We start from the raw sequence: 72,089 nt of genomic DNA, 5'->3' as shown, positions 1-72,089 counted from the left end.
TTTAGAATAAAGATGCAGGTCTCTCTTTCCCGTTAACTATGGGGTTTAGACCTCTGATGATCAAAGCAGCGGAGAGAACACACCATTCTGTCTGCTCTTTCCAGTAAGACTTTAAGTCTCACACTTGATGTTCTCCATTTCCTTTGTCGATTTTTTTTTCTAGTTTGTTTCCTCTGCTCGCTTTATTTTCTTCCCAGTGTTTCCTGGGAATTCCTCTTTTCCACACACAGTGACTATTACATTGCCTTCTCTGCTTTATGAGCTGAAACAACAGCCAACAAGTGTGCAGCCTAACATCAAAGGCTGTAATTAACAACAAGCTTCATACAATTACAGAAGGTACTAGAGGTTTTCCTACATCCCCATAGTAAAAATAAAACTAAAAAAACCCAAAAAAACAAAAAAAAACCCCAAAAAACCACCACAACAACAAAAACAAACAAACAAACAAAACCCCAAAAAACCCCAAAAAACCCCAAAAAAACCAAACCAAACCAAACAAAACAAAAAACACCAAAAAAAACCAAAAAAACCCAAAACCAAAATAAAACCAAGGCTGAGAATGGTATAGTGGCTCCAGTGAAGCTAATTGCAACCTTCCACAGTTTTCAAATAGAGGGTAATTTATCCCTCTTGGTTCAGCTGTGCACAAATTTGGGTGGTATCTAACATGCAGTGTGCCTGGAAAGTGTTGAGTTAAGCACTTTAAAATTTGAATGTGTGGCAACACAGGGATTCTGGAGGATTTCTTTTGACCACAGATCTAAATTTGTGAATGCTTTGACACAGGTAGTTTAGAAAGCTATGTGCTTGTGCCTGGCAGAAACAGAGCTGGGAGATCTTAGATCTTTTCTATATAAGTTGTATAAAGTTGTATCTCATTGTTCTATAATGCATAGACTCAAAAGATACACAAAAACACACAGAAGCAAAACCCAGTAACCCAGAAAGTTTGGAGACTTAGAAAAAGTTATAGGTAATAAGATAATTTGTTAGAATGCCTCTGGTCTCCATTTAAGGTTTTATACGTTCTTTTTAGGTCATTTTAATTAAGAGGGGAAAATAGCAATAAATGTTAACAATCTAATTTAATTTTACTAGAGAAAAACTGTATGCAATTAAATTTCTTAAAATAGTTTAAGCTGAGGCTTGTATAAAGGTTCCCATTAAAAATATTCCCATTTGAAATCTGATTTGGTGCAATGAGCTTCTTACAGTGGCCAGGATTTGGGATAAATTTTATACAAGTGGCAACAAAAACAACCTACAGATTTTTTTAAGTTCAAAACTTCTACTGAATTGCTATTATTAACGATCTCAATGGAGTTAAATAGCTCTCCCAGCATGTTTTTGGACTATGATGGAAGTTAAGTAGGAACTTAGCTCAACTTCTCCAGAGCCAAAACTCTGTTCCTTAAACAGCTCCAAAGTCTAAAATAAGTATTGGGACACCTTCATGGCTGGGTAACTCTTGTCACATGAGATCTCAGCCTTTTTTATTGCTGTTAAATATTTAATATCTGATTACCCCACTTAATGCCCTATTGTGAAGGCACTGTATCACTCATTTTACGTCAAGTTCAATGGAATATGTGTGGTGTGGTTGTGTGATGTTTTGAAAACACTTCTGGGTCACCTCTGTAAGTGTCCAATATCTCTGTAAATTACTCTAAAATTTATTTTAAACAACTTACAGGGAGTGTCACTGAATATGTTCTAGTAAAAATTAGGATTTGAAGTTATTCAGACACAAGTAGTGTGATCGTAAATCCTCTTGATGTATGAAATCAACTGATACACAAAGATTGCACCATCACTGTCTTTCCATTGGCAAAAGTCTCCAGAGGTCTTCATTTTCCAACCATTCAGATCACAGATGACCAAATGGGGGAGATCATTCCGTTTTGATTTACTTATATGACTTCATGGTACTTCTCCATGACATTGGTCAGCAGAAAAACATTTTGCATTTGGATAGTTGTTTTTTGATATGAAACATGTACTAACTAGGTATAATCACAGTTGTGTCTTATATCGAACTTAACTTTTTAATCCTGTTTTGAATTATGCTGGGAAAATAAAATATTATCTGTTCTTGCTTCCCTCTAAGCACTGTGTGTTAACAAAATAAAAACTCTTTCACTTTTTCAAGGCACAGGCTTCGTACACTGTTAAACAATTAAAACTTATGCACAGCCAACAAACCTCTGAATCATATATCTCTTTTCTCAGCTTTTTTTCTCCCTGTGCACATTTCAGCTTAGTTTTATGCTATATTCATTGTATGGCATTGGTCAAGGATCTTTATTTATTATAGTGATAATTTTTGTTATAACTCTGTAGGAGAATATCTCTTCACAAATTTTAAATTATGCTTTTTGTCATGCTTCTTATGAAACTAGGAAAATCTGTAAATTATAGTGATTATATATGATTTTGAGAAATGGGGATGTCTCTTCTTCAACAAAATCAACAGAGCAAAAAACTTCTCTTTGTTGTATGCACACAATTATGCTAAATTCTACTGAGGTGTAATTAATTTGTGTGCACTATTCCAGGGCACTGAATACTGAAAGGTTATTGCTTAAAAAAATACATAGATGTCTTGAATTTACTTGATCAGTTCTTATCCACTTGTTCTGATTTTTTCACCTTTTTTTCCTTTCCCAATGACTATGACTGTTCAATGACTATGTTCTTTTCTGCTGATGAGTCTTTGAAGTGATAAGAGGAGGAAGAAGAAACAGGAAAAGATTCCTTCAGCAAATAAGTTCGCTGTTACTTCTTCTTTGATGAATTGTAGTTATCATCAAAGGTAAACCACCTCAATATGTAGCAATCTCTACCCACTGCCACTGTGTTCTGGTTTTGATGCAAGTCTTCCTATAATTTCTCTGCATCAGAAACCTCCTGTATTTAGTTTGAAGTATGAAATATTAAAAAGTATTATGTGCTGGGAATTATTCTGCAGGTCTTTATTCATTCCATCCACGATCCATCCACACTGAGGAAATTATTTGGGGCTGTCTTGTGGCCCTGTGCTGTACAAGTTATATTCACAACATTTCACTCCAGTTACCTGTTCATGTCTCCCAACCTACCCCAAATCTTAATGACTCTCTTAAAAAAAAAAATTAAAAATCCATTCTCTTTCTAAAATGGAAGCCCTAAGATGTAGGCAAGAAATATATTAAGGTATCCAGACAAAGGATGGAAAAACCTTATGACAGTAGGTTGAGTTCATTTTCTGAATTTTCATACTAGATTATTACAAAGTTTCTATCCCAGAGGTCAGACCCTAACAAGAAAAACTAAAAAAAAAACAATAAAACCCCCCCAACAAAACAATATGTTCTATTTATTAGTCACCAAAACATGCAGAATAAAAGGGGTGAAATTTCTTCTAAAACAAAGAATTTAAACTCCAATGTTTTACCTTAAAATGAACTTTTCCCCAGACACACAAGCAATCCTGGCACACTGGTGGCCTTTCTTACCACTTAATCCAAACTGCTAAGGCCTATTGTAGTTCTCTATTCCCAGCTAACAATGACCTACTTTAAGCTACAGATTTCTGTTAAGTAAAAACCCATTAAAAGGAAAAAAAAGTTCCCTCTAGGCCATCTGTTGTTTATTTTTCTATTAGCAGCAAACTGTTCTCTTGGAGAACAAGGGTCAGTCAGCTCCACAAGAAATGGGAACATTTTGCCCTTTCATTTGCTGCTTTGTAAATAGTAGCAGGTATTACTTTTCCCTCGAAATGTTTAAACAGGTAGAAGTGGGTAATGTGATAATGCAGCCTTTGCAACTATTCGTATTTGAATTCACTATAAAACGTCAGCTGGATGTGGATTTATGAACTCCTACTCCATGACATTTCTTTTGAAAAAGGGTGTAATTTTCCGATTATTTTTTTTCTTTCGCTGCGTGTTTAAGCTTCAGACAAGATAATGGCATGACACATATTATCCAACCAGAATTTTAATATTTGCATTTTTTCCTTTAGTTTAACTGCATTTTGTTTAGCTAAGAATATATTTTCCCGTAAAAATTAAAAAATACCACAATTAGGGTAAAAATGAGTAGTTCAGGTATTGGGTGTTTTTTTCTGAAAACCCACAGCTATTGGCCAGATGTGGAGAAAAGGCTGAGGAGCCTTACCCAGTACATTTTCTGCAGCATGAAGAAGAAAAAAAAAAAAAATGCTGGATTTGTGATGATAATTATATACACTGCAGGTATTGAAGGATTTATTTTTTAACTAATTGAAATACAAATATGTACATATCCAACTATTATCACAAAATCATCTTTTGCAGCCTCTAAAGTTAAGAGAGGACAAAAAAGTAGGTGGTATTTGAGGATAAGGATAGTGAATCATAGTTGCAGTGAGTAAAATGTTGAGCTTTTAATGAGACATAAATAATTGGTAACACAGCCAATAAGATCTTTCCCCTTCCTTTTAATTTTCTAAAATTGGAATTGTGTAATGAGCAGTAAATTTTTCTTTTCATTTATTGTCATGATTAATTGTAAATTATCTTTATAATGTTCCTCAATCTATTTGGAAGCTAGATGTGAGTCATAAATCTTGAGGCAAGGAAGAAATAAAAACAGAACATTCATTATATCTTTTAGTTGCATTCCTCACAATTATGTTGATCCCCTTTAAATTAACTTTATTAAAAGTAAGCCCAAATTTCTTTAATTCACACAATGTAATCCAAGTTGAACAATACATAGGATGAAAAAGATTCCTCAGAAATAAATTTGGAGACTCTGACAGCAATCAATTGTAACTCTATTCACTTCTATAAGCATTTTGGTGATGAGCATATTTATATAAAAATTTGGGGAGGTTTGGGGATTTTGCTGGTTAATTGATTCCGCCAATCAGTCTGTGCTAGTACTGATTATAGAGAAGATTGTCTCCTCTGAGGAACTGACATTATTTTGAAGGAATTATGAAACGTCTCTTTGTCAAGCTTTAGTGTTTTACTATCTTTTTTAGTGCCAATACTAACTGATATGCTGTGTAAGTGAAGTATTCAAACAATCATTTCCATTCCACTGAATTACTGTCCCAGTAAGTATTTGCATGTTCTGGTTATTTTTATCACATTTTGCTTTTGCAGGATAAGCTGGAACCATTAATGTGACAGTTTCAGATGATTATACTACACCGATGCCAGCACAATTTATTTAAGCTACTTTTTTATATCTGTTCCAGAAGACATGCTTGAAAATATTCATCATGCTGAAATATGGAAAGCAGAAAGGTCACTGCTTTTGTTTTGATTTCCTCAGCTTCCCTGCCAAAATGTAAAGTCAAACCACATGAATTCTAGAGGATCATAAACCTATTTCATAAATTTGGATACAGGACCATAACCAGTGCTATAATTAGCAGATTTGAAATAAAGGAAGCCTGTTTTAGAAAAGGCATGCATATATGTCAGAGAAAAACCATTCTGTTTGAACATATGCTACCACTATTTTTTTTTAATATATAACTTTATTGAATATAAAGATGGGGAAAAGGTAGCCTAATAGTGTAGAAAAATACCAGTCATGTCCCTGTATGCTTTCATTCACCTTGCCCAGGTGTCAGGGTCTGCAAACATATGCGGGGAACCTGATGGTTCATTTTAGGATCGCAGAGAGCAAAAGACACAGCGGGGGACAACTCACTTTATACAAAAAAAAATGCACCTTTATTTAAAAAAATGCAATAGTGGGGAGAGAAAGTAGAGAATAGTAAGAAAGATGGAAAAGAGAGGAAAGGGGATTATAGCTACCGACGTGGAGGGACGAGTCCTCGAGGCCGAGATGCCCATAGACACGATCTTCTCCAGTGGGGTGATCACGGAATTGAGCAGGGGTCTCCAGGGTTTTATAGGTTGGTCAAGACGGGGACCAAAGCGAGTGGCACAAAGCCAAAGCAGGAGCCACCTGTGCTGAGACAAAATGAGGGGCACAGGGCCAAAGCATCGAGGTTGGGTGCTCAGGGACAAGCTGCACACCGTACGTGCCGTGCTCTGGTATGGACAGACCAGTTTGGGCAAGCAGCCTTGGCTCAGTCCACTGTGACCAGTTCCATTGTTCCTGCACTCCGTTCTCATGGAGATGCAGACCAGTCCTCCGAGACTTGGCAAACATTCCACCTCAGCCAGGCCAGGGCTCCTTTCAGAGCCTGGGGTCTCAGTCCTCAGTCATTGGAGATGGTCGTGAGGCACATCACATCCTTGGACAGACTGACACCAGGTCTGATGAGCATTCTAGCCTTACATTGATGCTCCACTCATGAGGCAAGGAGGAAAGGCTCTCTCCTGGGTGAAACTGCTCAGAGACCACCCTGAATGGAATCTTTCCCCTCTTGGAATCAGAAGATATGTTTGCAGTTTTTTTCACTGAGGCCAGGCTCAAAACAGGGCTATGGGTAAAAGTTTACAATCTAGTTGTAAAATATCATGGTAATGTTTTTTTTTTATTATTGTTCTGAAACTGTTCTTTCTTTATTCATACTATAATAATGTCTGTTTTGACCACCACTGTGTTTTCAGCATAGCTTTTCTCTGAGCTCCCTTAATAGGACTCATGTCACATTTTTCCTTCTTCATGTGAGTTAACATGTAAATTAATGGGAATCATCAAAGTAAGGAAAAAAATGTGGTATTATGAAGGGAAGATAGTCCGTGTAAGTAAGAAGACATTTTTTTCTGATTTTTCCCTAGTCATTATATTGTAAACAACAAGAAATAATGGACATTCTGTTTACAAAAATTACAGGTAAATGGACCAGTTCACTCTAGGATGTTATTTAAAGACAAACTGAAAAACATCAACAGTTCATCTCTGACAGCACTTCAAATTATTCTCCATAAAAAGAATAAGGACTTAAAATTCTGTTATAATTACAAGTAGTCACTTTCTTTATTTTTATCAGAGAAAGTGAAAAAAAAAAGAAAATAATATATTTTATAATATATAAATAATAAAATTTAGGATTCTGTATCTCCATACAACAAAGCCTACAATTTTTCAATGGAAAATGTCTTTAAGACCAAAGCTACAAACTTGAATATTCAAGCAAACACTAGAAAACTGAAGACTGATTTATTTATGCTTCTGATTGTTTGCCCCTAGCCCTCCATCCATTCCTGGCTGTCTTAGAGGTATGTTTAGAATGCAATTTTTCATAACTTGAAAATCCACAAAAGATTTTGACTTTTGACTGAAACAGGAGATAATTTCAGAAATATTCTCAGTAAGCCTTTTGGGAAGACAGAATTATTCTCAATTTTTTTGAAAGAGATGGTATAAAAATATAGATTTTCTATACCTTATAGGGTAAATGACAAGAGAGTTGCATGACTAAAAGATCTTATTCACAGGAAGAAAAGTATGTTAATTATGTATTATTTTGGCAATTCATTATTTAAGTGGCAACATACTTTTTTTACTTTAGCTCAATGAAATATCAAACTAAACTGTGTATGGTTTTAGAATTTAGTAAAATTTTAAATCAAAACTATAATTGTTAGACACAAAAGTACAGTGAGAGAAAAATAGAAGTGAGCAGGGTTTAGGAAATCCTGCTATTAATCCTGTCCTTCCAATATCACTAAACAAATTCAAAACCATCCAATGGATGTAGTTGCAGTGCCTCTATGATTGCATTAGTATTCTGTACTCAGACTCGGCATAAAGGTCAAATGCAATTCAATCAGCTGTATTTCACATCTTTCATAGCAGGTAGTACATGAATGAACGTGTATGACCTATTTTTTTTTTACTCAAAACACTGAAAAAACTCTTGCTGAGATGGAAGGCTGGAGAATAATGTACAGCACTGCTCAAATGGGGTAGGCGAGAAATTTTATTTTGAACTTTCCATCCTTGGACTTCATCACATTCATTAAAGGTATCAGATAAACCATCCAGAAGCAAATCAAAATTTTTATTTACTTTTATCTTATTTCTAAAAGCAACTTCAGATATCCTTTTCCATAAGTACTCTCAGACCAGCTAGCTACTGCTTCAAAATTATGTAATTCCCCCTTGGAGAGTATAAGCAGTGTTCCAGTCTTTACACAGGCTGGTGTTTGTAGAGATCTTCAAAGGCATGGAGTTTCCTTCTGAGTGAAATGCTCAATTTCTGATACTGCTAGCTCCTGTTGTCAAAGCTAGCTTTAAGCAAAGCCATGGATGTGGATGACCATATCACAAGGTTTCAGTTCAAGTGGTATTTGCTTTTTGCATGGGAAATGTTAAGTAATACCTATATTAACTGGATGCTTCTCATTTCCAGAGTATCTGGTATTTTGTTTCGGGGCATGTTTTCTTCTCTACTCATTCTTTAGCTTCTTTAGTACTCTACACAATTTTTAGCAGTTGAATTATAATTGTAAATATTTGTCCACTTTCAATGCTCTGTAAATTCAATCTGTGACATTCAATCCCCTTTCTAAACATTTCTTTTCACGGTTTAATGAAAAGTGTCAAAACACTTCTGAAAACAGACATTACAATGATTCTTATGGACTGAGGAAGCTTTGTACTGACTTCAACTCATGAAAGACAATAAAATGATTGTCGTTTTACTGTAAAGGCCATCATGAAAAGAAGAGGGAAGATGGTGATGCTGGATGGACATTAGGGCTATTAAAAAGCAGGATTTTCCCTCTTTGGATGTCTGGTCTTCCCTAGGAAATCTTGTTTCAGCTGAAGTGGCAAGAATTAAGTCATAAAGAGCAACATTCCAGAATTTGGTCCATCAATTCAGAGAAATCTTCAGTGGGATTGTATTACCTTTAGTTCCATACCTGTTTGATCTTGAGGTTTTTTTTAAAGATGATATTATTACAGATTTTCATAGTATAAGGGAAGTGAGATTTATCAGTTCTGATAAACATTAATCTCTGTTTACATGGGAGATAAACTTGTAAGAACAGACCCCCAGTGAGATAGAAGAATAAAAATCTTACATTAAAAAAAAAGCAAAAATTCATTTCCAAGCTCTGACCAGGAGGTGACTGGATCATTGAAAAAGTGTGGAAGTTTTCCAGCCACTAAGTCCTTCTTTCACATTCAGTTTCATTAATGCCTCAACCTTGGATCTCCATAGCCACTGCCCAGGCACAGGAAGAGCAAATCTACCACCCAGGACTGTTTGTGCCAAATCTCAAATCCAGCTGATGGATATTCCGGGGGGTTTGTCTTGACCCAATAAAATGAGAATCCATTAGCAATTGGAGAATATTAATTGGAAAATATGAAGCACACCCTCTTGCTCATTGCCCTGCTAGAAACCTGGGCCATGAGTGAGTTCCACCATGCAAATAACTTGTGGCAAATGTAAATAAACAGAATCTATTTCAAAATAGACTCCTTATCAACAGTAAAATCCTTATGGAGGTACATCCTGTGAACCTCTTTATCTGTAAGTAACTTAACTTTTTTGTGTTATTTTAGAATTAAAAATTTAAAAACTGGACAAATTAATAACTGCAAGTAGGTATATCTTTCAGTCAGTAATTTGCTACTGGAGACTTGAAAAATAGATCTGGAAACAGAAAATAACCCACAAGAAGAAAACTTCTCTTTTATGAAACGTTGTGCTATTAAATCACAGGCAATGATTGTAAAATATGTCATTGACCTAATCCTAAATAAAACATACACCCTGGATTTCCACCTTTTTCATTATATAAAAAAATGTAAAACCCCTTGTACTATATTGATTTATTGACTGAACACTTTATTTCACCAGTTGTCAAAAGCAAAAAGAGCTTAGAAAAACCTTGCTTGTGCAGTATAAAATACAACTGATCCCAATGATCAATGTTACCCAACTTAAGTCACAAGTCTATGATCCTTTTAATATTATTTTATAAAATCTATTCTTTGAATCTTGTAATAATCTCTTCCTATGTAACAAATACTTAGAGAAACTTGAACTTGATATTTGAAATAATAGATATGCACTGAAGGTTCATAACCAGTGATGCAGTTTCCATATTTAGTTCAGGTGCTGTTGTTGCCCCAGTGATGCCATCGATTCCCTTGCAGAGGGACTCATGCTGTTCCTGGGGTTACCACTCGCATTACAGTGATGCATCTAGCTGCTATACCCTGCAGGTGGATATTTTACTCTCCAAGGCGTTTGTTGATTTGTCCCTCAGTAAAGAATCTTCAGTTTGTGAATTCAGACACAACAGAACTGGTGGCCACCTCTGTGTTGATATTACTGATTCTCCTGAACAATTTACTGATGTGGTTCATCTGATGACCAGTGACTCCTCCTGTGAACATGAGCAAAAATCCTAATCCAAGCAATATCACTTTTCACCCGTGATGAGTTTTAATGCTTACGTGAATGCAGGGCAACGCAAAAATACGTTTTTAGAACACTTTTTTCCAAGCATATTTATATTCCAAGTATATGTACCCCAGGTACATATGGTGTTTCCACTGCTTGGCACAACTTTTTGCTAGCAAAACAAAATAAGTCATCTAACACAGAGATGACCAACCTCTGACTTGTGATTAGTTTCAACTTCACTTTGTGCCATAGTGAAGTGATATCCCACAAAATCCTGAGTTCAGTGAAGATAAGTAATCTTTGGATGACTTAATTTACAAACAGAGCAGTGTTAGCATCAGATTTCTGGTAAATTTTTGGAAGTGTTGATAAATGAAACAAAGTGGAAGAACATCCCTACATGCAAATGAATGTCCCATGGGCAGAGTTCTCCTGCTGGTGAGGATGCTGAAATAGAGGGACTCTCAGCTTCAGTCCCTACCTTTTTTGATCATATGAAGGAATCAACAGAGAAGAGGGCAGATGCTTTTTTGTTAAAAGCAATTGTGCTTCAAGAACTGTAAGGCTTGATACTGCAATCACTTTTGTATTAACAGACAATATTAAATGATTGGACAGATATGGACTATGCAGTTAAACAATGGTCTCAGTTTTACACCTATAAGGACATTGCAGCCTGCAGGAAATGCATTTTAGCATATCAAGTTTGACCTTTAAGTGATAAAATAAATGAAACTTGTAAATAATTTCTACATAAATGACTGTAAGAAATATTTAATATTAATATCCTTTTGTCAATATTAATAATTAACTAGCTTAAAAATAGGACTCAAGATCTGATTTATTTGTGATAATTGTTAAATGGAAAATGATTCATAAAATAAAAACATCTTCAAAAATCCCTAACAACTGACTTCCTGATAATGAAGTCTGAAACATCCTGGGTAGCTTCAAAAGCTTCAATCCTTTTTTGAAGTTGCTAGGAAGACATAGAAACCTAATTTTTTAAACCTAAAATTATTAAAATAATATTAATATAGTTCTTAAAATATATTGTTTATGTTCAAATACATGTACACCTATTTATATGAATGTATATGAGTGTGCATGTATAAGAAAGAATACAAGTAAGACTAAAATTCATCTTTGCACATGTTAAAGGATTGTTTGCTGACACTAGAAGGAAGCTAACTAAAATTCCATGTTAAAAAAAGCAAACGGCATTATATTTATGCACTAAAAATATCATTTATACCTTTGCTACTGAATGTCAGACAGAACAATAAAGAATTCCACCTTAATGGTAAGATAATTACTGGGATCAGGATGCCAACAGTTCAGACTTGAGTCTTGTAACAAACTGCAAAAGATCTGATTTAATTCCTTCCAACTCAGAAGTAGGCAGAAATTTTAGATCTGTTTTGGGATTATTTGCATGTGCTATAAAATTACAGATTAATTGCCCAAGGTGTTTCTGGTACGATAAGCTTTAGGTATTGTACAACTCTAATGAATTAATGAACTGGATATTAAAAAATGGAGAATCCATTCCAAGCCTTCCCATAAGCACCCAGGTTATTTTGGGACAAGAAATAATCACAGTTCTTTTGTATATTTACGAGCAATGAGAATCAGACTTTTGAATCTTCTTGTGATCTTTAGCTGCCAAAAGCCAAAGCTTTCAGCAAGTTTCAGTTTCCAAATGTTAATTTAATTCATTAGAAGGTATCTGAAGGAGTAAGTATGCCAGCTTACTTGCTCTTCTACCCCTCTTTCCTGGCATAGCAACACATAAAGAAAGGGCAAAGAAAAAGGGGAAATGTGGTTGAAGAGCACATGGCCACTGCAATCCTATCTTCTAGGGAATACTGTGCATATTTAAACTGATGTTTAGAGTCTTTGAAATTCAGTGACCTCTTAAGAGCCACAAGGTTGGGCCTGACATGGTTTTGCTCCTTTGAATCTTGCCTATAAATGTTTATATATATAAATGAGAAACTGTGATTAATTTCCAAGTATTTAAGGCCAAATGAGGTCAGTTTTTCTAGTCCTCTGAACTGTGAAATCAGAGTACATTAAGTCCTGCTTAAAGCTGTTGTAGGTAGGCAAAACCACTTCAATCTTCAGGATGTTAAACTCTGTGGCTGCAGAAGGAAAAGAACAAAATCTAAGTCCTGCCAGTAGTCTCAGCTCATAAGGGTCTTAGGAAATTAATTTTTGAAACTAACTCAAGTGGTCTTATTTTGTCAATCCCCATCATAAGCTTCAAAGTGAAAAAAAAATTTATGTCGAGTCCTTACTAGTGTAAGGAAGGAAAATATCTTCTGAACGTTTAATGAAATATGTTGGTATTCCTATAAAAAAGTATCTGAGAAAGATTTGAATGGTCCTATAATTTGCATCAAAGCTTGTTCTGCTCAATATGATAATTCCAGTCTACATAAAAAAAAGAGGAAAGAGGAGAGAATAGAAAACAAAAAGAGAACATTCAACCTCCTTTGTTTCATAGCTAAAAACAGCAAAAAAATCTTGCAAACTTTAGGCAAGATTGTGTCCAAAGACACTGCATTCCAGAGAAGCCAGTGCAGTAATTTCTCCATTCTGAGGGCAATGTAGAGCAATTCCCCCTTTTACCTGCCCATCCAAAATGAAATTGTGGATGGGCTTTCTCTGGGTGTATACAGAACATATAATTCTATCCCATTCAGTTGTAACATTATATTGGTCATCTTTTTTTCCCTAATCTGGGAAACAACATACTTGCAAAGTATTCAGTAAAGTATGCCATTATGTATTATGAAGCATCATGGTGGGAAGATCAAGTTCACATCAGTTCAAGTTTTTAACTGCATTTGCTGATAGATTATTTCTAGACTGCATTAGGCTGAGTATAACAACCACACTGCATTTAATGTTTTCTTTGTAAATTTACAAATAGTTGCCTCATTGGGTAGCTTTATAAATATCCATGCTGTAAGTTATAGAGGTTTTCAAAGTTTTAAAACTCTTCCGACTCTGATTTGTTAAACCAAATTGCTTGAAGTGAATAAAGGTTAATTTTTTCTTCCTTTAGTTGCTTTGTGTGGTACCTTTGAGGTCTTTTCAGTGAACAGGTATCTTTTGTGAAATGTGATCTTCAAATCTGGAGTATTTTCATAGCAAGAAATGCTCAGAACACTACCAGTAAAAGCAGGATAGATTTCCTATTTCAAATAGATGTTCCCCATTTTATTTAACCAAGAAATGCATCAAACAGGCCTGTTTTTACTGGAGCATTGCATACAAAGGTCATGTAGAGGTGGTTGTTCAGGATGACCTCCTAACTCTTTCTGAATCACTGCTCCACCATATGTCACATGCTCCAGATATATGTCCTTGTATTTAACTTTAGTAATTTTGAATTGATAATTATTATGACTTGCTGAATATTTTGAGTATTTTTAAATTCTGAAAGAGAAACATTGAACTGAATGTATCCTGGAGATTATTCTACTGGACAATGCATTATTAAATATACCCAATATTCTAAACATTTAAACTGTCAAAATTGTAGACATTTACCTTTTCAGCAAGTTAGTGTATTTTCAGATGGCAACAAGTCAGTGTAGTGGTATTAATAAATTCACTGCTTTCTGAGTAATTTGACTGTGAATATTGGAGATGATTCCATTGATGTTAATACAGTCCAATAGATTAAACAAAATCAAATGAAAATAATATTATGCTACAACTCACTTGTATGATCTTTCACTTATATTTCCAATATTGAGATTTACAGATTTCACTTAATGTTCCCAAGACTTAGAAGTGTCCATCAAAGGAAACTGGAAGTTGGATTTGATATAGGTATGTATTTTCTTTCATATAATCGCTGGACACAAAAGCAGCCCTGGAGGTATTGAAAGGAGTATCCATCACCTACTTTAAACATGCTGACTCTTTTCAGTAAATTGAAGGAAAAGCAGAAGTTAATGTTCTCTTCATCTTTCTTCTCTTGACACTTCACTTCTTTGGAGGAAATGTGTAAATAAAGAATGGTAATGGTGTCTCTGCTGCTGTCCTTGAGTAATCTTTATCCTCCTGCACTTCTTCATCATGTTGGATTACAAAATAAGTCACATGGAGACTCTGGCATTTTTAATTCATGGACAAATGGATAAATGTTAAGAATTGCAAGATTTTAGCTGTGGTAAGCTATATTCTAGGTACTTCTGGATTTCGGGGCCACGTGTTTAAGATTAGTAGTAAATATCTCTGAAATGAAAAACAGAACAGTAAGAAATATACTCCTGAACATATTGAAAATTTACATTTCAGCTAATATTCAGGAAAAGTTAAGTGACAGACCACCTCCACTGTAGCTTGAGATGGATTTTCTTACCAAGAACCAGAAATAAAACATTTTCTATATGATAAGGCAGATCTAAGCCAAAGAGTACTAACCCTTAAGAATAAAAAAGCACGCATGTTAATACACCAAAAACTGAATTACTAAGTAGGACAATAGGGAATAAGTAGTCTTTTGAGTTTAGAGAATACTACTGCTGCTATTATGGAAAACAATTTTGATTAACAAGTAGGAGATTTTCCCCCCTCTTATCAGCTCTTAATATTTGTTCTTTTCTCTTTTTATGTATTATTCTTTATAATCAATCATCTCTGATGGAAAAATGTTTTCTGAAACCTAGTCCTTAGAATTTTTCAGGTCAGTAGACTCATACACTTCCACAAAACAAATGTGAAACAAATAATCAAAAATTCTGATTTCCATCTCATCAGGCTCTGTTGTCTAACATTGACCTATGTATTTGACATTTATTTATAAAGTGAATATATAATCATCATGATGATTGAGGTTGTCTGTCGTGACTGCCTGCCACTCAGTAAAAAAACACCCAAATGCACTTTATATGAGCATGAATTTTAAGTAATACAGAATGAAGAAATAAACACAGAAATATGAAAATTCACAACAGTGGTTACTTTAACTTACATAGGCTGTAGTTAATTTGTGCATGTTATGCAAATTATATGTAGAGAGAGGAAGTAATGTCTCCCCTAATTTTATAAACAATTTCAAATATTGGCTTCAGACTTTTCCAAAGCTCCCCAAAAGCTTCCTTCTCTCTGCTTAAACTGTTTCTTTGATATTTTCTAGCACATCAGACATTTCAGTGGAAAACTTTATCACATACTATTTTCCCATTTCGTTTTCTGTTGTCACACAGTAAAGAAATACAGCAAGTGGTGCAATGAAGTGAATTCTGTTTTCCCTTTTTTCCTTTCCCTTTGTACAGAGGTATGAGCAAAGTACCATCCATACTTTTTTTTCCTGTTATTTAACCTTGGTATATAACTGCTATAAATTCATTGTATAAAACTGGGGAGTTTTTGTTAATCTAGGCAACTGAAATTACTTGTCACACTTCAGTACACATCCTTTGATCCCAAAGATTTGCTGTTATAAAGTATCACAGAGATAGAGGCAAATATGTTTTGTAACAAAAACCCTGTCCTTTTTGTTATGACAAATAAACTATTTTGGATTATCCTCTATGATTTTATATCAGGGACAAAATTCAATGCATATTAAACTTTCCTTTGTTTGTTTCTCTTGCCTTTCTTTTTTCCCTTCTTACTTGCAGTACAATGTATTCATTAAAATAGCAAACATATGTTCACAGAGCTGTGACAGAAACTTTGCTAAACCATTCAGTGAATTTTAACTAAGTAACTCCTCCAGCACCTTGTGAAACCTTGTTAAACCTTGCTAAAAATCTTGCAAAAGCTTTTGCATGTTAGTAGCATGATGAAGTGGCAAGGAGAGTAATATAATTGGAATTACATACATGCTTTCAGACTTTGCTCAAAGGTACATTTTAATTGTTATATATTTATTTCTCCAGCCTCGTCTGTTTTTGCATTTTAAGTAGTCATTCCTCTGGATCCACCTTCTAAATTAAATAATGTGTCTTCAGTCATATTAGTTGGTTGGTTATCTATCTGCTGGTTATTATTTTAAGCATTTTGACAGCTAAAAGTAATTGTGTGCATTTCATAATTTTTTTACTGCTTTTCAGTAGCATAAGGGCATTTGAATTTGCTTTCTTACGTGATGTCTTAAGTTTTAGCTTTCATGTTTATCAGATTCTGTGCTGCCTAGGGGTGTAGTTCTGAGCCTCATATTAAGTGCTGGTAAGCTCTCTTCACAGAGCAGGGAGGAAAAACCAAATCCCTTTCCTGTTGAAGACCAAGGACAACTTTCAGGTCCAAAAGCATAAAAAAAGATGGACTGAAGGGAGGAACAAGAAGGATGGGACCTCTCAACCTGGAGCTGTAATTGGACAATTAAACCCCAATATGCAAATGGACCAAAACTTATAAAAGTGTGAGACCTCGTGACCAGTCATCCATTTTGTGACCATTCTAGGTCCACCTTAGGTGTAGCCCTGGCCAGGCTCTTGTCCTGGCCAAGGTGGATCCTAAAGTCCTTTCAATAAATATCTACTTAATTTTCTAGCTCTGTCCAGTCTCTATTTCAGGTCAGCCTTCCCAAGGCATCACAGGAAATGCTAAATTGTAAGTCTTTGTCAAAATAAAAGGAATTTTCTATCATTCCAGCTCATTCTGAGATGATAAATTTATTGATTTGTCTGAAAACACATGTAAACCCAAGTTTTATTTTAGTTGCATATAAAATACACCAGGGCCTACAGGACCTAATATGAATGGTTAAGTGTTTTTGTCTTCTTGTAGCACAGGGCTTCCACATAACCTGAAGAAGGCTGAAATTCAGCTGTGGTTGAGCACTGAAAAAAAGGGGTTTGCATTTTGTTCCTGCACGCAGCACTGCTGCCCAGTTGATACTGCACATCCTGGGATATCCAACAGCAGCATGCCATTGACACTGTGGATGGTTTCCACTTAACCCCCTTCATTTGGATTTTATTAGAATGGTACTAAAACGGGAGAGCAGTTTAGTTTTAGGCATCAACATAAGTGTCTGGATTTTTAGCCACAGGACTGATATTAACTCTAATGGGAATGGTAAATCCCTTACATTTTGTTACAAATACCCTTTAGTGATTTCCCGAGTCTGCTACTCATGTTTAATATCCACTCACTCTGTTTATTTTCAGATTAGTGTGGTTTGGGGTCTGACATTGATATAGAGACAGTGAACACACTCTGCAAACAGAGAACATGCTCTGTTTCATGAGAGCTCTGGTGAATGCCAGCCCTGCTCCCAGAGCTGGCCAAGTTGAGTCATGTATGGTGCTGTTCAGCACCTCCTCTATCTGACAACACACGAGGGACAGACTTTGACAGGTTTTGGAAGTGCAAAGCTCTTGGCTGGTGCCATAATGAAGTTATGAGGTCATGGAGGGGAAGAGAAAGATTGGACTGAAAACATGAGCGAGGGATACTAAACCTCTACCAGTGCTATGCTGATAGGAGCAGTGTCTACTGAAATGTCCCCGCTGATTATATTCAGCAGACATCTGGAATCTGTTTTTTAGCACAAAGATGCATTTCTTCTGTGACCTTGGAAAAGACATCTCATAAAGTTGTTGCCATATTTAAGCTGACTGCAAAATGTCCATTCATTTCAATGAGTTTTGCTGTGAATAAGGAGAGCTGCAGCCTGCCTTGATTAGCTCATGGCTGCACAGACATAATTCCAGTGGGCAAGACAAAGTTAGTGCAGCACTAATGTAGCATTATAAATGTTGACAAATATAATAACTTTAGCTGGTGAACAGCAGCTCAGACTGACTGTAATACTTTTGTTCACTTCATAACAGCTGACATTTCTCCAATACTGTTTTCTCAATAGCCCCTGTAAGAATTCATTGTTACCACATTAAAATAATTGTCCATAACTGAGGCCTTTTGGCTTGTTGAATAATGGAATCTCTATGCAAAATGCAGGCTAATTAAATACCATTTTGTACCTGTAAGTTTTGCTGAGTGGCATTTCCATAGTAGATATCTTCATGTTGCAATCACAAATTATTATCTCTACAGCTCCAGAGGGAGAAACAGATGATTAAAAAAGCACACAGATTTTCAGTGTAAAAAAACCCCCAAACCCACAACTTGCCAGAATGCTCAAAATTTTGGTAGAGAGCAGGGAGGTGAACACAAAGATGTATAAAAATTTTAAAGAGATGGATAATGCTAAAAGAAATGTTTGAGCTTGATGGTGTCAGTGAAATCACTACCTGTGCCTTTACTATAATGATACAGAACAGGAGTAGTTGCCCACAGCATCCCCACTGAGGGCCCTGGTGGTGTATTCCTGATGTCACACTTCTTATTTCCTTGTATCTCATGGCAATTCAGGGAGCACACAAAACAAGGTGCTTCTTGGTGTGTTAGGGTAGGTAGATATAGGTAAGATGTAACGTTGAATAATGTCCTTTGGAATGGTAAAAATAAAAAATAAAAATAATAAATTTTGCTCACTTGTATTTGGAAAGAAGTCAAAACGGCAAATACAGTAATCTGTATCAGATTTCCCTACTGAAAGCAGCCCTGTAGTCTGCTTGTCTGCTTTTCTGCATTAAGATCATAAAATCCTTTCTCTTTTTTTCTGCTTCAAAAAATTCATGCATTCTGTGAAAACTTGCTGGAGAAAGCATGCTTTCAAAGTCTGAGATGCTCAGACAAGTCCGTGTTTTCTACAGATGCAACAGTGTTAGCTCAAGAGTAACACACTGAAATCTCCCAATCTGAGCAAAGTATTCATGGAAATTCATGCAGAAACAGCCATCAATTAAAATTTTGAATCCCTGCAAATGAAACCATGAGATAGCTTGTGAATCTTAATCCAGAGTTGGGGATCTGATTCCATTCTTATTTCCAAAACATACTTTTTTGACCTTTTTGACAGTGGCAGTAAGTCTAGGTTTTTTGCATCCCTGGAACCTACTGCTTCTTTCAATGAGCACCATCTGAGAAAACCTCAAACCAACCAGCTACAAAATCACTTCACTGAACAACTTTTTCAAACATGAAGTATTTCTTCTAGGTTGATATTTAGTGATTATTAATGAGCCTTTTCTTTTCTTTGGCTGTTCCCACAAATAACCACATAATACTTCCTTAAAAAAAATTGAAGCATGTTAAAATTAAGTAGCAAATTTTAAACAAAAGAATGGCATTATCCTACCCATTAGATAGAACATCTGTGCACAATTTCTTTGGAAGGTCAAATGCTGAATTAAATACTGTGAAGAACTGTTTCTGTCATGCTGGCTAGACACATGCACATCTAAAAAAGCAGGAACAATCAAATTTCATACTTTAACAAGCAGATTACTTATGAAGGTTAGGAAATAATTTTGTAGGGGAAATATTTCAATTTGCTATAGTGGTTTTTAAATGAAACCAGCACAAGCAAACCATATGAAATTGGGTTTATTCCCTCAGTAAAAGTGTTTTCAGCTTCATAAGTTCACAGTCAATAGCCTGGTCAGTCTTATTATCTTTTTTGAAATCACCAGCTACACATTATTACTTCTACAGGCATAGTAGGAAAATACTTTGCTTTAATTTAAGGATTACATTTTTCTTTCAGTCCTTTTCTTTCAGTCTCAGCAGTCCTCTGCTTGGACATCAAGTTGGAGTGTTCAAGGGGTATGAAGGTATGGCAAAGAAGGTATTTTCTGATGTGTTTACTGAAATTTGCTGAGATGGTGAATTAAAGGCACTTGAGGGTGCATTGATGCTGGAGAAGGGAATACAGTGACCTCACCCCTGATAAGTAAAGCTGTGTTAATTACCCAATACAGCCTTGCCCCTGACGAGTCCCAGCTATATACAATAAAGATAAGTGTGATAAAAAGGAGTGGGTGAGCTGGTGAGGGGGGAAGGACCTTGAGGAAGAGGGGTTCTGGGGAGACAGAGAATCACTGCTGTGAGGTCAGTCTGGGTCTGCTGTTGGAACCTGCAGTCACAGTCTAGCCAGGTAAAAGCCTGCAGTCAGAGTCTGCAACTAATTCCTGCAGTCAGAGTTTAGCAGGAACTATCCAACAGTCAGAGGCTGCAAAGGAAATCCTTTGCAGGGAATAGTTGGAGTCAGGATGGCTGAGCTGGAAAGAGGAATAAGCCAGGACACTTTTCATGATGTGATAAACCATAACTCCATGTCTCAGCTGATTTCTACCTTCTACCAAGAGGGCTGCTGCAACACATAGATGCCTGCTGAGGCACTGTGAGGAGACAGCAGTTTGTGCCAATGTCAGCTATCAACTGGGAGGGGCAGCAGCATCTCAGGGAGGAGAGCACAGTGCCCTGCAGGGACCAGGGAATGCATCCAGGCTGGATGGAACACACACAAGGGGGTGTGCTGGGAGCTTCTGTGAACTGACTGTCCACTGCAGGGGATTCTCCCACATGGAACTGCAGCTACGAAATACAGCTGCCTTCACAGGTTGGAAGAGCAGACTAAATGATAACAATGTATTGTGGGATTTTTTGTTGGTGGTAGTGACGGTGGTATTTTTTGTTGGCCTTTGGAGTTGGTCTGGGTTGCTTTGGTTTGGTTTTTTTGGGGTTTTTCAAAACTTTTTTTCAGTCTCATTGGTAGCTCTGGATATTTACTAGGACTTTTAATTAAAAGATATATATATATTTTTTAAACTGACACTTGTATCCTAAAAAATATCTACTAAAATTAAATAAAAACATGAATCTGGAGGAAAATTGTTTTTCTGCTTATTCTCCCTCACAATGATTTTCAACCCATTTTGTGTTTTTGTTATCATAGAGCAATTGGAAACTTAGCTTACTGAATCTTTAAAAAGAAGACAGGTGTAGATGCATGAAACATTTTCTGATTATTATGATGATACTCAATGCATTTAAGAGTCACCTGTGCAATATTCAGTCAGAAAAGTTAGCTCCAGAAGACTATCCATCTACATCCTCAAATAATTTCATCAAGAAACATGAAATAAATAATGTGTGAATCTCTGTGCCTCAAGAGGGGAAAAAGGGAAATTAGATGTTTTAAGGCTTTTGTGAAAGCATATTTCCCAGGTATTTTTGAAAAGAAGAACCAACCAGATATTATCCATTCAGATGAACATCCGTTTCTTGTTTCCAGTCAATCAGTGTGAGGTCCCACTGATCACATGAAACTTAAAATGACAGCTTCATCTTCAAGAAATTGAAAACAAAGTACGATATGCTAGGATACAAGAATTTGCTCTGAGACCTGTGTACAGTTTAATAAATTAAATACTGGTAATATATCATTATTTAAAATATAATCTAACCACACTGTTTATTAATATATAATCTATGAAAATGTGTATCAAGTAATTATTAATGAACTATTTATGTTAGATGTGTGTATATATACAGTCAATGTAATTTCACATCTAGAAAAAGTATGTGGTAGGTGTAATTAGCATTTGCTACTGCTGCAGTTGAAGATAGTAATTTGCTTACTTGTCTGCCTCTAATTCCTCCATCTATTGCTCATCTGACAGCATATTTCAGCTAATTTCAGTTTTATCTGCTCAACTTTGGCTGCTTGTTCCAATGTATTATATTTTCAATGACAGTTAAATGACTCTTTTCTCAAGATGCAGTTTAGTATGCAGGATGATGATTTGGCAGTTAAATAGTACACTGCGATATGTAGCGGTTCTGATGAAAGTTTTAGTATGAATTATGCTATGGAGTAAAATTTACCCTAATTACATATCCAAAAGCTGTGGAAAATACAATGTGAATATCTAGATGTAGGGGCTGGGAGGTTTCAGCTTTACATTTTCCCCCAAAGGAATAAATATCTGCTATTGTTTTGTTTACTTATTTATCTAATAAAAAAATAGAGTTGAATTTTACTCCATGGAAATAGGCAACAGCAGAGCATACGTGGCTTTTAAGAAGTTATTACTTTACATGTTCATTAAAGCATAAAATTAAAGTTACAAAGAATAGTTTATCAAGGGCCTTGCCACTCAGTAAAATACAGCCCACTCAAATCTTCCCCAAACTCTCTTTAAAGGTTTGCATTTCATTCCAGCTTTTCCCAGGCTGCTACTTGAATACATTTTCTACACAGAACAGCTTCTACAGAAAGTACCCTAATTCTAAATCAAACAACAGATATTTTATATTTAAGAGCTGCAGAGCTGGCATAAGTCTATCAGAATCTCTCTTAATCCAATAAGCAGCCTTTAAAGACCAGTAGGCAGCTCCTGTCCCATTATTGCTGTTTAAAGACTAATTTAAATGGTGGTAATTGCTACCATTTTTAGTTATCATCAAGAACATAGCAACAATAATTTGTTGTGAAATTTATATTTCCATTTTCAGGTTACAAAACATTTCCAGCTTCAACCAATAGTTCTTTTCTTTCTAACATCCTGGTTGCTTTCTTAACCTCATTGTTTATTGTGATTTTTTTTTTTTGTGTAGTTCAAATGTAGGTGGTAATTTTCTCTACTGTTCATTATAATTAAAATATAGTTTTACTTATATAAATTATGACTACTAAGAAAAGAATGTTCCTTTTGAAAATATGGTTCAAAATGGAGTAAAAATAGGAACCTGCAAAACATCACCATAGATCTGGTTTTCAATATAGGTATTGACATGTACAAAGTAAAGGGGTTTTTTTAAGATATATTTCAAGTTTTCTTATCACCTTTAATAATTAATAAAATTTCAAGGAATAGCAAGTATAAATATAAGGATGTCCTGTCTGATAGTAATCTCCAGAAGTTACTTTTAAGGCTAGCAGTAAAAAAGCAATCAGCTTTAACAACTGGACATTTAATTTAATTTTTTTTTTAAACAGGAATAATTTGCTAATAACTTATGATTTACAGAATATATACCAGACAGCTCAGAATCATCTCTCCAAACAGTGAACCTTTTTTACCATCCTGTCAAATGTCTACCAGTATTGTCGGATACCGTCTATTTGCAATTTCTATTTTTCAGTTTAAATGAATAATTCAATATAAGCTGCTAACCTTTCTGTGACTCCCTTGGTCTTAGATCAATACACATAACAATTAAAAAGACATCCTCCTCTACCCACCAATTCACATTATCATATTTCTAAGATGACAAAAGGCATTTCGAATTAAAAGTGCGTAAGCACAGCAATCAAACTATCAATAGTGTCCAATAAAGTTACAGGTTGTTTCTTATGATGACTCATGACAGAGAGGTTGAAATACATATATATATATGTGTGTGTATGTCAAGCAAAGATTTGGCATAGCTTTGAAGAAAAAATGTTGGTAGAAGAGGACAATGCTTAAACTTTAGCAGTGACGAAAAGGAGATTGCATGTCAATTTTTCAATATATTGAGTTGGTGTTGCTGCCTTGCAGCTTTGGAGCTATGGGGCAAGGCAGTTTAGTGTCAGGATAAGGATGTAACATGTAGGAAAGATGATGTGCTGGAAAATCAGAATTATTCTTTTGATGTTAAGTTATCCAATCCTGAAACTGCTCTACAGGCTGAGTAATGATCTCCCAGGCTGATTTCAGCTAAATGGTTGAGGTTAAAACTCAGTGTTTGTTTTTGTTTGTTTGTTTTGTGGGTTTTAGGGGGATTTTTTCGGGTTTGGGTTTTTTTGGGGGTTTTTTTTGGGTTCTTTTGGTTTTGGTTTTGTTTTGCTTTGGTGGGGGTTGGGGTTTTTTTAGTTGATTGAGTTTGTTTTGTTTCATTTTGTTTTAGTTTTTTTATGAATTAGTCAAATAATCCTGTGTTTATTCAACTATTTTAAATGTGAACTCGTTAAGTCTGAAGTTATTCCATTTCCCTCAAATCTAGGTTTTCTACTTTTTGGCTCCTTATCCCACCTTTAATTTTGCATAAAGCCTCAGCTTTAAGACTGCCTGGCTGTACTTTGCAGCCACAAGCCACAAGCAGAGAGGAGCACAAGCACCTCTGTGGTCTGGTGAGCTAAGCCACAGCACGGAGGTAGTACACATTAGTTGTCACATTATAAAGCTGAGCCAAAAAATGGTTAGATAAAACAAAGCAGATTACTTGCTCAGGTCGGTTACATCACTTGTAATCCTGCCACCTCTAGATTTGGGGAGCATCATTTTAATTTGTGCAGTAACAGCAAGGTAGGATGCAATTAAAATAATATGTTTACACCACCATTATTTTAGTTCTTGTGCCATTAACTGTAAAATGCTGTATAGCATTCACAGGTGCCAAGGTGAATGAGGAATAATTTCTGTTCCAGACTGTTATTGGGCAGTAAATATATTGTTATATTTAATTGGTTCTATGATCTCATTAGACTGTGGAGAGAGACTGTTCACAAGAGTATGTAGTGACAGGACAAAGGGGGATGCCTTCAGACTAAAAGACAGTAGATTTGTATTAGGTCTTAATGAAAAAAAAATTTACTCACAGGTCAAAAAAGATAGCAAAGGCTAACTATTGACAATAGTTAATATTGGATCTTATCCTGAGAGTTAATATTGGATCAATACCCTGATCTTGAGCTCAGGATCAAGAACCTGGTCATCACAAAGTGATCCTACAGAAACTGGAATAGTTTTATATTATGCCGAGTATGATCTGACTTCCTTTTTTGATTTTGGTGCTAAGACAGCAGAGGGATTTAAGTCATCATGTAAATAAAGAAGTTAATGTGGTGTTGGAGAAAGATCAGCCTTTATCAGTGGAACAAACTAAGCTGATATTTAGAGGTGAGTATTAGCTATGATGCTCATATCAGTCAGATAAACTCGACACCTTAATATGTTTTTCCATTTTGATGCTGAGAAAACATTGGGTATAGATAATGATCGATAAAACAAACTTTTAGATACTTTTACTGAGTATAGTTCTACAAATATGTGTTAGAGAACTTTTCCTATTAAAAACTGAATTGCATACAAATATTCATAGTGGTAGAGTTATTTTCAAGTAAAGACATATTTTGTTTAGATTTACCTATTTTTCCATGTCAGTTTTAATAGAGAGAATAAAAGAATCTCACATGTACATAGCAGATGCTAGCAGCACTGTTACTAGTTATTTTCTAAGGTTTAGATTGAGGACTACACTGAAGCATGAGGGGAAAATGCTGTGTTGTCAGAAGACAAATTCTAATGATCTAAGAATGATCAGAAGATTGCTGCAGTTTGCCTTTTTAGTCATACAGCAGGTAAAACTCACCATGAGGTTTCAAGTTGAAAGTTACTGAACAGCAGTCAGAATATTAACCCTATCCCTAGATAGCTGTCTGCAGCAAGTCACAAATATTATGCCTGTGCCACAAACAAGTGTCTTGTCTCTTCCTATAGTGGGTAAGGGTAATGAGCTGTTTGGAGCTGGAGCTTGGTAAGCAAGAATGGAAATGTGTTCACTCTTTCTATGAGTTTCCAAATCCCTCTTGCATTTACAGGTATGTTCAGCATAGACGCCCAGATGCTTATAAGTTTTCTCTTGGGATCTGCAACCAATTTTATTTCTCTGACCAGTGTCTTGAATGAAAAAAACAAACTGGCCCATTGCTTACAATAATTCAAAGTTCAGATCACCTGGCTGTTATACTGTTGTGTTTTGTATCTGCCAGTACTAGCAGACATAAATGTGCTATGTGTACATATCCAAAAATAGCTGGTAGGGTTTTACATTTACACCGAGTTTCCTTAACTCCCTGGCTGGAATTTTGAAAGCAAGCTTTATCCTGCCAGGGACTGATCACTCTGCAAGGCAAAGCTGGTCTTTCATTCCTATGTGTGTGTGTACTGTTCATGTCTTAAGACATTCAACAGTCACACTGTTTTTCCCTTCCATTTTTTGTGGAAAATGAAAAATGGTACAAGTCTGGTCCAACGGTGTCACATATCTGGCTAGAAAATTTGCATGCCTTCCTATTTTTGCATGAATTCCATTAATCTCTGCAGATTGGTGCCAAATAACTGCTAAATTTACACTAACAATGACCTTATTTGTAATGTAGCAGAGCAGACAATGTGGAGGCTGGGGGAGCCTGTCCCCACTGGGTGAAAAGGGTGCAAGTTTTCAAGCTATGGAAAAAAGGATATGATTTGGGGAATGGAATGCAGACTATGTGAGGCGGTGTTGTATCAACTCCGAGGACTCCAGTTCTGGAAAAAGCATGAGAGATGGACAGTGGTTGCTCCAGATGCACTGGAATGAATTAGGAGAAAAACTAACATGGAATATGAATGCAAAAGGGCCCTGGCGTGGAAAGCTGTGCTCTGTAAAGCCCTGGATGAATAATGCCAGCCTTATATTGTGTGGAAAAACTTCTGAGGTGCATGCCACCTTATTAATATGGCATCAGAAAAGGGTGGATTCCATTACGATAATTGGAGTGTCTTACACAGCAAAACCTGAAATTATTCAGAATTTTTCAGAATAAAGCAGCACTTGGAGTAGATGAAAAATTACTGGAACTGAGAAATAAAGATAGTTTGATGGGTGACATGAAAGACTGCAGCCATCTGGACTGGACAAATGAAAGTATGGATAAAGAAATAAGCACAGGCATCGTGAGGACACCTAAATAGTGGTTACTTCCAAATCTGTAACATCTGAGAATTTGGGGAACTATCTAAGAAGTTTTCAATAAAGTCTCTGTTCCTTGCTGTTTCATCTTCAGGAGAATCTGCTTTGCACTTTTCCTCAAGACTTCCTTGCAGCCTTTCAAGTAATGGCTTTAAAATAATGGCCCAGACCAGTACAGAGTGTAAGACAAATCTTCCTAAGAAAGTGGCTGAGATTTCAGAATATTTAAGCAAAGGCTATATATTATATCATCAAAGTGCTTTTGATTATGGCACTTTTTTCTTTTCTTTAGGTAGTATTAATTTATTTTGGGGGGGTTGCTGCTGGTTTTGATTTTTTGGTTGGTTCATTGGTTTCAGGTTTCTTGTGTGTTTGTCTAGATCACTGCATTTTCAGCAGTTAAATCTGGGCCTTCATTCATATTTAGTTCTGATGTGGCTATACTTAAGCACATCTCTGTGATTATTTACAGTTTCTAGTAAAGCCCAGACCTTCGGATGCATGCTGTAAAATGGGAAAATAACTTAAAATATCCCTTAAGACTGAACTTGGAAAATAGTTTTTGAATTACAAAACCCATTTCAAGACTTACAAATTTACAGTATTTTTTCCCTCAGTAATGTGCTTTAATTGGTATAAAGCTTAAAAATGTCCCAAGAAGATTTTTGAGAATTAATAGTAAGAATGCAATCAAACAGTTTTGAACAATTTGGCAAATCCTTTACATAGAAAGGCAATTATAAGACACAGATTTTCCCATCTTAGAATACTCTGTCGATAAATTTATCTGCTAAAGAGCAACTGGCAAAAATAGGGAAGTCTTGTTGTTTTTGTTGGGTTTTTTTACAATCATGTTTATGAGCATAAAATTTTTAACCATCTTATAGCTCACAAAATTTTGCTGTTTAATAATTCTTAAAAGTTTTTTATATTTTTCCACATCTATCTCATAACTTCTGCCATCTGATCTTGGTATCAAAGCATAAGCAGACAGGACTGCCTTTAAATGAAACTGGGAATAAAGACATAGGACTCTATGAGGTAGTTTAGTAGCGGGATGAGGATAGGTAAGTTCAAGTACTTAAAAATATTTTCCATTTAAAACATCTAGAGCAGACAGACAATAGCCTCTCCAGGAAAGCTGAAGGACTCCTTGGATCCTCTCATCCAACACTCTTTGTGCACAGAGTGTGTGGAGACACATGAAACACTGAGGAGAAGAGATTTCATTAAAAAAAAAAAAAAAAAAAAAAAAAAAAAAAAAAGCATCTTGATTAAATGCTGTATCATGTCCACTTTAATCATCATGGTTTGCTTGAGAACAGTCAAGCATGCCTCTTTTCCATTTAGCATCCCTGTCTGCCCTTACATGACCCTCTCTGAGGATTTCCACCAAGTGGGAAGGTCCAGAAGGCTGAAAGCATGGAATCACAAAAAAGCCACATTGCAATTGCTCAGAGCAAAGGTCAGAAAGACATCACCAGTGCTGCAGGCAAGGCCACCACAAGCTAGTTAAATCCTTTTCATAATGTCAATTTGGCTGTAAAATGCAGACATATTGAGTAGGGCCTCCTGTGAAGCAAAAAAATCAAATTTGGGAAGAGAAGTCACTTTTCAATGATTTAGGTTAATAGGTTGCAGAGGAAGAAAACACCACTGTGCTCACTGAATGAATCTGTTGCATAGTGCTACACCAAAATTGCTTTTAAATGTATTTCTATTTGCATAAGAAATGCATTTTAGAAAAATTTTCAAAGTTAATTTCCAAAATCTTTGTAATGGAAAACTCTACTTCAAAGCCGGCACTGAGATTAAACTTAAACCCTTGAACTTTTCCTAGACAGGCAATAATAGGTAACAAATCACTTTCAAAATCAAGTAGTTTGACAGGCAAAGCTCTTTTACCTGGACTATGGACATGATGGATTTAAAGTTGTTCAGTAAACAGGGAAAAACCAGAAGTCTTTGAGCTTACATTCTTTGTCAGAACTGTAAAGGTACATATCAATCTTTCCTGTAAATTACTATTTTGAAAGTGAGCAATTGCCTTGATTAATTCCCTTTCTAAATATTGCAGGCACTCAGAAATTTCCATGGATGCAAGGATGAATGCCAAATATTAGATATGTATGGTAAAAAAAATTAATCTCTTAAAAGTTAATATGTTCTGGTAATTAGCCATTCACCAATCTTCATTGCTATGGGAGAGGTTCTTTCCCATCTCTGATGAATGGGTTATATAAATATTTAAATATATCCTTTTTTTTAGCAAAAATTCTACCTAAACTACTAAGATAATGTCATTCATATATATGAATAAAATATATAGAACCTCTTTTGAAATATTTTATAATATTTCAGACGTCTCTGCTTTTTTCTGGATTTCAATACATAAAATATTCTGTATTGTGTAGCTGAAATATTTCATAGGTGTTAGACAACGTGTAACGTGTAGCTGTATTCTTTAAAAAGTCTGATATTTGATGATTTTTTTTCCTGCTGTACCTCATCAGTGTAGCATTATTCAGGTCTTGCTCAGATGACAGGACTCCTCCAGATTTCTAATGTCATTTTTATTCTATTTTGAGCAGCAAACACACCAAATCTCATCCACGACGGCTTCCTTACCAAATTGTCAGTCATATGTCTAACATTTCCCACCTGGCCCATGAGGTGTGTTGATCCCAGTGCCAGAGAGTGTCCCAGTACTCTGAGCTTCACTTGGCACACTGTTTTTAAACCCTTTTGGGAAAACAAAGAGAAGTCTATTCCACTGAGTTACTTGAATATTGTTTTGCAATAAGATGGTTTGGATGCTCAGAGGATTCAGTCATGCTGGAGCACACACCAGTGACTTGTGACCTCACAGTGCTGGTGGCACCAAGAAAGGTCATCACTGGAAAAGCTCGTCACTGGAAAAGCCTCTCTGCAGCAGGTACTGACTAGCTGGAGTGTCTCTCTTAAAATGGTTAGCACACAATAACAAATCGTCTGGTTGCATTTTTATTTGGATGAATGAATTGGCAACACCAAGCCCTCTTCCTAATTTATAAAGGATATCATCAATATATGGGGTGCATCCTGAAAGAAGTGGGAGCTTGCCCTGCCTGTAAAAGGTTTTTTTCTCCTCTGCATCAGGTTGAAAAGCATAAAGCTGGGGAAGCAACTCAGAAAAACACATTCATATTTTCATGTATATAGAAGGCTTTCTGCATCTCAGGCTTTCATTCTTTGAGTAAAAATTTTTAAGGAAAAAAGCCCCTTCACTTCAAAAAAAAATCTCTATTAAAATGGATTGAAAACAGTATGCAAATATGAAATTAACTACAACTTTATCTTCAAACTGTGATGTTTATGAAGTTATGGCTAGTTCATTCGCTCACCCTAAACCATTTGCCATTCACATTATAGCATACATTTGTTGTTTCAAGTAGGTAGAACAGTCTATAGTTATCATGTTGATTTTATAAATATAACCAAAGGGAATATTTTTCTTTCAAAACAAAGGCTGTTTTTGACATTAGATTGTTCCTTTTAGCAGTATATTTAGCTGAAATGACATGATTTGGCACCGCCAATGCTTTTGACTCATGATGTAGGATGAAGCATTTTGAAAATAAACTCTCTCTAATATATTTAGGAAAAATCAAACATTATCTGAACCTCATTTTTGACTGCTCAAAACAGCACTAGCCCTTAAAGAAATCAGTCGCTCTTAAACTGTATTTGCTGGTAATAAACTGCTGAACTTCATGTAGTATGTGAAGGACAAATAGAGTAGATTTGGAAGACTGCTTATTTACATGGCTTCTTGTAATTCACACAGATACATGAACTGTGTATTTCTTTTGGCAAGGGCTGCTAAAGTCACAATTCCTGATACAGCTGTGCACATACAAGTGTCAGCATAAAAATGGGGGCAAGAATTAATCCATCTTGGTGAAACAGAAGATGACATCTTCTTTGCCAATGAATTCATGCAGAAGTGAAGTTTTCCAGGTTTCTATCTAAATGCAAAAAATAATCTGCAGGGAAATAAAGCAGCAGTCACAAAGCAAGCTGTGTATGTTCCCATCACATCTTTTTTGATTTCCATTATTCTAGACCTTTCTATCAGTCTGCTTTATAATATATGATCTCTTTCACAGGCCCACAGAAGCAGTTTGCTACCATTCAAAGTGCTGAAATTAAGATACAATTTTTGAAAATACGAAGCCAGGAATAAATAAGGAACAAATTTAGACACAGAAAAGTGAAAATAATTTTAAAGACAGTATTTTCTGTACTGAATCAGGAAACATTTTGCAACCTTTTTGAAAGACTGCCTCTGATGGCTCATCTGACTTTAGGAAAAACACACACAGCATTTCATAGCATAATAAATTTTTATGACTATTATGACAGAAAATTTTGACATTTTTGATATTTGAAAATATTTAATCTCTGAGCACTACAAGTTACTACCTTTGATCATTTCATATTGTTTTTCTTTAAAATGTTACTGTACCTTGCCTGGCTTGGCAGGGAGTGTGAAGAGGAGCTCAGTCTGCTCATCCAAAATGCTGGACTCATGTCCAAGCAAAGCAATATAATTGTGACCCCACTTTAATCTTCCCCCAGATGTCTAGAAAAAAGTGAGTATGGTGCTTCAGCCCAAGGCCACAAAAAAACACCTTTGCACAAGCATACATCCATGTGTTCTTGTCTAAGTTTTTGAAAATGCAAAGTGATGTGTAGATAAATTTGCCTGTCTGCATCCCATGGTCTTTACTTTGAGTATTGTTCTCCCTGGAACTGAAAGCTGAGTAAAAGCACTCTATTCTGCTGTGTAAAACTAGTTTATCTCTGCTCAAATGCCAGATTTCTGGAGAAATAAAATGTCTATACAGCAAACACTTCACCATAAATGACAAAATTTACTGATATATTACTCATGGGTAAATATTTGCACAATATTCAAATATACCATGCATATATAGTTCCAAATATCTGGCCCTGAAGCTATCCATATTTCAAGGAAACTTCTCCCAAATGTTCTAATGTAATTTCCAGGCAATATAAATGCTTATTCTATTGGGCAGCTTTCCCAATCCTGGAGAAGAAAGAAGTGTTTCTTCAGAAAGACTTCATGACTCCTAAATGCTGATTCCTTTTGCTTCTGGAGCAAGAATTCCCCTGTCTGCTCATCATAGTCTTTCTTTTGTCCACTACAGTTGTTAAAGGGGAAGCAGTACAAAGAGGACAATGTGTTTCAGAAGTGACATTTGCTTTTAGCATACACACTGAATTAGATGTATTTATATTTCCATGATGGCAGAAGCTCCTGCTTCCTTGAAGATAAATATATGATCTATACTGCTTTGTCCATTCTTAGGACAGCTGTTTAAAAATACCTCAACTGAGAAGGGAAGATGGAAGGAAGAAGAGAAAGATGAACAGGAGTGAAGGATTTGGATCAAAAATCCATGGCTGAGTTCATATGTTTCAAATGCTAGTTGCAGCTATTGAGCTCTTATTTGTCAAAGACTTTCTGAAATAGAAAAACTTCTTTAGCTTTACCAGAATAGAGCAATTTTATAGAATTAGTAGATGTTAAGATGACATCATGAATAATTTTGTTATTTTCTCTTACATCTTCTTGGCTGTTGGGTTCAACACTGAAATTTGGGGTAACATAGTAAAGTCTACTTTGCAGTAAAAACTGTAAATCATCCAAAGACCCATATAAATAGAATTTACTCATATAGTTATTGTTTGAACCAAAGTAGTGTCTAATGGCTGCTGTATTTTTAGTGTCCTTGTTTTGTTCTTTACTGCACAAATATTCTCGGCATGATTTATATTCTATATAAGGACCACAGATGGCTATAGAAATAAAGATAAAATAAGCACAGAAAGAAAAGCAAATACAGGGTTGCAAATGTTATCAAATATACATTCTGACAGTAAAATAAGGTTTTCCTTTTTGTTAGTGTATCTTCCATTGTCTTATCAGAATAAGAAAACAGTTGTTCTGATTTGATTTGGTAATTGGACTTTCTTCATTAAAGGAGCTGGTGGGAGAAAGAAAACTAAAATCTGCTGTGGAATCAAAAGAAATGAGAAAAGGAACCAAGGCTTAATGAAGAGTCTTCTAAAGGAAGCTGAATCGTTATATTAACTGTTCAATTAATGCAAAAGTTCATGTTACATTTCATCAGCAAAGCAGAAGACACAGATTCAAAGATAAAATTATTTTTTTTTTAAAAATTATCTTTAATTAGGCTTGCCACTGATGTTTTCCTTTTTGTCCTAGATGTGTGTGAGAATTAACAAAAAATGCTAGAAAACTTTAATCAACTGGTGGTGTCAGAGGTGCTGTTTACTCCCAGCATTCCAGACATAAGTCTACCTTTTTCTACGTTCATGCTCCAGAAAAGTCTAAACAGGTCTAGTTGATAATTATAAGTATTTATCCAAGCATGTTTTTCTAAGCTTAATTTTTAGGATCCTTAGTTTTATTTAAATTTTCGAGGACATTTTTTCTGTGTGGGAAAACCATCATTGTTCTTGTGCAATAACCTCAATAACTCTGAAAACGAGATTGTGGTGTTCTGAAAATAGCTTCAGATGCCCATTTTTATTACTTGACTTGGTATGGTGCTTACTCTTACTTCTATTTTCTAACTTCAAAAGTCTTGTTCTTCATTAAAGCCCTTGTATTTCCACTTCTGCACTTAAACCAGCATTGCTTTATAACCTACAGGTAACGCATAGAGTTGATTGATAAAAATATAAAGTAACACACTAGAGATGATAGAATGCTTGTGGTCTGCTTTTACTGATCCTCCCTCTCATTCAGAATTCAAGCTGGCATTTTCCAAACCTGAGATGACTTCCAAAGAGAACAGATTGACCCATGGACTGTACCCTGCAGTGTTTTGGGCCAGGTCACTTTTCCAGGTGTGGTCTTTCTGCCCCATGTACCATCCATGTTCCACTGAAGTTTGAATGATGGCCAGCTAGCTCAAAAACAACTAGGGAGTGCTCAAAAACAACTAGGGAGTAGAGGTGAAGGGAATCAAGGGACTGAAGGCAGAAATATGGATAGAAGATAAAAAAAAAAAAAAAAGCAAAAAGGAAAAGGTCGTATTGAAGTAGATATGGGGGAATAAGTATAAGGAAAGCTTGGGAAGAGACAAGGTATGGAATATTGCAAATAGAAAAGATAGACATAGAAAGTGAGAAAATATAGCAATAAATACCAGAAAAAAGAATGAAAGGAAAAAAGAGACAGAAAAATTATTAAAAAAGTGAAAAAATGAGAATAGGACTTTTAACTTTATATAAAGGTAGAAAAAAGATGATGAAATCATCTGTTTATTATTGTCTGTAATGGAGAGAGATTTTTTTGTGACTGAAGTATATCCATTAGTTGTGTGGATATGCATTATAGCTGTGATTTTACTCAACTTAATCCATATAATCCCAATTTAAACCAATACAGGATTCAGATGTATATCACAGAAATAATTCAAGAGAAAATCACACTCTTTATATTGAATATTACTTCTGTCATTATAAGTATAAGAAGGACTGTACATTGAAATAACTGCAAAGATAAAGCTATTGAGGTAACTGGAGCAAAAGACTGAACATGGATAAAATAATAACAAGCACCAAGGAATTAAGAACTGTTTTAACTAAGACATATTGCAGTCACATTTATCCAAGCAGCTCGAGGAATTTAAATCTAAATTGGAGGAATTGTTTTGAAATGAATGTATACTTTTTACACACTCAATAAACACAAAGTAAATACAGCATCATTGAGTAATTTACAGAAAAAGAGTAAAGACTGGAGTTGGTAATCAGTATTTAAGTCCAGAGAAAAGAGAAATTTAGCTAACTTTCCTGATTTTAAGACACAAGACTTTTCTGAATTATAGTTAGTTTCAAATTACCATTGAAACATTTATAAATTGTATTACAAAACTCTGGGTGCATATAACTATGTGGCTGGATCTTAGGTTAAGTGGAACAATGCAGTTCTGATTGGAAGGAAATACATTTCCTCTTCTAAAACTTTTTTATGTCATTTCTGGTCCAAAATATAAAATCGTATTCCACCAGCTTTCACTAAATGAAGAAAACACAGGAAAGTACAGGACTCTGCCAGGAATTCACAGTGTCTGGATCTCACCTCTTGTGTAACAAGAGAATACTTACCTTAGGAAAGCTAATTTTCCCTTGTAAAATTGGACTATATACGTGAAAGCCAAAAATGTAAAATAAGTGAGACAGTTCCCACTAACAGAAAGAAATATAGGAAATCACATTGCCAGGATCAGTCAGACATGGAGGCAACAGGATTTTTTTCCCACCTCATTTTTATAGCTAGGAACCGAACTAAAATAGTACCATTATTCAGTGATCCTAAGAAATAGGTGGTTTTTTTTGGTGTATTCTGCTAGGATGAACATCTTGATAGCATGTCAAATTCTGTGATAGAGTTGCTCAGGAGGGACACCAGGTGACTTGCCTTAGGTGTACTACCCATAGAAAACTAGATTTGTTGAGTTCTCTTTGAGCAGAGGGCTCATTTTGTTGTTAAATAGCCTTCTGTAGCTTTCTCCACAGTTTGTGCAGTTTCTTGGGTTTTTCCTTAGAAGTCCATAAAGACAGAGTGTTTCAATAGACAGGCTGGTGATTTAAGATATCCTTTATAAAAGAAACCCAAACCCCTTTGAGTGAAATGGATAGGGTTTTATTGAATGACTTGTAAGAATGGTGTTGGGTATTACATTACCATTATATATGGGGATTCCTAAATATCAATAAAAACCATAATTGCATGCTCTTTAATTAGGTTCACCATAAAAATAAAACCTGTTTGATTTTGTTTGTTGGTTTGATTTTGCTTGTTTGTTTTGTTTTTAATGTAACTTGTTCCCTTGATCCAGGATACTTTCACCCTCCAAATATCTGATGAAAGGCACTGATGGACAGAATAATTAAATGTGATACTAAAAGATCCAAAGTGACCGAAACTAGACAGAATATTAGTGCATTATATGTACACATCTAGTTCAAGAAGACATTTGTAAAGCAACTTTTCTTTCAAGCAGCAGCCTGACTGTATGATCCCAGTGATATTACGATTTGCTCTTTGCCCAGGAAAGATAAAACTTACAGCCCACTAAATATTAATTCTTAGAGAAAGGCAGAATCCTTAAGAGGACTTTGAGGAAGGCAGGAATACAGCAGTAAATTCAAGTCTCTCTCTCAAAAGAAATCATATGACTTACAATCGATGTTACTAATAAATAAAAATTTTGTCTGTTTTTCAAAAGATGACTAGCAGTCCCATTACAGTTCCAAACCAGTATTTAAATACACATCACATATCTTCCTTCTGTGGCAGGCATAATTTAAAACAAATTACAGAAGTCTTCTTGTAAAGTATTACTTTATGCTGTTAAAGCAGAAATCTGATTAATTAACTCTCAACTTAGGAGAAAATTACAAAAACCTGTAAAAATATAAAACTCATGACTGGTATTTACACAGATCCCAGAATTAAAAATAACCGTCTTGCCATTTAATTACTTTGGCTATTAGTTTGTTAGACTGTCTCCACATTTCTAAAATATAAATACCACAGCTAGACAACAGAGCTTGGAAGCCATGACAGCCAGATTTGGCAGCCAGTTCATCCCTTCTGCTTTCCCTTATCATTAATCCAGTCCTGAGTCCATCCTGGAAAAATAAACCAATATTTCTAGTGACTTTATTACTGAATCAGGTATACAGGTTTAATTAATTTGAGTAAATATGAAGGGAAATATTAGAATGATATTTTTATGGGTTTTTTGGATCACAATTTCTATTACCATTAAAATTAATAATTAGTTTTCTTGAATTGCAATATTCAAGGATTAGGTAGTACTAGACCTTCTAGCAATAAAATATGCTCTGATATGCAAACATATTTCAGAACTTCAGTTAAAAACATCGAGTCAAATGCCGCAAATTGGTTTCACAACTTTACATCTCGGCGTTTACTTGTCAATAAGCCCATTCAGAGAGCAGGCCATAGTCTAAAAAATAATAATTCAGATTTTTCATTACTTAACAATTCACTTCATCCTGTCTGTATACATCAGACACATTCATATTCCTACAAATGTAAAGAGATTAAATAATTTAATGACTTACATTAACATTAACATTACATTAACATGTCTAGGGCAAATAAGAGACTGAAATATTACTCTAAATCATATCTTTTAAGTCCTTGCAAGTGTTCCTGCAGTCTTTCTCTCCTATTCAAGCCTGATGTCAGGATGCAAGGAAGGAATAAAAGGAATACTGTTTGCAAACTTTTAATGGGAGATGGAACTACAAGAAATACCTTTTCACATATTTAAGTGATGGTCAAGGAACCTTCCTGATCGGGTCTTGTATTCAACACTTTTTTTCAGGTTGATGTTGTTATGTAGAATTTCAACAAAATATTCTTGAGAGTTATGCTCCTGGAAATGAGAGCATAACTGGACTTTAGTTTTAAATTAGCTGCATTCTGTTAGGCACAAAGTTAACTATTTTAATGATCTTGTTGAGGATCAGGAGCAAGCTAAACTTATCATTTAGACAAAGTCCCACAGGTGATCAGAATTAATTTCATGCCACTAAAAAGGGCAATATAAATACATTCATTCCAGTTCTTTTGTCAAATATCTTTCAGAAATAACAGCACTAAGGGCTTATAGAAAAAAAAAAAAAAAAAAAAAAAAAGGGAGAAAGAAAGAGATGTTTTTGCCACTAAAGCAAACTGAAGACACCAGCAAGGTCTAGGAAACCACCACATGGTGCTAAACTTTCCTTTTAAGCAGGAATTAAAAAGCGTTTAGTATCAATCTATTTAATATCACAATATTTCTTTCCTCACAGCAATATTTTCATTAAAATTTAGGCTTACATTTTCCTAGACTGCACAGGTAGAAGAGCTTTGACCTTGTCAGTTTTCTGGAATTTTGACTGGTTGTCTCTGCTACCCTTTGCTTCTACCACCCTGACAAAATTTAAAAAGGGATAAAATTGCCAGCCTACTAAAATACAGAAGATCTGAAAGGTTAACACAGTATATCAAGTGAATAATAAATTGTGCATGAAAAGTTTAATGTCTTACTCACAGTGCAGGAATTAGTAATAAGGACAGAAAATTACAGGAAATTATTTAGTCCTCATGATAAAGTTTGTAATAAGAACAGAAAGTGTTACCCAAAAAATAAAATACTTTTGAAGTGCACGGTTGAAATTGTAATCCAGAGGCTGAATTGTGAAAGAGTAAACAATGGATATCATCAAATAAAAAAGCAGATGTAAGAGAAACCAAAACCAAGGAAAACTTCAGTGCTTTGATAAATGTTCATTAAAAGTTATGAAACATTCTAAGAACTTGGTTTATGACGGTAATCTGTGATTTTAAAGAACCTTATGTTTCCAGTACTTTTTAAAAATTATTAACAGCAATTAAAAACTAACATTAAACATTAACAAAATCTCTACATCTAATCTGAAGAACCAGATACCAGTTTCAAGCAGAAAAGCAGAATAACTGTTATTGTTCCTAAATTTGAATATATACAGGAGCTGTTCTGAAACATACATACAGAAAATTTGTAAGAATCTGATGATTTAAGTAACCAACAGAATGTTAGAATTGCTTCAAAAGGAACTTTTTTGTCACATTATTTAGCAGCAGTTCCATCTAAAAGTAGTGATTGTCTTCTCTGACCTGAAGGTAGAATACTCTACAAAAACTTAACTACCTCATTATTTTTTTCTTCTGCCTTATTTCCGAAGTAGCTTAGCCTAAAACTGGAAACTAGTAACAGTAAGAGAAGGCTGAATCTTGTCCAGCTCATTAATTGAACTGAAATTTCTGTAAAATGGAGCACTTTTCCTGTGCCTGAATTCAGTGGAAAAACCACAGTGCACATGAAAAACTTAGTCACTAGTTTGTTTCAGCCATTAAAAAAAACTTCATCAAATACTTCCATGGTAACTTCCTATGACACTTTACTCCCAGTGGAGAAATAAAGTGATATTCTGGTCAAGGCTGAATATTCAATTTAGCCTGTGACTTGTGAACATTATTTTGCCAGTTTAACAGTGGGCTCAGACTCACGTGAGGTGACTGGCAGGGGGAACAATTTAGCTGAAGCTTGGCCATAAAAGAAAACAAAAAAAGAGAAAAAAAATAAAAAAGAAGGAAAAAAAAAAAAAAAAAAAAAGGAAAAAGAAAAGGAAAGGGAAAAAAAAGCCTATGTTACTGGGATATTTGTCTACATCTGCTTTAGTGAACAGTTGAGTTGATGGTGAGGTTCTGACTCAAAGACTCAGAGAGCCCATTTCATCACATCACCCTCCACTGCAGATGAATCCAAGCTGTATTCCAGGGACTCAATGCCCATTTGCAAGCAGAGTGAAACAGCTTGACAATAAAAAAAAAATCTTCTAGATTACATCAATAGAAAAAGAATACAGTTCATGCACTCCAAGACCACTCTAATACATGAATATTATTCCAGTTTTATCTTCAAAAGAGACCCTACAGTAGAAATAATTGGAAAAATAGTCTTCATAGACATCATGGAAGTTATTTCAAATTAAGTTTCCATCTATGACTAAGACTGATGGTGATTATAGCAGTTCTGTATCAATTTCAGAATTATGACAATTTTTTAATTGAGATGCTACACAAAGAAAATTATTTTGGCCTTTGCACATTAACATCTTAACAAATCAGACTGTGGCAATTTTGAAATTATTCAGTTCAATTAAAAATATATAAGATTATATAGAATATATATAATTTTCTGATGAAGATTCTATTAAAGAAGTATGCACATAATTCTTTAATAATTTTCCTATAAACAGTTGTTGGGTCGTGCATTCATTGTTTATTTATTAATGCAATACAAGCCAGTAAGAATTTTTCTGGCTTCTGCAGGAAAAAAAATTTGCCAGTGTTGTCTGCCTCCTGCCTGTACATATTGAGGAAAGGATCAAAATAAATGTTGAGTGTCCAGGTTCCTTTGAATCTGTTAATCAGAGAGTTAAAGAATATTCCTAACTAAGAACAAAGAATGATTTTTTTTTTTTTTCACATTCTGGCCTTGAGTGGGAAATGGATTGAATTATCAAAGTGGAAATAAGAAATTGGAACAAATGTAATTTGCCCGTCTTACCACTCAAGTCCTGCTGCAAAATCATTTTAGCTGCCTGGAGGCAAGACAGAAGATACAAGCAATTAACTGTTCCTGCAATTCAAGGGAAGAGAGATTCTCCTGTTGTTAAATAAAACTGAAGAAAGTTCTTCTAAATTTACAGTTCTAAGCAACTAGTTTAAATGTGTAAACAAGGCTGAATATTACTCTTGTCACATGTACTTTGTATAAACCTGATGGCATAATGAAATCTATCCTGCTTTCCAAGTTTTTGTAACTTTATATAATTACCTACATATCTCCTTCACACAGTTTTGACAAAAAGTCTGGAGAGTTCTTGCAGTAGTTTTAACTCCTTTTAGAAAGTCATCTTAAAAATTTATCATTTACCATGTGACTTTAGACAGAAAATGACCTGACACATACTAGGGATGTCACTGTTACTGAATGACTCAAGATATGGAATATCTAGTGTATTGGCCACATCACATAAACAACTCCTCCAGTGGATATGAAATGCTGGTGTGATCCATTAAAAAATAATTGGGTTTTTTTATTACCCTGTGGATCTGCAATATGTTGAACAAAAGAAAAGTACACGTAAATTAGGTCTTGAAACTGCAAATTACGATTCAAAATTCCGAGTGTGTGAAAATGGGAAAATGCTATGGTCTCTGTATTTTACAAGTAAATTGAGGTACATATATATACAGGAGAAGTTAGATTTGTTTAAAATTTTCCTTGCAGCACTGTTTCAGTGGCAGTTTGCAGTCACTGCAGCTACCCACCTCCACTCTGGTTTTAAAGTCAGTTTTTGATATTATCTGAAGGATATGACTTGGTAGCACACATATGCTCTGCTACTTATTCTCTGCTTAGTGTTCACTTCAAAAACTTGGGAGTAGAAGACAGGAATCTTTAAACTGTCCCAGGCCTAATCTTTTGACTAAGATTTAATAAATTTGACTGAGAATAATGCCTACAGGTTCTGCCTGTTCCTGGTTACTCTCCAGAGAAGCTTTAGGGCTATTGAAAGATCTTTTAAACAATAAATTACTGAAAACAGTCAGAGATACTGGTGTATGACTCTGGAGTGAAGAGAAGCCCTTTTTGTACCTTAAGCACTCACTAGGCAGCAGGTTGTCTTTTGCAAATTCATGAGGATCAGTTCTTCCTGTGAAGATTTTTGCCCCTCCCTTGGAACAAAAGGTTGCAGGATGTATGAAAGTCACGGATTTTTTGATATAGTACACGTGAATAGGGAAACCTTCCCATGAAGTTTAACAGAGAATTAATTTAGGAGCCTCAAAGATTCACCATAAGGGCTTCATGTGGAGAGTCATGTTAGAGAAATGCATGATCAGTCAGACTGACTAGTGCTCCTGAAGGCAAAAAACCAACCAAAAGAAACTGCCAGAAAACATACAAGAACTTCTGTGCCTACAGAAGTGTTTGTCAGTCAGAACTTCAGTTATTCATGGCAGTAGTGTTACTGCAAGAAAAAATTTAAATGCAAACCAGTCTGACCTCCTTTCCAACCCTGAAGCCCCTCCTTTTGGTTTCTTCTTTAGATAAAATTTTTCATCTTCCACTGTTATTTTATGTTACTATTTCACTTGGACACTATGCTTCAATTCCAAGGTGAAGTTTCATTTAGAGTGTAAAAGGAGGAACAAATGCAGCTCAAGCAGAAAAACACACCTGCAGCAACCAACAGGGTTCATGTGCTTGCCATTGCCACATTCTCTTTCATTTGAGCCCTAAATGAATATTTGGAGTTTACAATTATATATTGAATTTAACTAATCTCAATGCGTATGAAGCCAGATGGAGGTGACAAAAAAACCCAAAAAAACCCAAGTCCAAAGCAAACAAACAAAAAGAAACTTGCTACCCTGAAGCTTCTTGCATTTTCACAAAATGACACCATTCTTTCCTTTCAAACAAACATTTCATGCCTTCTTAACTCCAGGCAGGATATTTCATCTTAACACTGTCTGACAATGGAGCTTCTGCTGATCTTTGAATGAAAAGTGAATGCATAATAGAGACTTCCCAGGCTTCTAAAGCTGACATCATGAGCATGCTTACCAAATTAGACTTTTAACTTTGATTTAAATGGGAATAAGCTATTGATTTTATGGTCATTTAAAAATCAGTATTTTCTTATTCTTAAATCCACATGCCTCTGCCAAACTGTAAAAAGGCTTTTAAAATTATTTTTCCTCCAGCAATTCTTTCTATAGTCTGCATTCTGCCTGCTTTTACTGTTGCTGCTTTCACTTCTGGCTTGTCTCTCTTTTTGCACTCCCTCTTCATGCTGCCTGTTAAAATGCTCTGAATTTTAATAATCAGTTTTGACACTGCAATTTTATCTTTGGGATTTTAAGTTTAGATACCGCTGAGATTAATGGGATAAAGATGAAATTTTGGTTAAGACTGCCACTTATAAACTATTGGAATAAGTGCCCATGAATAAGACTGTTGAAAAGTAAAATATTCAGAGCAAACTGAGCAGTTCTATGATCAGTATAAGTACATGGATTGTATTTTTGTCATTTGCCTTAGGATTCTTCTAATGAATTCATTCATCTGATGGCTCACACAACTATAAACTAATAAACACCCAGTACAAAACCAAAAATCTCAGTGAGTGACTGATCCTTTCTCAGCAACATTATTTCTGTATGTTGCAACCACCAGCCATTACAACCTGTCAAACTGGTACATATATTTTTTATTCCCTTTAATGCCCCTTTTTTTTCCACAGTTTTTATCCAGAAATCAATTTCAGACAAAAATTTTCAAGTAAATAATTCATCTGTCTTGCTATGAGAAGACTTCATGATGTTTCTTAGAGGCCAGCTGCTTTTCCACTCTCAGTTTCCAGCATCTGCTAGGGTTCTTTTTGTAAAGATTAAATGTTACTTCAGACATATAATTTCAGAAGTATTCATTCTAATATTCTAATTTTGTACTCAGTCTATAGTACTCCATCTGAACGGACTAAGCATCCATAATTCCTTTAAAAAAAGCTATATATTAAGTATTTTTGTCTGATTTTTTTGCACAGTTAGGTGCTGAGTTATTTATGACCAGTGATGCTAAGTGCTGCCTTCTAGTAAAACTGGCCCTCGTGTGACAAACTCCATTTTCACAAAATACATTTTCCCAAGGTAACCAGTAAACTTTCATCTAAATTTTAGGTTAGACCTTGGGGGAACAAAGAAACACAGGCATGTTTTTCATTGAAATAAAACTTTTTTTGCTCTATATAAATTTAAGGCCATTGTCATTTAACATTCTCGGAAAGAACTGACTCAATTTTAGCCACATTTCTCTTATTGACACTAATGGGAATTGTTCAACTAGTAAAGTTTACAACCCATTAAATATCCAGAGGAAAACATAAAACACTTCTGCTTCCTGCTGCTGTACCCTAATTCAGTAAAATTTGCTGAACTTTTGCTATGCTGATGTCAGCAGGAGCGGTGTCAAAGGGACGAATTTTACTTTTATCAACTACCTTTAGAGAAACATTTACTACATGTTGGGGAAAGTGTTTAATTCCTTAAAAAGGAACAAACTGGACCTGCAGATTTTGGACCAGGTGGACCAAGAGCCAACCCAGGTGTACAGAGGTAAGCTCAGCCTTGATTCTTTGGCAAGAAAAGGTTCAGCATGGACACGTGTGTGGTACTGTTGGAAGGTGCAGTGGGTCCACACCATGGAGCAAACAGAGAAAAAAAAAATCATAATTTCTTCCTAAATAATTTTGAAGTCAATCAAAATCACTCCAAACTTCACAGGAAGATACATCTTGGAGGATAAATGTATGTATTTGTGAGATGAAGATGATTGCCATATAAAATACATTTCAAAATTCATATATTGTCAGTTTAAAGACAAAAATAAGTATTTTGTCACCCTTTTTGCTTTCAGAAGGCAAAGTTTGTTCACCCATCAATGCACGAGGTACATTTGAGAACCAATTAAATTTTATATTTCTGGAAGAAATTATTTGAGAGATAACCTGTACAAACACTATCATAGAATATTATATTGTTATTATAGTATTAACCATAAATCATTCTGTCAGTTTGTCTTCATATACACACAACTAACAAATAAACAGTGAAATTCAAAGGCTAGAGATTACATGGATCTCAAATGAAATTTGCTAATCTAAGGAAAAAAAACTGTGAATGTCACACAGTGGCATTTGATGTTGATAAATTTTGGATTGCTTTGAAATAGCAAGAACTGTAAATGCTGAAATGGTTCAATGACTTTCTCAGTTTATAAACTGCTGTGGCAGATAACTTATAAACAAATTAGGTAATGGCTGCTTGACGAATTATTGGGATATTTTTACTCTTTTTCTCAGAGTGAAAGTTTTTTTTTCTTTTTGGAAAGCAGTGATTTCTATTTTTTTCTTCTGTGATATTTTCCTCCTGGGTCAAAGATAAAATTTAGGTGAGACAGGTAAGAGAAGTGAACCTTAGAAGCATTTAAAAATGTATTCCAGAGACATTTTAGTTGCAGATTAGAAACAAATTTAAAATATTTTCTTCTGTAATATCATGCTCATGGCGAGGAAACTGTCTTTTAATATCAAGTCACATTTTGAAAGATTTTGTCCTAGAGGAAACCTGAGATTGCATTGCTTGTGTGCTAGGTCACAGCACTGAATGCATATTCTGCCTTTCATAGCAGTGCCAGAGGAATAAAGGGAAAAAAAAAATTAAAAAGAAGTATTTCTGTTGCAGGCAAGTTTATTGACTTTGTTTTTAAATCAGCCTGGTGATCCATGGAAAATATACATTAACATTCACATTCTCCATCGGAGCTACGGTGAAATGTCAGCTGGAGAGAACTTTACAGCAATATCACATCTTCAAAACAAACACTAGAAACTCTTTTTTTTTTTTTATTTTTTTTTTTATTGCTTCCAGTATTTTCTCCAAAGCCAGTATTTTCTGCCAGTCCAAGGGTGTGAGCACAGACAGCCCAGGCCCAGGTGAGGTGAATTTTGTCCCTTTGTCCCACACCCAAAAGAGAGCAAAGGGCTGGGATATCTCACCACTTACAATTATCAGACCTGTAGTAAGGCAGACCAAAGAGGGAAAATTATTCTGCTTTTGGTTAAGGACATCTCTGAGGGAAAAAAAAAAAAAAAAAAAAAAAAAAAAAAAAAAAAAAAAAAAGTTAAGCAGAGTCCTAAATAATTATCTATTATGAACTGCCCTTGCCTATATGGCTGTATGCCTATCCTTTGACATAAAAATGCAATACTGATGTGACTGAGTGAGAATTTTAATGAAGAATCTTCTCTAGATAAGACACCTGCAAGATTCAGTACTGCAGAAATCTATAAATGTTGAAATGTCTATCAGGCTCTGTATAAATGTAGAAATTTTCTGTCTGTAGAGCACCTTTAACTGTTATGTAGACACAAGCCAAGGCTGAGGGTAGTATTAATTGTTGTCTTTTACTAGGTTTTTATTTCTTAGGACAGAAAGAAAATGTTTATTGCAACAGAATATGTGTATTTCAAATCCATTCTGTTTCCATAAGAGGCACACAATACATCAAATGTTTTTCATTTACCCCAGAATGAATTCAATGCGGTTACCCAAAATTCAGTATCTAAACAATAATACCTGAACAGCTGTATTTTAAAGCCTATTATGCATTATGGGCTGATTTGAATTATTCAAGAATACTCAAGAAATATAAAATCATATTGCAATATTTGTGTTCTTGAACTCTCTCTAAAAGTTAAATATACACACACATACCAATGATTCCTTCATTGGCTGCTGCTTTCCTGTAAAAAGTATATATATGCACAGTTATAGATTGTGAATTATTTCTAACTATGAGTACTCTGGCAATAAAGATACACACAAATACAACACATACTTCCTACCTATTTATGTATTTCTCTATTCCATATTTTTATTTTGTGCATGTCTATTAACGAGTATGTATGCACACTCAGAAAAAAGTTATCAATCTGTAAAACCACAGGCACATAAATATTGTCCAACGGTAAGAAGATCTTTGTAATTGTAAGAAAACTGCCTAATGGCATTTCCTAAGCAATTTGACTGCCTCATTTGCATTTCTCTAGAACTGACAAACTGGGATTACCATCTAGGTTTTAGGTTTAAGTGTAAAAAGTGATAAGCCTTAGCTTATCACTTACCAGATCACCCTGACTGTCTTAAAAGTCAAATTATTCTGTAATCAAGGGTCACATCTTAAAAAAAATTAAACAAGTGCATACACAGTTTTAAAAGATGAAATAAAAATAATAAAAAGTTGCATGCTTTCCTTTGTCTACCTTTATTTTGCTTCTTGAAGACATTTGGCATTTGTTTATAATTTCCTTTGCATCTTTCCACTTGAGTTTATGGCTGAAAATTTCCAAACATGCAGAACTCCCAGGAGAATAAGTTCATCTGAAGAAATAAGGCCCATTCTGCAAATAATGTGAATTATAATCACTCCTTCCCCACACAGGAGCCAATTCAGCACTTTTGACTACCACTCAGTGACAATTCATGGTGCCAAGGTCAGACACTGTTTCACAGAGGAATCACAGTTATTGAAGCAGCAGTTCCCTGTCATTAAGTTGGTTTGGCTACTGGGAGTAACATTAGAAACTGAAATCTCTCCTGAAAATGCCTGTGCTTAGCAACTAACTCTATTAAACTCTGCATGTCCTGCATTTTCCACATACCTTTCATATTTTTCCCTTTCAATATGTTCTGCAGCTAAGAAAAGTCTCATCCGCTCAGCCCACAGCTACAAGCTACTAGTCTGGAACCAAGATCAAATCTAAAAAATGTCAAATGTAATGAAAAAGAGCAGAGGATGAGACTGGGTAGCTTAGTGGAATGGAAATGGTTTATGAAGTCTCTCACCTCTAACTCACTGCTCTGAATCTTCTGCTGTCAATAGTTACTGGAACTTTGGAGTATTTCACAATTGTTCAGTGACCTATGCTAAAGAAGTTGTTAGTCTTGGCTGAGCTCTTTGTGACTGCTTTCAATATCCCAGAAAAAACACAGCATCTTCTGTGGAGAGGATTTTACATTGTCATTGGTGATATAGGAAAAGAACTAAAAGAGAATGATGTATATTTGTCCAAAAGACATTTGTACATCCATTTCGTTGGGATGTTATTAGCAATTGCTGAACATTATCAATATTATTTAGACAACTTTTTCTGCTCTTAGCAAATTATCTTTAAAAAGATCCAGTAGCCATTTTGCATTTAATAAGAATTCAGCATTTACAGAAGATTGTGAAACTATATTTTTTCTCTCTGACTCTCTTTGCAGTCTCAAACAAGACACAAAGATAGAGGCAGCCATTATCCAGAATTTCTGCAATTTAAAGCTCAATTTGTGTAAAAAGATTCATACCATGGAAATGAAAATATTTGCCATCATTTACCATTTACCAGCCATTAAAATTATTTACACCACTTGCTTCAGATAAGGATGTAACAATTTGAAAAGTTCCCTGACCCTATTTTTTCTCATTTTACATTTTATCAGTTAATAAGGATTGTTGTTGCAAATGGGAGAATAGATTCTTCAGCCTTAAAAGTAACACACTGTAAAGTTTGCATAAACAGGAATTTTAAACTTTTTCAGTTTTAAGATCTGAGAAGATGGATTTCAGTAAAAAGGGAAGTATTTTCAAACTAACTTTTACCAAGAAGTACAAGAAATATCCATTGATTCTACAGAAATTTGAGCTTCAAACTTTCCAAATATACAAGGTGTGCAAATATTACATCCCTTTTTTCTATATTAGTGCCAGTACTTCTGCCTCTTCTCCTCCTCCTAGTGCTCTCTTTCCTTTTTTGGTTGCTCTCTTAAAATGTCAAAACTAACCACTTTGTAAGATTTATGGCTCATTTAAAATTTGGAAGGAAGTTCTAATTCTCTGCCGTAGGCCCAAGAAAATTTCTTTACTTGCTCTGCACTTTTTAGAAGAAGAGTTTAGCAAATGTGTAGCATACAAACAGGAAACATTTCATCAGCCAGCAAGGAGAGTACTTTCATTAAAAGGATAATGGAAAGAATTTTTTCACTCCTATTTTAACAAAAATATAACTGCGTGCATTCATGCACTGTAAAGACTATTTTTTCAGTAATTGAAATAGATGTCTGTATGTTATGATAAGTATGGAGACCCTCTTAAGGAAATTAATCTTTAAATTCCAGTTCTATCATGTTTTGCTGTCACATCTGGTGTGTCAAAGAAAGCAGGAAAATAAATGTAATTTTCTTGTTTGTTGACACTTTTGTTTTCATTCAGTTTCTTTGTGAGAGATTTGGTTCATGGTAGATGAGAAATACCTGAAGGTCAGGAAGCCAAAAAGTACAAGGAGCAACAAAAACAAAATAATAAATCTATTAAATTAAATTGAATTAAATATATTATTTAAAGATTTATATTTGTACACATTTTACTAGGATGTGTTGTAACATAAAAGATTATAATGTTAGCAGAAAAGCAAAGCATTGAACTATGCTAATGCACCTTCATCAGAAGGAAAGATTTTATATAAAAGGATTTTTCCTAGGGAAAATACCATCATAAACATAGGCTATCAATTACACCCATAAAAACAATACTTTTTAAAAAACATCATGTCCCAAATCTAACAAAGATTCACAGACACTAATAAAATATATCACATAAGATAGCTTGTGTATTTGTCATTTCACAGTTTGCTAAATCAACACTGGTATTTGAATTCTATGTAATTCTTAGGTCTATAAATGATAGATGTAAATAAATAATAGATAAATACCTAATAAATTAATAGATAAATGTATCTAGGGATACTAATATATAAATGTACCTAATGAAGTTGCATATAACACGGGTTATATGCAACTTCAGAATTAAAGTCTTGCTTTTAACCCATAATACCCCTTTTCATTTCTATTTTTCCTTTTTCCACCTTTTCTCGTTGATACTGGGTGCAGCACTGTTTCTCTTACCCATCAATGGCCTGGCTCAAGGGGCAGGTGCCTCCTCTGCACATTCACTGATGCCACAAAGCTGTGAGAAGTGGCCACTGCCCCAGAAGTGCAGCCTTTCAGAAGGTTGGAAAGGAAAGCCCTCAACAGGTTGGAAAGTTGGGCAAGAGAGGAAGTTCAACAACAGCAAAAGCAAGGCCCTAGAGTTGGGAGGAATAAATAACCCCATGCAGCAGCACAGGCTGGGGGTGACCCTTGGAAAGCAGCTCTGCAGAGAAGGACCTCAGGGTCCTGGTGGACAACAACTGTCCATGAGCCAGCAGAGTGTCCTTGTGGCCAAGGAGGCCAGTGGGATCCTGTGGGGCTTTGGGAAGGGCACTGCCAGCAGGATGAGCGAGGTGACCCTGCCCCTCTGCTCAGCCCTGGGGAGGCCACATCAGGAGTGCTGTGCCCAGCTCTGGCTCCTCAGGACAAGAGAGACATGGAGATCCTGGAGATGGTTCAGAGAACTATGAAGATGATTAAGGAACTTCACCATCTCTCTTATGAGGAATGGCTTAGGGAGCTGGGTCTGTTTAGGCTTGAGAAGGCTGAGGGGGGATTTTATCAATTCTAAGTATTTAAAAGGACGTTGCCAAGAGGATGGAGCCAGACTTTTGGTGGCAGTGACCAACAACAGGACAAGAGGCAGCAGACATAAACTGGAACACCTGAACATGAGGGAGAGCTTTACTGAGAGGATGACTGAGCATGGAAACAGACTGTGAGGTTGTGGAGTCTCCTTCTCTGGTGATATTCAAAAGCTGCCAGGACACAATCCTGAGTAACGTACTTAGGGGACTCTGCTTGAGCAGTGAGGTGGGACTAGACAACCTCCACTGTTCCCATTGAATTTGTGACCCTTTTGGGGATTTCCTTACTTCTCTCTTCCATTCTGGCTTTCTTTTCCATTTTCCTGTCTTCTCTTCTGTTGAAACACTCAACTCCACATTACACCATAAACTGACAATAGAGAACATCTCTCTGTACCCTACAATTCCTTCCTAAGATTATCACCCTTGCTGACTTCTGCTGAAAATTTGAGTTACATTGTGTTAATTCTTTGTAGAATTTCTTTGTTTTGATTTATTTGCTTTTCTTTCTTTTTTTTTTCCCCTCCTCATTTTTCCCATCTTTATTTTTTTTTCAGAAGAGCTGCAGTTTCATACCTGCACTACTACCATGTTCATCATGTTAATTTATGGTCTACTGTTAAAAAAAAAAAAAAAAAAAAAAAAGGATTTGACCCTTGAAGAAGTAGAAAAATGGAAAACATCCATCAAAGAACAACTCTGGAGGGCCTAACACAGTAGGAGTAGGAAATACAAGATATAATGATGATGAAATACTGAAAAACAACCAGGACTTTTTTTCTCACCCTGAAGAATATTATGTAGGTAAGTCCTAAGCCTTGAGACAGCAAACACAACTCATTGCACAGTTGGTGTTACTGATATGCTTTTTATTTTCTTGATGATCTGCAGTTTTGTATTTTTTGCATATTGTATTCTATTTCGTATCATAATGTTTATATGTATAATTATATATTATTTACACTAATCAGATCCTTAAAAATATGAATCATCTGATCTGAAAAATCTCTGGCTTACAAAGAATTCTGTTTAGGACATGGAATAGGAAGGATGAGGTGCCATCAATCATGAATCTGGATTCTTATGTTCACCTGTGAATGTGTGATATTTTTAGAGCAGTAAATAATCTTTAAATCATACCTTACGACACTCTTTTTTGTGTTTCTTCACTCAAACTTATCATTTGTAGAAAATATTTGACTAAGCTTCATTAGGCAGAATACTCAAGAGTCAACATGACAGCTTTGGATACTTTATGTTAAATGAAGCAGAAGTTTCCTTTTTGAAAGAAAAATATGATCAACACTAAAAAATCAACTCACTGTTTCCTATTCCTTGTTCTCTGCACTGCGTCATCACTCCTTCGTGCAATCAGCAGGTTCAGAGGTTATCTCAGTGTTGTGATCTGGAGCATTCAAAGAAAATACAGGATGTTTTGCATGCAGTAAACAGAATATTATTGACATGACAGGAGCATTGTATCCAAGTTACCTTGCACTAGAGCTAGCATTCAGCATCCAGGTAGAAGGAAAATAAACCCCAAACCCAGAGAATTCACAGTAACCAGTTCAACTTTGTAATGCCTTGTTATCTAGAAATGGATTATTGCATGTTTAAGTTGTTTTATATGCATCCAGTAGTCAATCTTCAAACCATGGATGTTTCAAGCTGATATATCAGAGCCATCCATGCTACAGTGCCTCAGAGAAGGAAAAACATTGAGATTCTAGTTCAGTGCTGGGTAAACACTTCTGTGTGGCCTGACTCCAATATCAGCACTTCATTTTAATGATAACGACAGCTCTGGTGATCATTCTAAAATCCTTAAATGTACTTAACAACCTGTTTATGCTTGGAAAGCAGTGAGTTTATGAGGACAGCCAAATGAAACAGATAAGAGTATTATGTAAAACCATATTCTGAAATGTTTATTCTAGCAGATAGTATGCATCTGGAGTAAATTTGGAGACTGCTGTCCTCAGGTTTCATGCATTTTAAATAGAGCATATTTATTTTAATTCAGAAGCAGACAATTATGGAGGAAATAGAAAGGTTTTGACAATGCAATCACAAATTAGGCACTGTTTGAAAAGGTATAGTCATCTTAGAATCATTATTAATATTTCATGGATCTGAATTTCTCCCACATGCATGTTGTATGCTGTTTCAGCCATGGATCAGCAGCTGCAGCTATTAAAGCTTTATTTTCATTCTGATATTAAAACAGGTTTTTTTTAACACAGCGGCATCGTTTTCCCCCTTATCAAAAAAAAACCCCCACTTTCTGCAATGAAATCAAGGAATTAGAGTCAAGTTTATACTGAATGTGCACGTATGTAGCAAGGAATTTATCTTTTTTCCACCATTATCCTTTAAATAATATCTATCACCATTCCACTTGAAAAATACTTTTTTAGAAAGGCTAGTCACTGTTAAAGACACTGTCAGTTTGATTTTTACAGCTATGAAATTATTTTTACACAATTTCTAGTCATCTTTTGCAACCTCATAAACAAAATTGCTTTTCTCTGTAAATGTTTTTGCCATCCAACATATTTACTACATGTGGACTATGCTCCTCTTAATGCCAGTGTAATTGTAAAAAGTGGCTAGATTTTTACCTGAGAGTTTTATAAAGAGACGTAGAGGCAGGGACTGGTAGCATTTATAATATTTTTTTTCCTAGAGTTAAATAATTTATTTGAGGAAAAAATAATTAGTTTAATTAAGTTAGTTCTTTGAAACTTTTTTTTTATTAAATCAGGAAATTTCAGACTATATTTTAAGATGAGCAGAGACTGATCTGCATATTTTGACATAAATAGCAAATTAAAACCCAGAAATGTTCATAGGTAAAAACAAACCAGTCTTATTTTTCTCACTTCTATCACATTCTGTCCACACTTACTACTCTCATGTCTATAAATGTCTTTATAGAATAAGCTAAAACTAACAGTGTTTTAAAGCTGAGTTAGAATATTATGCTTTTAAAACACTATTATAAAACCACTAATCTTTTGTCAGTGCATGCTGTCCTGAGGCAAGCAGAAGTAATTTTATTGACTAGATATTTTTTCTACAGAAAACAGATTTATGACCTTCAATGAGACCTCTGAGATATCTAAAGAAAGTATTGATGCTACCAAGGTGTATATTTTTTTCATGATAAATATCATCAGCCAGTAGAGAGGACCAAGAGAACACAACTTTTGCTTCAAAACTTTTGTTTCCTTACCACAAGAAAATTGTTTCAGGGCAGACCTCAGCTTTTCTCTAGCACTTTCTCACTCTGAAGAACACAGCTTGATTTTATGCCACAGAAGCTGTGACTTTTACCCTCAAGGTACAAAACAACTTTGATAAACAACAGAAAATATGAATACTTAAGGGACAGAACAACTAGTTCCCTTTCATTAAGGAACTGGCGTGCATATAATGGAAATCTCCTGTGGGCTTGCACACATCTTGTCCTCAGTGAGAAAACAGTGTGCAAGCCTCTTTAAATGAGGAAAAAAATGAGAAAATAGCATCAGAGGGCAACACACAGCAGCTATGGCTCATCAGCCATCATAAATGACAAGACAGATTCAGAAATTTGTATCAGCCTGGTTTTCTCTTCCATCTGTCAGCACAGGACTGATGCTACTTACCACCCAATTTTACAGTACAGAAAGCAAGGAAGGAGAGATTTAGACTCCTACTTACATACCTTTAGCCTTCATTTTCAAATCAGCCATAGATTTCAGCAAGGTCAAATAATGTTAAAATAAGATAGCACTATGTGGGATTGAGAGCAGCTTAAACTGTCTTAAGGCTAAAAGCAAAACTCAAGCCTCCTCAAAATAAAAAAAATGCTTAGTGAAGTGAAATATGAAGTAGATCTGTATTTTAGTTACAGGTGTATAAAATAATTTAAATGTACTAATTTAAGAATTTGAATCAGAAATAAACATCTAACCTTAAAGAAAATCGTAGCATGGAATTTTTGAGGCTTTATCAACATAAATTCACATGCAGGGTTTTTATGCCAGGCATTGTTATTTTGATAGTCTACTCGGTTTTAATAAGTAAAATTCAGGTCTTCTTTTTAACAGTTGCAGAGGGGGGATGTCAGCTAAGCATAAAAGTTTCAAAAAGGTCTGGAAACCAAAGCTCTTTAATGTTCACTGTTTTCCAAATGTCACTGATTTTAGAACATCTTTTATGAACTCACAAGATGAGTTCGAATTCCTCAAATCCTTTCCCCCATGAATAATCCCCTTGTTTCTTTCCAGAGACCTTGAATGGTTGTCCACCTGGGGAAGTACCTGTTATGAAAACAATGAAGAATAGTAACAAAGAAAACTTTGCATGCTGTTGTTGTTCTTTCCAGAAACATAAAAATCCCCAGCTATTCACCAATTACCTTAGAGATGAACTAGCCACTAAACCATGAGGGAAATTAATTATCCACTTGTAGGAATAAAGTTCTGGGGGAAAATGTATTATTACAGTATTTCCAGTGATGAGACAAATCTACCTGCTTCATTAAAGAAAAACTAAACTATTTTCCAGGTATTACAAGGTTTGTATAGGGTGGGAAATTATCTTCCTACAGTAAAGTCGGGAGAAAATTCTTTTTTTTACCCAGATTTTTACTGTGATTTCCTCTTACCAACTATCTATAATGGAGCAACATTATAAACCACCTAAACCTGGTTTCTTACACGAGCTAAAAGTAGAATCCCAAAGAACAAGGGATCATAGTGGTCCAGAGTATATTCACCCTGATATCAAGGAAAACTCACTTGAGCACGCAAGTCACAGGAGAAAAATAATTACTTGGCAATTAAACAGTGACTAAAAAAGCAAAACACCTACAACAGAGAAATTAAGCCTGGTGGAAATTACTGACATGAATCAAACATGATTAGCAAGTACTTCTGCCACTTTAACCAAATGCTAGGAAATGAAGCTGGCCCAAAGTTATTTGTCTAATTTTAATTTTCCTGGAACTAGTTTTCAGTTCTTGAAAGTAGGGCACACCTGAGGCACAGAAGGTCAAAATTGAAGTGTATTTTTGCAGCATTACAGTTTTAAAAGAGCTATCTTTATCTACATTTTTGTAGCATTAGAAGTTAGTAGACTACCTTTAAACTATATTAAAAAAAAGCTTTCTATGATTTTTGCTGTTTCTCCTAAGACTTTTTTCCCTTCATTCCTTAGACCTTGTTTTGAATTACTCAGAGAAAACCAACTGATTTAAATCATGAAAACAAGGAGCCACCAGACTGACTTTTCCTTTAAAAATCTCAACTTGCTCACTGAGTTAGGAGGAACATTTTGAAGAGTGTAATTGCTTGAGCCCTTGACTGTATTCCTAATTTCTTGTGCAAGCTTTTCAATGTTGCTAAATAGTCATGAAAAAGGCTGCAACTTCAGCACCTGGCAATGGTGCTGCCCTCAGACTCAGCAAAAATAGATGTTTGCTTAGAACAACATCCCATGGAGGAGCTGTCCTGTACTCCCACTTCCTTATTTTCGTGATGCAAGGAAGTTGTACAGACTAGGTAATTTGAAAACAGACAGTTTGGGTAGTGGGGAGGTAGAAAGAATGTGTGGCCTAAAGGTTTCTTTGGGGCCTTGTTTTATTTTTGCAGTAGAAATGACTGCTATTCCTCTCATCTTTCCAAGAGCAGTCTGATCCCCCACGTGATCTCCAGCTGCATAATGCCAGGAAGGTCTCCAGGAAAGGGGGACTGTACTTAGAGATCAGAACAGTTTAGCGAGGGGGATGTAAAATGTGCCTTCATTCCCTCCAAATACAGACCTTCTACTGTCTCTCTCAGTTTTCAAACCCTGGCATTCTTTTCCTCCTCATCAAGCTTCAAAATCTTATCGAGTTCTCTCAGTCCTGCTCCTAGTATCCCCAAACTATCCAAATTTCTGAGTCTGCCCAGAGGCACTCTCCCATTTTAGCTCCATTCTCCATCTCAGATCACTTACTTTCATAAAATTAATTCTTGCCAATCCATGGACACATTTTTTTTTTTCTGGACTTCTGGGCTAACTGGGTTCAAATTTGGTTACTGGGGACAAGCTTGAGTCCCACTGTATTTAGAAAATACCAATGACACACAGCATTTGGCAGCAAAATGGACACAGTTAACTCAACATCAGTTCCAGTTTACTCACGCTCCATGAGTAAACTGGAATTCATTAGACAGAAAAAATAGGCCCTGTTCTTTGTGAATATCAGAGAAGGTGAGCTTACCAGGGAAGAGTTTGTGAAAGTGAACTGTAAAGATATGAGATGTCATATCTTTGCCCAACAAAGCCGATTTTGTGCCAGTTGGTATTAGACCTTATGGCAGTGGATCAGACCATAAATCTTTATTTTAAATGTGTCAGCTGCTTCTGAATATAAGAATATTTTCAGCTCAATAAAATAACCCAAAGGCATGCTGAGCTTAATGAGCTCTTAATATTCTATTATTGTTTCTATTATTTATGACTCTGATACCACTAAGGGTAGTGAATATACGCTCTTCTTAATACACCAACCTAAGTTTTATAAGCAAACAGTATCCCCATTTTATGCCAGAGGCAACTGGGCCACAAAAGCTGAATCACAGCCAGAGGATTCATGTTATGGTCTATCAATTTGTCTACATGAAATGTTCTATCAAGTTCAGAGTTCTAAATCCAAGACACTGGAGTAGTTGGCAAGCAAGATGTCTGCACAGGATTGTGTTCACGTAGCTGAGCCAAGACAGAGTGAATAGGAGCTAACAGCCAGTGTCAGCCTTATTTCAGCTAAATTCCTCTGAAGTTCTTTAGGTAAACTCTCATGGATTTTCTCATTTGCCTAATGTGTGTTTTTTCTAAATATTCTGAGTACAAATGTTATGCATTCAGCAAACTATTCTCTCTTTTTCCTTATATCACCATGAGAAGCAAAGTACATGGTCTTGACCTTAATGGATGATTTTGCCTTTTTAATAGGAACATGAAATAGGCCAAATTCTTTGCTGGTTTAGTTTACTTCAGAGGAAAAAAAAAAAAAAAAAAAAAAAAAAAAAAAAGGAAGTAATAAAAAGAGAATCTAGTGTTCCAAATAAAATATTGTAAATACTGTAAAACAAACTTCAGTCTTTGAGTCATTGGAAAACATTGCTTACAGCACAGAACACAAAACATCCTGAAGTGACCATCTATCATTGCTCCAGATTGCTGGAGGAAATAGAAATAAAATGAGAAAGCAGCATGATTTTATATTAATTGCAACTCCAAGATGGTCTTACAGCAATCAAAATAAAGCCAATGTGATGGAATTTATAGATAGGTAATATTGAAAACATATTTTGAGCCTCATTTGATGTCAAGGTACAAAAATCAGATTTCAGACCAACGGTGTAATAAAATGGTACAAAGTAGCTGATGAAAGCTAACTTGGTTCCAACACAGGAATTCATCATGATAAACATATCTCTCATTTCCACATCTGTCATCCATTTTTAAAACCAATAAATCATTTAAGTATGGATTTAACTGTTCCTGCAAGTTGTTACGGTGTTATGCACTGCACTGAAGGAGAACTTTAACAATAATTCACTCTTCTGAATTCAGAAGTTTAAAAAATTAATTAGGAGGTGAAGTTATGCTCACATAATTACTGTGGCCAAACACAACACACAGTAAAACAACTGGGCTTTTTCTGCACATCCTCCCTGGTCTTGAATTCACTTGATAGACCCTTCTTTTGCACAGGAGTGAGTGAATAGTTCGGATTAAAACCTGCCCAAGCAAGCAAAATTATGGAATCTGAGGACAGAATGTAGATATCTGTGAGCTGGGTTGGATTGCCACTACAATGCTGAGGGCAAGGCTGAGACTTGTTTCATCCTAAGCACAGCTTGAGCCCTGCAGGGCATGGAAGGAATGTTGGCTGCAGGGCCCTTAATGAGAGCTAAAAAATGCCTGGTGGAATGGTCTTAAAGGCCTGTCCAAACCCCCCATGCGAAAACATCTGCAATCAGACTGATCTGCTGATTTTCTTCTTCTTCTTGTGATAAAGGGCTTGGTCAAAAAAAGAAAGGGATTTGGAGGAAAGCAGAAAGAGGGTGTAATGTCAAAAGGCTCATATGATTTTCATCCTTGATCATAGTGAAGGAAAGGCTGGCAAAGTCTAAAGGATCACTAGTGCCAACAAACATAATCAGATTCTGATTTCATTATTGAGCTTTGCACAACCTTGATAAGAGAGATTACTAGGGTCTCAGTGGTAAACTCATTTTATGGATTTTTATTTCACAGTTTTAATTAATTTACTCTAGTAAACATTAACCTTTTGCTTCAATATATGTATATCTAAGGGAAGTTTCTAAGAAATTTTCCAAAATCTCATTCAGAATTATGCTAAAATTTAAAAATATTGTGATATTATAAAAGTGCTTACCTATAGGCTTTAACACACATACATAATAATTTGGCAATTTATTAGCTGTAATTCAATTATTTTTAATTTTCTAATTATTGCATTTTTAACTGTTCAATTTGCTATTCTTATATTGGAATCCTGAAGTCAGTCTAACACTGCAGACAGTATTCATCACTGTAAGAGCTGGTGGAAAAATCCTACAATCTCTCTAGTTGTTGCAATAATGATGTTGGTTTCCTGTTAACTACAAGGGTAATTAATGAAGAATTTGGCTGAACTGCACATACCAGGCAGCTAAGGTAATACTCTATGTACACACTTCACTAGAGCTTAACACAGAATACAGGGTTTGTTTTCTTACTTTTTATTTTTATTTTAAAATCAAATAGGTCACTAGACAACTAAAATTTTGAGCTATAACTATTAGCACTTTGCTGAAGCTGTGTATAATTTCATTAATGCTTCTGCTAGCGATGTCCATCTGAGATAGTAAAAATTTCATTAGGCACTGAATACACTTCATGCATAACAAATGAACAATCAATTAAACATGATTTTTAAAATTCTTTTTTGTCTCATTTTCCCCTAAACTTTATTAATGTTCTACATGACATTTACTCTTCCCTTCAGATTTTAAGTAATTGTTGGACTTTTACTACAACTCACCTTTTCCTAGCCTAGAAAAAGCTGACAAACTAAAAATTAAAATATTACCAGTTATTCCCATGATATCCTGCATGACATTGTGATAATCTTAGAGATTTACACATCTACATTTTGTTTTGTTTCTTGTATCTGGTTGCACAGTTGCCAACAACATCTATTCAAAATGCTAGCACTGACTTATAGTTAAAACAAACCATTAGAACAGAGGCAAGCAAAAATTTTGACTGACACTGATTGAGAGCTAACATGAATCCCTTTGAGTCTTTCTTTTCACATGAGCTCCTGCCTCATTTTTCTCTTGTGTGGAGCATTTTCATTTCTGTTGTGCAGCAGCAAGGGTCCTCCTCACCCACACTCAGCTCTTGTCATGGCAGTGCATCTCCAGCCCTAGAGAAGAGCTCCAGGAAGGAAATTCTCTTCTTACACACCTCCAGATTGCTTGATATGGTTTAAAGACCTTTCAGTCTTCAGCCTTCTACAGGGCAATACGAGAGACAGTAAAATACTGACAGTGGCTAATCTGGAAATTAAAACTCTCCACTTCAACAGACTAATAGGTGATGTTGTGTCATTCACGTATTTATAAATAGACTGAAAGAAGTGGAATGGAATACAGAGAGAGGAGGTTTGTGTTCAGCCTTCTGAAACTCTTTGAGGTTTTTTATAAATAAGTACACTATTAACAAGCAAAGCTTCCAATTATTTTCAGTATCTGGCACCACATGGATTTACAGCAAACTAACTAGTCTCCAAAAGTATTCACCCACGGGATCTAATCAACCATCTTCTCAGAGAGCAGAAAATACAAGGATGTACTAAGGGAAGGAAGATGCACTTACCATGGACTTCTAACTACTAATACTAAGTTAGAAACATTTATAAACAGCTTCAAAACACATCTGCTGGTGTGTAGAATAAATCAAACAGACCTAATGCAGATGAGCCTGAGCAGTCTACCAGCAGAACTCCCTCAAAATATTGAAAAAATACCTAAGGCTGAACAATGTTTGAATTCAATCATGCATATACATTTGCAGTAAAACCAATATAAAATGCATGCATCTAGAAGAGAGTAAAAGAAGGAAAGAAGCAAAAGAAGATAAGGAAATCTTCTCAGTGCAAAATATCATCAAGCTCTTTCTATGTAATTTTTTTTTTTATTGTCCTATGTGTGCCCTGGTTAAAGTTCCCAGGCTGTAAAGCTGGTCTTCATGAGCTGCTTGCCATTAATGTAACTTCTCACATTTTTTAGGATGAGTCAAATACAAAATGTGCCTTGAATGAAAAGAAAGTACGATATCTTCATTTTACATTCCAGTTAAAAAACACAGGAAAAACATTATATAAGGTTCTTCAATGTCATAAAAGAAAGTTACTTTTTAAGGAGTTGCTGATGATAAGATTGCTCTGCGTATACATGTATTCTGCCATTGTGCCAAAACTAGCAGCTCATTTCATTTTCAACTCTTCTGAACTGTAAATGCACAGATTTGCAAGAACAATTAAGGGGTCTGTGAACTATCCATCCAAAATCAAGCAACCTCACTTCACATAAAATGAGTCCATTTACTTGCAATAGAATGCACATCTTGCTCAGCCATGGAGAATTCCTCTTTTCTCTCCTTACTTTCCTTTACAAAATCTTGTCCTTCCATTCTCTGGGAGGAAGGTTTTGCCCAGGGTAAATAGAACAATTGCCACACAGAAAGGTAAGTATTTGAGACAACATCTGGCAGAAGTACCCTGCTCCTTGCTGCCACCCAGCAAAGATAACAGAGGCTCCTCAGCTAGGGAACAAGGATTCTTCAAGCAGAAAGACTTTTTTCTAGGTGGAGAAATGAGGAATGCAGTGTTGCAAGAGGCATTCAAAGGTCTGAAGAGAAGTAGTGTCGGTAGAGGAGGTGCTTCTGGAAATTTAGTCTACCTGCTTTAGTCTGCCACTTGCTCAGATTCATTGTTATTCTATAAAATAGTAGGCAGAATACCTTTAAATTCATCAAAATGATATATTATTGTACCAGCTGTGTTATAAAATCTACAAAGAGGAGTCATCTTCAGCCTTCAGACCAAATATTTCCTGAGGGGTATTGAGTCCCTCGACTGTGATTTTCAAAAGGGATGTGAATAATACAGCAGTTGTTTCACTTCTTAGGGTTTGTTTTCAATCAAGGGGGCCTAATTTTATTTCAGATTTTTCTTTCAGAAATCAACCAGGGTTCCATGTAAGCTGCTAAGCACAGTTTCTATCACCACTATCACCACTGCAACTTTCTGGAGAGCTCTTTGAGTCACTGTCTAAAGAAGGAAAGACAGAATGTTTTCATCCTGTTCTGGTCTGATTAAAGATAATATGAAACATTTTCTCGTAGTGGTAATTTATTTAAGAAAATGAGAAAAGCACAGTTCATTTACTGTATTTCACTCTTCTGCTGAAGTAAGGATGGGAAGAAAATGCTGTCTATTTGAGCACATTTCACATTTAAGGGAGAAGAGATGAAAATTTCATTATATTTACCAAAAAATATGGTGAAAGTGGCATACTGCACCAGGAAAAGCCTGCCAGCCCTGAACTATGCTGCCTGTTCTGCATTAGTTTAAACATCCAGCTGGTAGATGGGATCAGGGAAAAGGAACACAAACCACGTGGGTTTTATAAAGGATAAGAATTCCTCATCACAAGAAAATTAATGCAACTAAGGAAATTTTGTTTTTCATATCTGGGAATAGAGGTTTGAAACATTTAGTCAGAAAACTTGATGTAGTTAAAGATGTAAGCTACTCCCTACACGTTCAAAATTCCCACTGACTTTGATAGGAACTTCACATGTGCAGGTGGTACAAGTCAAGACATGAATTTACATGCTATGGGTAAACACAAGAGCGTGAGAAAGCTTTTGTTGCTCCTTGCAAGGCAAAACTGCCAGTGAGTCACAGTTCCCATATTTACCATGAGCCTCCTCCCTATCATTAAGAATCAACTTGCTCAGAAAGGAATGTTTGGACATAGCTGCATTTCCCCTGTCTCAGACCACCATCAGTTTGTCCCACTGAGGAAGGACACTTCATCTAAATCTCTTCCAATCACTTTGTAGTATGTGGTGAAATGAGTGCAATATTCAGTGGGTAATATAACATTTCATGTCTCCTTTTTATTCTATGCCATTTTGCACTATATGAATACAAATGTTAAGTTATGGTCTCTAATATGCAGTTTTAATCAACCAGTAATCACTTTTATAAAATGTGGGGCTAGCAAAGTTTTAGCTACACATATTACAACAGTTCTAAACCCCAGTATCATTACTCCTTTCAGCTGTAACAGTTTTGGATAAAATAAAGCATCACGCATTGGGATAAAGTATTCATGCTTTATTCCATCTAGATTTCTACCACAAAGGTACTTGAGGGCTGTTATTTTTATTGTATTCCTCCAAAAGTTAAATGGAAGGTGTTTCAAACAGATCAAATACAAATAATATATGTGTCTATGTATATTATGTGATATTTAATTGCCTACTACAGGGAATTAAAATAGTTTTTTTCCAGAGGGGAGAATTACTATGCCTTCTGTATTCATACTGTGCTATTTGCTCTAAGAAGGATTCTAGGATCCACAGACTATAGGGGCAATAATTCCTTTGTACTCCCTAATCTTACTTATAAACCCTTTGGCAATAAATTTCATACATTTCATTTTAAACTCTACATTCGTGATGGGAGGATAAACATATCCATGTATTTGTGATTAGTTCCTTTTGTTCGTATTCCCTTACTGATGCAAATGCTTTGTTTTGTTTATGACTCTGCTGTTAAATTATTCTTGTAGTATTATTCCCTAGCTTTACAACTCCAGTCCACCTGGTCTCATCAGTGATTTTTCACACAGTTCACCTATTTAATCAATCCAGTTGAAAACATCTGTCACTTAGTGACTTGGAGCCAACTTGCTAAGTTATCTACCAAATATTTTTCAAAAGATCATGCTAATCTTTTTTAAGCATACAAAACTAGTGTGAAAGTGTTGTGATATAATTCATTAATTAGTGGTAATGTGCTAATTTATTAAATGTTCTTAAGGACAAAGCAACCCTTCAAAGGTAATTTTGTGCAGAGAGAGACTGAAGTTTTAAATGCAAAGAGGAGCTCCAGATAACAGTTACTGAGTCATATTATGTATATATCAAAGTTAAGAATAAATTTCTTTTTTATGAACAATGCAAAGGGTTAATAAAAAAGATGTAAGCAAACTCTTTTTGAAAGATTCTGTTGTAGACCTGTTGACTGGAGCTTGGTTTGATGCTACCCCAGGGTAGAGCAGCTTGAAGTGACAATATTCTGCATGAGCCTCTGATGGATTCCCACAAATAAAGTCACAAAGTGCAGCAAAAACACAGCTGGGTCAGCAGGACCTGTAAAAGCTAAAGCCTCTGAGATGGCTGCTTCTACCAGTGCCTTTGTGCCTTTTAGCTAGTGCTGAAGAAACCAATGAAAGCCAAATATGGGCTGGTAGCTAGGCTCATTAATGTTCCCTGACACTTCCCATTATAAAATGCTGATTTTAGTACTTTTCAATTCACCAAGTGGTAGACATTTGGGCTTAAATGTTCCTTAGTGTTTGCTCTGAGGTTATTAAAATATGTGTTAGAATGCCTTTTTTGCCAAAATAATCCAGTCGTTTCTGACAATGAGGCAAAAAAAATGTTGTTTCACTCATGATAGCAAATCAAAAAGGAGAGGAGAGGGTGGAAGATAAGAAGTTATTTAAATGGTTAATATAATTTAAAGCTGCAGACTGATATTTGGCAGCTGCAAATAACAATGTGGGATGAAAACTGAAATTTGGCTTTCATTGCCACTTTAAATTATAAGGCTTGGAAAAAAAAAAAATATTCAGGCTCGACAAAGATTCCCTATGTCTTATGCAAAGAATATTAGTTAGGCAAGGAGTTGAGGGGTTCAACTACAGCTATGTAACATCTTTCTTATATGTGAAGCTCTGTGATATTTTAAAGCCAGAGACACAAGTAGATAAAGTGAACTCTGCTGAGTTCAGTAGTATTAACACATACTTCAGCCATAAAGTGGCAAAGGAGAAGCTGCAGTGAGAAACAATGTCAAAGGGACAGGCACAGGGACACTAGAACTCTATCATGTAAAAAGAGGATAAAAAGTAGGATTTTTATTGGAGAATGTCAGGAATTTAAGGAACAAAGATTGTACTTGATGTGGCGTAGAAATTGGGCTTAGGTGAGAACTTAAACCTTTGCAAAATGATAAGGTCTTTGAAGAATTGGCAGGACAATCTGTGACAATAAAATATATATTATATAATATAAAATATTATATGGTCTCATTGGAACTTAGAGAGGACCCCAGCACTCCTGAACTGTTCCATTACTATATTAGCTGAAGTTATCAGTACTCTCTAACGTTTCCATTCACAGATATCAATCCTTTTAATAAATGCATGGGACACATTTCTGATGGCATATTGCAACTAGTTATGGTGGAAATCCAAATTTGGTAACACTTGAGTAAAAGTTGCTTGAGCAATCTTAATGACTGAAGAACCCCTGTGAGCATACACTGAGAAGAAACAATTATTACATAAGAACACCCTCTTTCTTTTTCAGAAAACATAGCTCATGGGGGACCAAAACAGGACTCATACTGACAGTGTATGTTGCTGTGGCCTGGATGTCCCCATTTACAGCAGAAATTGAGGCAGGAGTGGTTGAAGAAAAGATGAGGGGACTGGTGGGGAAAAATGGGAAGAATGGTTTAATTAGTTCAGTCAAGGCCACCTTGGAGAACAGAGTAACCCTCTGCTAACTTTTTATAGGTGGCCACAAGCTGTGTGTTCACCAGTTTCCCTTTGCCTGACTTGAGACTATGGTCTGCTTTCAGAAGTACTTTTGAACTCATCCAGTGGCATCTGAAGGTAATAGTGGAAGATATTTAAATATAGCAGGAGCTGAACAATGACAGTTTTTCTATATAGTATACCTAACTTGTTTTCAAACAACATAGCTGAAATTTGAACCTCAAAGAAAACTCTCAGTCCCTCAGTCCTTTTCCTGTTTGTGCAGTAGCCATACAAGGTTATTGGAGTAACTTAATTTATAACTGTGAAAACTCAGAAGTCAATTTTATAGCCTCTAGATTTTCTGTACTATGATTACCCAGAGAACATCAAGCAAAGTGACTGAGATACACTAGTTTTCTCCCTTCTTCTTCCTAGAAGAAGAAGAAAATTTTGAATAGCAAAAAGCAGGGAGCTAGAGATTTCTTCAGGTTGTACACAGTCTTACAAAAAGCTTAGGACAAGTCTGCCCCAGTTTGAAGACATTTCTGTTAACTACAAAAAAAAAAAAACCCCAACAAAAAAAACATACCCAAAAAAACACCCAAAAACCAAAACTCAAAAAAACCCCAAACAAACTTCCCCCCATCCCCCCCAAAAAAAAACCCAACCAAAACCAAACCAAAAACCAACCAAACAAAAACCTCAATTTGAATCAGCAATATTTCACATTATGTTCATATTGTCACCTAGAACTTTGGAGTCTATTTTATCAATACATTATTGCTGCAGCAAGCCTCTTGTCAGAAGGTAGAAACGAGCCAAGTTTATCTTGTTTATCACAGCATGGAAATGGTCCTGGTTTATTCCTCTTTCCAGCTCAGACATCCTGACTCCAACTATTCACTGACTCTAACTATTCACTGACTCTGGCTGCAGCAAACACCTGCTGTAGGTTTCCTTTGCAGCCTCTGACTGCTGGGTGTTTCCTGCTAAACTCTGACTGCAGGAATTAGTTTACAGATCTGACTGCAGGCTTTTACCTGGCTAGACTGAGACTGCAGGTTCCAACAGGCTCTAACTGCAGAGCCAGACTGAGCTCACAGCAGGAATTCTCCCACATCAGGATCCATCTGCTTTATAGTTCCCTCTCCCTCAAAATTCTTCTTCCTTCATATTTCTCTTCACCAGCTCACCCATTCCTTTATATCACACTTATTTTATTGGCTTTAGCTGTGACTCATCAAGGGTGAGGCTGAATTGGGTAATTAACACAGCAGTTACTTATCACAGATGAGGTCATCTGGATTCCCTTCTCCTACACACCATGTATGCTGGTGTGCATCAAGTCATGAGAACCCTTCTCTTTCTTTTCTGGCCAAATTGCCATAGATTTTACAAAGTCATGTTTCTTTACCATCTAAAATTCAGCACTACAGAAGAAAGGGGATTTAGCTTGATGATGAAAAGGAATCAGACTTAGTTTAACAGTCTAGTCTCCTGAAGAGGTGCACTGCATGGCTGACATATATTTGAAAAACCCAAATGCTGCAGATTTTGAGACAATATAAATGTCAATAATATTATTCAACTGGAACAGATAGAAGATGATCATTCCAGAACAGGAATACTCAACTATGTAATCCTTACATTCCACAACGTTATTAAAAAAAAAAAAAAATAAAAAAATTGGGACAAAGTAGGAGAGAGAAATAAAAGCTGGTGCTAGATGAAAAGTTTAGACAAATATGTAATTTAGAAAGTATATTACTGTTGGATTGGTTTTTATGTTGGTATAAATTTTCTTTGGTTATCACACAAGTGATACCAGAATTGTGAGACTAAAAATGATTAAGCGTTTGGAGCAACTCAGTATAAAATCCATTTTTTTTTATGATAGAATTTTAAATAGGATAAATAAAAAAACCCTGGCCAAACATTTGCTAATTAATTAATTGGGTTAATTAATTGTGATCACTAGAAATTAAAGCAGTTTTAAAATATTTAAATCTAATTTTTTTACAAATATATTAATGGATATCTCTACAAAAAAAAGTGAAATATATAAATTCCAGGATATGAAATGCAGACACAAAGAACTTAAGATAGTAATGTAGACTACCAACCTGGATAGAAAAAGGTTATAGAAAAAGCAAATACTGAGAAAATGGTTATAGAAAAAGGATAGAAATGGTTATAGAAAAAGGAAATACTGAGAAAAAGAAAATAGAAGACATATGTAAGCATTTTAGAGCAGGCAGTTTTGTCACATAGACGAGTAAGGCTGTGAAAGAAATGCCATAACTTTAGAATGTGATGGCCTTAAAGAGGCAAGCAGGAATTGCATATGAATTGTTATGCTGATCTTTTAAAAAGATGGAAAATATTACAGGTATTAGAGAGGAAAGGGTAAAAAAATTAATGGGGTCCACTATAGAATCACAAGCTCATGTTTGCATATAGAAAGACATTTGGAAATACTACCAGAAACTCTGTCATTAGAAGTAATTTGAACTTCCCAGAGACATACTGCAGAACAAATGCTAAAATGAAATTAAGGTTTGTATTCTGTTGGACTCAGTAACCAACAAATTTATATACCAGAAAGAAACATACTTTGTTATTGCAGACTGGTAACTAACAAGAACATTGCACAAAAAACATAGCTGTAGAAAATAACATTGGGAAGAAAAATCATGAGATAATTCACTTTAAATTAACTAGAAAAAAACCCACAAACTAGTCTTTAAAGCTTCAAAGATTCAAAGTGAATACTACAATAAAGTCTTCAATAAAATTATATTCTCTTAAGTCAGGCTAAGCAGAATGTGAAACTGTGTTTTTCATTCACAGATCACTATAGAAGGAACCTTAATACTTAAAAAATGTCAATCAACAAAAACCCCTAAATGACGAAGTTGTAGAAACCATAAGGAACAAAGTAAAATAAAAATGAATGAATTTATAAATAAATAAAAAATGAATGGGAATAATCAAAGAAGAATGGAAAGTCTAAGGAATTGAAAATGGGCCTGATGAGAAAATTATAATTTGAAGCTTAGTACTTTTAAGATAAGGAAGAATGTTCTAAAATCAAAGCTATCTAGTTTTTGTGTTTGTTTGGGGTTTTTTTAATTAAACATAATGATACATCTATAAATAAAGGAGAATTCAGATGAAGTGAAGACAGTGTCTAGGGAGGAGGAGATGAGGATTAAGAAAGATTCATGCTGAAGTTCAATTTTCAGTGAAGCTCCAGGGATGATATGGAACAGAAATGACCATTTGATATGGTGAAAAACACACTTACTGCTTCACATATAAAAACTGAGACAGATTGTTGCAGTCCCAGAATCACAAGAATACCAGCACAATGTTGCAGACCCTCTAGCAGAGGAGCAAAATCCATCAAGTTCCAGTAAATGCTAAAATTGAGAAAAAAGATGAAATGTTACACATATTTAAGACACTAAAATAGGGATATCCTTACAACTGTGGCTCTGTCTGGGCTGTTTTACAGCAGGGAAGAATGAAGGCACAGAGGTACAATGTTATCAAATGCAGCCTCAGTTTGACAAAGACAAATTGTGCCAGACTAATCTGATAGCCTTCATTGGGGAGATAATTGCTTTTCTAGACAAGGGAAATAGTTCTAATCAAGATATAATCTACTTGGAAGCTGGGAAAATATTTGATGCTTAATAGGAAATTATTAGTTTAACTAGAGAAGATGGTTATTAGGATAGGAACTGAGAAGTGGATAAATAGGAAGATGACAGATCACTAACAGTGTAACAGAGAAACTACCCTGATGAGCATGATCAGTCCTTAGACTGATATTAGAATTTTCAGCTCTGATTTTCACTTAAAAAAAAAAAAAAAAAAAAAAAAAAGAAGATGCTGATGAGTTCCATCCAAAGGCATGAGTCTGAGAAGCTTCACAAGTCCTAAGGAGGAGATGGTCTCAGGGACAAAAGGGTTAGAGATAGCCTGTTGCATTTCCTGAAGGGTTTCAGAGATCCAAAAAATTGTCTGTGCTGAAACCTACAATGGTTTTGATGTTTTACCTCCATGAATATGTACATTTTATATCAGTCACCTCCATTAACACTGAAAAAAAATGACATCTGTAGAAACTAATTACAGAGTAGAAGAAGTGGAATTCTGATTACAGAAAATGTTGTAAAATAGTTCAGTAGACACATTAGCAATTGCATTTCGTTCCAATTGAGTTTAATTGCGTCCTTTCTGCTGTTTTGTACTGCTTTTAGTCTAAGACATTATCTGCCTTGTGTTAGGCTTTTTGTACTGTAAGAAATAGCTTCTCTTTCCCTTTTTCTTTTAACCTAAATTTGAATTGACACCAATTCTTCAACCAAGAAGGCAGGCCAGTGGCTAGCTCAAAAGCAGAAAACAATTAATAACCTAAAGGAAACATAACATGATGTTAATAAAAAGTGCAATAGCTAATCATACCCTTGGAATCTGATTTTATCATCTTTGTTTGGCAATAAAAATCTCCCACAAGGAGTGAAGCAGGAAGCTGCTGTTTGCTTGAAATTGGAATGTAACTGCACCTGAAGAAACTTCACAGTTTCAGGAGCCATCTGACTAGTTTCAACTGACCAGCTATTTATTCACACTTCAATTTTAGCCCAAATGCAATTTAAAATTGTTTCTATTTAATCTTACTTGAGAGGTGTTTAAATATTTGATCTGCTTTCATCTGGCCACTTTGTATGTTTTGTTTCTAGCACCACTATTCCTTCTACTGTTCTCTTGACTGTGTGATGAATTCATTGGAACAATACTGTCTTTATAAAGTCATAATTCATAATAAGTCATTTTGGGAAATAATGTTATGATTCATGATAAATTTAAATAAAATCAAGCTTACTACTGAACTACATATCAAGTGCCCATAAGTATTTTAAACAGGTGTTACTTTTTTTTTTGATCCATCTCATATTTCAGATCCCTTAAGGATGACATTATTGTCTTTTTATTTCAAAATTTTAAAATTTTGTATACCTAGCTTCCAAAGACTTTTAATATTTCTAATGCATTAAAAATATTTATGGTTAACAGTCATCTGGGGGTTTTTTTTGGTATAAACATATGAATGTGACTACTGGTCAGATTCAAATCAAAGGTTAGCTTGAAAGTATTACAATGAAACTACATGTTACTCTAAGAAGTGACATTTAGAACAAATCAACATAGTTCACATGTTTTAAATTTTTATTAGATTTTTATTAGATTTTATTTTTATTAATGAAATTAATAATTTTATTAATTTTTTTAATTTTTATTAGATTTTAAATAGTGTGTATAAGCAACTGCAGCTGAAGTGACTCACGTGATATATATAAATATATATACATGTATTTATTGTTTCAATATGGTACAGCATCCACAAGAAATGCTGGAACATTTCTATGATTTATCAGTCATAGTCCAAGAAACTTCAAATTAAAGGCTACTCTCTGAATATTTTTGGGATGCTTAAACAGCAAATAGATCGATTTAGCTAAAGATGCTAATATAGTTATAAACAAGGATATCACAGACTCCTTGCTGCAGAAACAAAAATGATAACTTATGAGGTAATCTATGGAATCAGTTGTTTGTTCAGCATAGTGATCTAGTCCACATTACAAATAAGTTCCAGATATTTAAGAATATTTCTTAAAAAATAACCCAAAAGTTATTAAGTGAATAAAAAAGCCATTGTATAAATCAGTTTTGCTCAATTCCATGATTTTTTTTTTTTTTTGTATATTCATCTCTCTTTTTTAAATTAGAGAGTACTTTTCTGCAGGAAAATGGCTCTTATCAAGCAATAAAACCTAAACCCATTTCTTTGATATGGAAGACAGGACACATATAGATTCACAGAGGTTTGATGTGACTGTCATAAACAGGTCACTCATTTATATACACTGTAGTGGTGACTTCCAGAGCTCCCTAGTAAAGCTTGATGCCCAGTTAATTTTAATGAGTATTAGGCTTCCAGATCCCTTAGGCAGCTCTCAAAATGTCAGCCTATAATTACAAACAGCTTGGACGAAAGCCCATTGAATTTATTGGAAAGTCTCCCATTGATTTCAATGAGCTTTTGGATCATTGACTCCCCTCTTTCCACAAATGTTTCTAAAGGCTTTGGATAGTAAATACCACATACTTTAGAAACACTAGAATGCATATAATATCTTCACCTTTCAGTACATTGAACTATTTGCAAAGTATAAAAAAAACCCCAAAAGACTCCCAAAGCAAACAAAATAACAGCAACAACAACAACAACAACAACAACAAAACAAACAAAAAAACCCCAAAAAAAACAAAAACCCAAAACAAAACCTGTGAGAAGATGTAAAACTGCAAAGCAGTTATAAAATTTGGTGGCAAATGTAAGGAAATGTAATACTAAAAATTAAGAAAAGCAATTCCACTTCTGAGCTGCTTAGGACTGTTTTACAGAACTGTGTAAGTTGACAAAAGCAAATAAACCAAAACAGAGGCTTTTGCAAGGAATGACTGACTTTGAGGAATGTAACTGTTGGTAAGGAATGTTTCTTAAGGCTCTGAAATTTTAAGACTTGTTCCTTTCAACATTTTCTAAGTAATGGATATCTGCTTCAGTCTTCTACTTGGAATTTTATTCTAATTGTAGAAACATGGGTTATCAAAAAAGGGTTTTTTTAAATTATTGAAGAAAAGTGATCAGAAAGTGTAAAATTTAACTTAGCATGAGAGAGAAACTGTTTCCTTAGATAGCACTCATCAAAAATTTATCTGTTTCTATCATTAAGCTATATTTTAACTGCTTACACATCTACCTCTGCATACCTAGATACTCAGGAGTCCTTTTGCTACAGACACACTAAAAGCTTTAGGCATGAATTGTTGGTAAAGCCAAAAAAAATACAAACAAAGGTTATTATACTGTGGAGGTCCTCGAGAGACAGCAATCCAAGCAGGTGGCTCAGCCCCAGGAACACAAAATGAGACCATGACACCTGGTTTATCACCATGCTGTAATAAAGTGCTGGTAGCCAAAAGCAGAGTCCCAAAGCAGAGACGGTCTCACCCAGTTTGGGGAAAGAAAAAGGAGTTGAGGAAAGCAGGACACAGGGTGAAAACACCACAAATAGGTAAATACAATCCATACAGAAATAAGCCATATGAGAAGAGTAATAAATTTCATATAGCCACAGTGTGAAATCCCTTATTTGGAAATTAGCTTATATTAGGGAATGTAATGTGCTGTAGTGGGAGGGAGGTAAGCAGACACAATATTTTGAGTCTATTCCCTTGACACTGGTAATTCTGAGAGCAGATAATAATTTAAGTAAGGTAACAGACAAATCAAAACACTGCTGCTAAAACTTAGCCTTTACAATTAGCTTTGCCTTAGCATTAATTCATGCAAATATACACACACGTGCACACTGACACAGGCACACAAGCACAACACA

Source organism: Sylvia atricapilla, chromosome 4 (genome assembly GCF_009819655.1).
Source record: "Sylvia atricapilla isolate bSylAtr1 chromosome 4, bSylAtr1.pri, whole genome shotgun sequence".
Classification (NCBI taxonomy): Eukaryota; Metazoa; Chordata; class Aves; order Passeriformes; family Sylviidae; genus Sylvia; species Sylvia atricapilla.
The sequence above is the reverse complement of the archived record's forward strand: the minus strand, read 5'-3'. Positions refer to the sequence as shown.